The 72,089-nt window shown below is 38.1% G+C and overlaps 2 protein-coding genes and 1 pseudogene across 4 annotated transcripts; 2 read left to right on the top strand and 1 right to left on the bottom strand.

Annotated features, from left to right (window-relative positions):
• Nucleotides 1-26,298: 26,298 nt before the first annotated feature.
• Nucleotides 26,299-37,433, bottom strand: LOC133868672 (uncharacterized). Of its 3 annotated transcripts, none has more exons than XM_062305619.1 (5): nt 37,275-37,433; nt 36,976-37,178; nt 35,998-36,100; nt 27,872-28,049; nt 26,299-26,701 (listed from the first exon to the last, which is right to left on the bottom strand). In XM_062305619.1, exons 2-5 carry the CDS (start codon nt 37,054-37,056, stop codon nt 26,665-26,667), a joined length of 399 nt encoding a protein of 132 aa, XP_062161603.1. In that variant the 5' UTR covers nt 37,057-37,178; nt 37,275-37,433; the 3' UTR covers nt 26,299-26,664. The 3 variants fall into 3 exon arrangements, with proteins under 3 accessions (XP_062161603.1, XP_062161604.1, XP_062161605.1); XM_062305620.1 differs by having other exon boundaries at nt 36,976-37,089; nt 37,255-37,427; XM_062305621.1 differs by having other exon boundaries at nt 36,976-37,089; nt 37,275-37,423.
• A 6,301-nt stretch (nt 37,434-43,734) lies between these two features.
• On the top strand, nt 43,735-44,519 carry LOC133869034 (uncharacterized). The gene is made up of 2 exons (XM_062306012.1): nt 43,735-43,924; nt 44,182-44,519. Exons 1-2 carry the CDS (start codon nt 43,735-43,737, stop codon nt 44,517-44,519), a joined length of 528 nt encoding a protein of 175 aa, XP_062161996.1.
• A 24,577-nt stretch (nt 44,520-69,096) lies between these two features.
• Nucleotides 69,097-71,364, top strand: LOC133869032 (uncharacterized; annotated as a pseudogene).
• Nucleotides 71,365-72,089: the final 725 nt, after the last annotated feature.

The following is a 72,089-nucleotide window of genomic DNA, read 5'->3' as shown; positions in this document are numbered from 1 at the left end:
AGACTTCCCAAATAGTGTTGACTTTTGAAATCCAACTCCTTGTTGAATACTGATTGACCTAGCGTCCCGATGGTGTTGCTTTGACGTCCAGACGTCTTCACCATTATCTGCTGGACACTGAGGGGCGTCCAGAAGCCTTCAAAGGCCCGTCCGGACAGTTGCACAGGAACCGATTGTTTTTGTCTTGGATTTTGCAAGATCTCTTCATGGACATCTTTAAGAAGCTTGTGATCAATTATTGTCTTTGATTTGATCATTGTCTGAATACATGAAGATTCTGAATTGAAAACCGACCATCTTGTTAAAACGTAACCATTACATAAAGTGTTTTTGTCAACTAGAATGTTGCCTATATAAAATACTAACACAAATGACTCAATTTTAGACAATATTAAAGAGGGACCCGAACCAGAAGCTAATGCTTGACGATATAGTCATGCTTACTTTCGGCCCAAATTGTTGCCTACATGGAAGAACATCACCTAGAAGAGGGATATTCTGTGTTAGCTTAAATTCTAGTTGAGTATTTTATCTGTGTGGTTGTCAAAATTAAAATTAAAATAAAATAAAAGACCACATGCCCAAGGAATGAAACCTTCTCCAACCAAAACTTACACTTCTTGAGCTTGGCATACAACTTCTTCTCCTGGAGCACATCCAGCACCATACGTAGATGATCCAAGTGTTCTTCACAACTCTTCATGTGAACTAGGATGCTGTCGGTGAACTCCACTACAAACCAATATAGGTAATTCCAGAAAAGTTTTTTCATCAAATCAATAAAGACGGCAGGTGCATTGACCAACTTGAACGGCATGACCAAAAACTAATTATGGTTGTACTGGGGCTCTAATTTTTACCTTTTAAATTTCCTTACTCTTGATTTTCAGCTGGTGGTACCTTGATCGAGTTTAACTTAAAGAACATGCTCACACCTTGCAGCTGATCAAATAGATTGTTGATCCACGGTAGAGGGTACTTATTCTTCACAATCACCTAGTTCAGCTCCCGATACTTTATACACATCTTCATAGTACCATCCTTCTTCTTCACAAATAGTAAATGTGCTCTCCACGAAGACATGCTAGGGAGAATGAAGCCTTTGTCCATAAGCTCTTGTTGTTGTAGCTTTAACTCTTTTAGTTTCGCTAGTGCCATCTGATATGGTGCTTTGTGCACTATCATGGTTCCCAACGTCAATTCGATGTATAATTTGATCTCCCATTTTGGAGGTAGACTTGGCAGATCCTTCGGAAACACATTTCGAATTTCCCTTACTATTGGAGTCTTCTGCAACTTCATCCCAACTTCGGACTTTGTGACAACATAGTCTAAGAAGGTTTGGTAGTCATCCTCTATTCAATTTCTTGCTTGTATCGCCGATAAGAGCAGCAGAAAAGCTTGTACTCATGCCCCAACAAACTTGAGCTATATCTTACTAGGTGGTCTGAATATCACTTCCTTCTGGCTACAATCAATACTCGTGTAGTGCTTCGACAACAAGTACATGTCGAGTATGGTGTTGAACCCAAGCATCTTAGATACCACCAAATCTGTTGGCTGTGTTTTCCCCCCGATGATGATAAGGAAATTCTTAACCATCTGTCTACGTAATAACGTACTCGCAAGCGATGTTTCTACTGAGATGTCCAAGCTCAAGGGTTCAATTCAAATACTACACAATTTGGCATATGTGAAAGAGAGGAATTGTACCTATTGCCACCTCAACCACTAGAGCCTCTATGTTTACTTCCCCTGGCATGAGCATGTAGACCCACAGCTTGGCCAACAGCCTCTAATTTAGCTGATTGTTGCCTCTTTGTGGCACTGTTCTTTCCCCTGGCTATGTTGGGGCAATCTCTGGTGAAGTGCCCTCATTGCCTGCAATGAAAACAAGCCCCTGTATGCAACCTACATTTCATGGAATGTCATCTATTGCACTTCGGGCACATGGCTCTCAATGTAGCTAGGTAGGCCACTCTTTTGAAGGACTATTTCCATCCACTGGCTGATAAGTCTGGAAGGAATTGCTTGTCCCTTTGTTTGGATTCAGCATTCGTGCTCCTTCGAACCCATTCTTCTACTAGAGATGTCTTGTTCAACAGGTCCACAAACCTCTTCACCACCAAGTAGGCAATTTGATTATTTATGAACAAGTTGAGGTCCCTCTCCAACTTCTGGGCCTTCTTCTCTTCATCCGGGATCAGATTGGGAGCGAAGCGAGACAGCTTCGTGAACCTGGTGGCATATTGATCCATTAACATGCTTCCATGGACCGTCTTGCATATACACTTAAAAAATTAAGACGAAATTATGTTAAAATTCTTTTTAATTTTTTTTTTTAAAAAAAATCGTCTTAATACTCACTGAGAAAAAATATATACGCCATTTAATCATCTTACATATGCACTTAAAATATTTTACAATAATGAATCTAGTCAAATTCAAAGATTCTTGTAAAAAAATATTTAGCTACAGTGGGTAGAAAGTTCTATTTGCAACTTTTTCCAAACTCCCCCCTTGAAAAACCTAAATTCAAAGATTCACATAAGCCGCTTCATCTCAATCCGCTTATGTCCACTTGTTAGACTCTACCCCCCCTCTGAAAACCCTAAACTCCTCCCAAACTCCAATCACTTTCCCTTGAAAAAAAATATAAATTTTTGTAATCCTAGAAGTCTCATTCGAATGCCATGTGAACGGTGTTTCAAAGGAACACTTTTGTGGCTCATCCGATCGAATGGGTTGTAATCACATTGTGACCGAAGCTCTTTGGAGTCACCTTGTTCGAACGAATTTCAACGGAAAACTACTCCAAATATCAAATTTTCTTCAATGAATTTCTTTCTGCTTACCATAAACTCCATCCAAATCGAACACACTACTCAAACCGTGGAATTTTTACGTCATTTTTTTTTTCTTTTGATTAAAACCCTAACCTCCCACTTTCATTATCCAAATTTACTCCTAATCACTCCTAATAACTATACATATCCTTCAAATAACAACACAATAACAATAATAAAAAAATTTCGTAACATATAAGCTTAAGAAAATGATAATAAAGATAGTGTGTAGAAATATCTTACTGTGCATTGTGATTTGAACGGGATATATTTCTGTTCGAACAGCATCAAACCCATTAAATTCATGTTGGTTCAGCATCACGTCACTATTTGAATGGGGCCTAATAATTGATATTAAAATGAGAGTCCAATCAATCTCTTTTCTACGTGAAAAAATTCTAGCCGTCCATCTTCATCGAGGATTCAATTTTGGCTTGACACTAGGAGAAGCTCTGCCATTCGAACGACATATTCTTTTCTTTGAACGCAATCATTCGTGATTTAGTCTTGACCGTTCATTTTCCCGCATTCACCACTGCTCCACACATGGCACTGTGTCTCATTGAAACATGACTACCTTCTCAATGTCGCAACCTATCCGCGCTTACCTTACTATCGCTCACGGCATATTATAAGTCTGCAATTTTTCCCTCTTCTTTTTGAGTTTTATAATTTCATGAATCATTATTTTCTCCCGCGTGTTACATCTATTATAAGGCATAAAAGATGTCCTTGAATGTGAGAAACTACGTGATTCTTTGGCAAGAAATGGAAACTAATAGACAGGAACTCATTTGCCGAGGGTCCATTCGATGCAAGTCTCGTAATTGAATCTAATTGAAGTGGGGATGAAAGTACAGTACTAGATTAAAATGGTCAGATACCATAGGGACGTGATTAGATTATTATTATTATTATTTAAATTGAGTGGATATAATGGAAAATGATCCAAACTACAAGGGATGTATGAAGGGCTTTAATTGAGATGAGTATTGAATGTTCAAGCTTGGTTCGTTTAATTTTTTTCAAACACGAGTCGAGCTCGAGCTTATCACCGAACTAGAGAATTTGTTAAAGTTCTGTTCATTTATTCTTCGAACATGATCAAGCTTGTTCATGAGCTATTCGATTAAGTTATTCATTTCATAAATAAAGTAAATGTCATAATTGTTTTTTTGTGAATTCATACTAATTATTAGTTGTTTAATTATGGTTAAGATTTATTATTTGAATAATTAGAGAAATGAATTCAAATCTTAAACAATCTAATATCAAATTTATATGTTTATCTTATAGTATGTATATACATCGACTACACACACACACATAAATATATATACACATAAACTGTGACATCGTTACTGATAATACTTAGATCATATAATCATACAATCTAACAATTTGTATGATCTTAGATTTTTGATCACGTGATCAAATGATTCCTATGTATCTAATGATAATTCTCACATCACATAATCATATTCATATGATTTAATGATTATATGATCATATGACACGATATTGTCTTATTATATTATAGGGAAAACTTCACTTATAACCCATGATCTTTCATTACTTTTGCAAAAATATATAAAACTTTAAAAATGTGTCAACTTAGGGCATCCATCTTTCAATTTTTTTTCAATTTCAACATTCTGTTAGAATTTTTCGTTAAATCTTGTCAAAATTTTCAAAATACCCATGTGTTTCTTTTTTAAAAGAAATTTTTTCAAAAAAAAAAAAAAATCAAAGATTCTAGCATGGGTATTTTTGCAAATTCTGACCAACACCTAAATTCTAACAATTTTTTTTTTTTCCTAAAAAAAATGAGGGGTATTTTCGAAATTTTGATTGGATTTAACAGAAAATTCTAAAAGATGGTTGAAATTGAAAAAAAAAAATTGAAATATGGATACCCTAAATTGACACTTTTTAAAGTTTGGGTCTTTTTTTTTTAAAAGTGATGAAAGATGGGTTGCAAGTGAAGTTTTCCCTAAATTATATGAATAATTTTATTTGAGTTGTCATTAGATCATATGATTAAGTATTGATTATTATTCATTTTTACTATTCAATATACATATAACCAATTAATTATTATTACTTGATTGATATATATATATATATATATATATATATATATATATATATATATGTTATTTGTTACTTAATAAATAATATACTATATAATCTATTTCTATACGTATGTATTAGTAAATATGTACGAGTCGAACCCTAAGAAATGAGTCAATCCTTATACAAGCGGGTTCATTAACATTAACAGAGTTGGTCCGATTTATAATATTATGTATCGTTTAATAATCAAACCTAATTTTCTTGTTCATGAACAACCGATTTAATAATCAAGTGGAGCATGAGTCAAGTTTAGTCGAACCGATCTCGAATAAGCTCACACGTAGCTCAATTTGTTTACGCTCTTATTTACAACCCTAGGTGCAAGTGCATTTTACCAAAGAATATATAACCCTAGCTTCTTCCCCCCAACCCCCCCAAAGCACAATGATTCTCCTTTTGGTTTTGCATTAATAATTGATGAAACTATGGGTGGACCTAGAATTTGAAGGACAGGAATGCATGCCAAATTAGAGTTGAAAATCAAAAGGTTAACAAAGATTGGGAATCATTAAAAAAATTAAAAAAAAAAAAAAAAAAAAGTAATTTAATTTCGAGGGAGGATACATGATTTTTCAAAAAAGAAATTTATCTAAAATAATATTATTTATAGTTTCCTACTGCTTAATTCCCTTTTTTGTAAAAGTATAAGTTATGAGATTCTCTTTCTTATAAAAATAGAGATATGAGAGGTTCAACCTGCGAGGATTACAGGATTAAAAAAGGGTTCTATATATATATATATATATGCCTTGGGGACCAGAACTGTAGTTCCAACTGTAGTTCCAACTGTAGCAACTGTAGGCTTAATTTTTATTTGTTTTATTAAAATATTGAGGAAGCATGTTCTAGTGCATTTGCACCTATGTATAAAGACGTGTATTAAGAGTAAGGTTGGCAAAATGAGTTATCGTGTCAGATTCGGATCGATTTAGTTGACCCATCAATTCGTTTAAGCCAATCCATACTTGACACGATTAGTAAAACGGATTGGGTGGGTCAACTAGTTTAACTAATCGTGTCATAAACGAGTTATAAGCATGTCATAAACGGGTTAAACTATTTATAAACGGGTCATAGACGGATCCGAACCCGTTTAACCTAAATCCAAACCCCTATAACTTCGTATCGTGTTCGTGTCGGATTAGCAAGTCGTATCAAAAATTGTCAATTCTAATTAAAAGGGTAGTTGGAATTTGATTGAAACAGTAACACCCTCCAATAGAGAGAGAGAGAAAAAAAAATCATTTTTATTATCATTATTATTTATTTATTTATCTTGTATAACGAAATAATCGGCAGGCTTAAGAAAAGTGCTCAGATTTCTTTTCACAAAAAAAAAAAAAAAAAGGTTCAATAAACCAGTGCATGTTGTTGTCTCAAAAATGTAAATATAAGATATTTTAGGCATCGTAAATATAAGTACTTTATCGAATGTCACGAGGTCACGGGAAATATGAGCGGCGAGGGTTGACTTATTTGGCTAAATCTATCTATATAATCATCTCATTCATTTCATCATAATTCTACTCTTTTGTATATACATCCCTTATCATCCCTTCCCCACTCTTTTTTAATCGATCCCTCTGTGAGCCTTTGTCTCTTGCTACCTTTTATTAGGCTAAAAGCCTAAAACCCTTTTATTTTTTCTAGTTTTATTTGTTTTTCTTTTTTTTGAATGTGTAAGTATATTTTGTCCTATTAAAAAAATTAAGATTTTTTTTATTTTTTTTATTGACGTTAAGTAGTTTGAGGAATTATATAAGTACTTTGTGAATAGTATTACTCGGGTACGTGTAGTAGTTTTTCTAATAACAATAAAAAAAGAAATGAAGTTGGTTGGAATTGTATGATGATGAGAATGGTAGCATGCAGCGGGTCAACCTGAAAAAGAGGAACAGGTTTTGAGCAACCAACATTCTGTTTTCATATATATATATATATATATAGTCTCACCTGCTCGCCATGCCATGATCAAACAGTAGAAGCATCCTATATAATTGCAGAAAATAGAGGTAGGTAGGTAGCTAGGGTCAAATTATCAGTTTGATTGAGTAGTTGGACTTACCTAAAAACTGTTGACAGATTATGTTATGTTTGCAATCAACTGGCCGGTCCTTCTCATCCTTTTCAAACATGCATTTCAATTCACTTCTTTTCAATGCCATTGATTATATATAAATATCATGCATGCATTTTTAGATGCAATTAATTAAAAAGAATGTTGTTCGTTTTATTTTTTTTAAATAAAAAATAAATCAAAATCAAAAGAAAGCGTGGTTAATTAATTATGATGCATGTAGAGTGACATCTTTTAGCTAGGCAACATGAGAGAGAGAGAGAGAGAGAGAGAGAGAGAGAAATGTTGGATGGTCCCTGGAGGGACAGAGTAACTCATGATGTGGTGCTCAATGGCAAGATCTTTTGAGTTTATGGATGGAATAATGAAATAAGCAGTCAACAATATATAGATTAGAATAGATGGGGTATAGTGGCAGTTGGTCCATGATTATGCTTCAGGAACGTGCACTGATTACACCTCCTCCACTATGCTAAAAGAAACCACCACCTCATCATCATGCATGCATGCTCTAATTATATATATATATATATATATATATATATATATATATATATATATTAGATAAATTAATTTGTATTTTATTCTTCCCTTGTTGACCCTAAGCTAGAAGATTTTGACTTTGTTGGACCATTTCATTAAGATACGTACCTGAATTAATTAATTTGTTTCCTGCGAATATATATATATAAGAATTGTTGGGGATAAATTCCACTCAACCCAATCTAAGGAGGAGATAGACCTTTGGCAACTACTCCAAAAAAAACAGGTATCGGTTATCTCAATAATTTTGGATTAGGACTCTACTCCAAGTTAAATTGAAGTAAGTAGTCATAATCCAATCAGTACGTGATCCTATTCCCAAGAGAATTAGGATAGGACTCTAATTAATCTAAGTATAGTTTGATCAGTAGTCCTATTCCTGATGGAATTGGGATAGGACTCATGGTCCAATCAGATCAGAAGTCAAATAAGAGATCAGATAAGAAAAATGATTAGATCAGAAGTCTAATAAAGGATCAAAGTCCAATTAGAAATTTGACAGCAGTTTTAGATCAACAAGGAGCAGGAATCCTAATTCAGGTTTGATTCCACCTCTTTGCCTATAAATAGGCCCATACCCCAGGTATAAACGAAGACTCAATATTTTATGCATAGAGTATTATTTTCTCACAGAAATTAATTTAGCCATCGGAGAGGACCCTCGGAAGGGTCCTTTAGTTTTTGTTGTTTTGCAGAATTATTGAGAAACGTGAAGAACAAATTCAAACCATACCAGAAACTATACCAACAGTTTGGCGCCGTCTGTGGGAAACGATTATTTGTTCCTCATAAAAGAAAAAGAAGATCCAACATGGTTATGAACACACGTTCCGGAAGTCAGACCAACCGAGAGCCCATAGTCCGAATGGAGCCAGTTATTCAAAACAATCCGCAGCCTCCACCGTTCCTTCCCCCGGGCGGTGGAGATCAAGATTGCATAGCAGCGTTGAAAGCCCAAATCGAATCCTTAACACAGCGGAATGCTGAATTGCTGCAAAGGAGGCCGGGACAGCCCCATCCTGAGATGAACAGGGATGAGCACGAAGAATAATGCAAAAGCCATACCGATGGCCACGGTCGTCGAGAGGACGATCACCAAGAAGATAATTTTTGGGACGTCAATCCTCGGGAATTAAGGAACAGAAGGCCCGACCCTAATGGAGATCTGAGCAGAGTTTTAGCCAAGCTGGAGAAAAGGTGCACATACATGGAGATGGAACAGAAGGAAAAAAGTAAATTTGTAGTGGTGGACAAGCTCCTAATGGGTACAGACTCACCCTTCACCAGACAAGTAGCGGAATATCGGCTTCCCGAGAAGTTTAAGGTACCCCAAATTCTAAGTTATGCTAGAGACAGAGATTTCATAGATCACCTAGAGAATTTTCGAGCTTATCTAGACCTTCACGGGACACCTGATGAAGTAGTGTGCCAAGCCTTCCCCCTTACTCTTTCGAAAAATGCCCGGGACTGGTTCAGGAAGCTGCCCCCAAATTCTGTTGATCAGCTCAAGGAGTTGTCAAAGATATTCCTAACGGAGTTTTTAGCTCTCCGGACAAAAAAGAAGCCTTCGGGATATTTGCTATCGTTGCACTAGCAAAGCAACGAGAGTCTTAAGGAGTTTATGGCCCGGTTCAACCGAGAGAAGGTTACTGTCGAAAATCCGACCAAGGATATGATCTTTGCTACCATTTATTAAGGAATTTCACCCGATGAGCTTTTGATGAAAAAGTTGTCTGGAAGTAACCGAGTACCTTGTAGGGCCTAATGGATAAGGTAGAAGAATTCATCAATCAGGAAGAGACGCTGAAGGCTATGGCTAGTTCTAGGCTACCCCAAGAGACAGCCCCGAAAAAGAAAAGGAAAGAGTTCAGAAAAGCTGATAGGGAAGAGCAGAGGCCGGTAAAGAAGTTAAAAGATTACAACTTTACACCTCTCAATGCCGAGATATTAGAAGTCCTTATCGATCCAGCGTTTCAGGAACCACAAAAGATACCGGGTAATCCTCCTTACAGAAATGCAGGCAAATATTGTGATTTTCATAAACAAGTAGGTCATCACACCGAGGGGTGCATAACCCTAAGGTTGTTAATAGAAGAATTCATAAATAATGGCAAGCTGGTTTGGTTTTTGGGAGAGCAACGAAACCAGTTAGGAAATAACAGGCCCCGAAATCATCGGGACTATTAGCCCCAAAATCAGCAGCCACAAGATTATTATCCTTGAGACTGTCCTCAGCTAGACAAAAGGGATCAGGAGAATAATCGTCGAGATGACATAGAAAGAAAAGATGACCGAGGAAGCAGAAGCCCATGACGGAGAGAACCGAGGCAACAACAGAATTTGCCCTTGACCATGTAGAAAGGACTCTTGGGAATTTCAGGCTAGACTTGTATTTTTAGCATTTATGTTTGCAAAGAACTAGACTTTTATTTTTAACTCAGACTAGTTATAATAAAAGACAGAAAATTCCCCAAATTTTGGGAATAAGTATTTTCAAAATAAAAGAATAGAGCTAACTTAAGCATCGAAGCGTTCCTGGTCTAGGGACCAAGAATCTGTTGATGTCACCTTTTTTTCTCTTTTACAGGAAAAAGCATTTCAAATCAGTCCTAGCCAAGAGTAAGAAGAAAGGCTCTCGGATCGGTCCTTGCCGAGAGCAAGAAGCAAAGCCTCTCGGATCAGTCCTAGCCGAGAGCAAGAAGAAAGTCTCTCGGATCAGTCCTAGCTGAGAGCAATAAGAAAGCCTCTCGGATCAATCCTAGCCGATAGCACGACAAAACCTCTCGAATTAGTCCTAGCTGAGAGCAAGGCAAAGCCTCTCAGATCAGTCCTAACTGAGAGCAAGAAGAAAGACTCTCGGATCAGTCATAGCGGAGAGCAAGGCGAGGCCTCTTGGATCATTCCTAGCCAAGAGCAAGAAGAAAGCCTCTCAGATCGGCCCTTGCCAAGAGCAAGAAGCAAAGCATCTCGGATCAGTCCTATCCAAGAGCAAGGCAAAGCCTCTCTGATCAGTCCTAGTCAAGAATAAGAAGAAAGCCTCTCATATCAATCCTAGCCGAGAGCAAGAAGAAAACTCTCGGATCAATCATAGCTGAGAGTAAGAAGAAAACTCTTGGATCGGCCCTTGCCGAGAGCAACAAGAAAGCATCTCAGATCAGTCATTGCCGAGAGAAAGAAAGAAAGAAAGAGAGCCAGGGGGTCGGATTTAACCCTCGGGTTTTGTAGGTTTTCAGGAGTTAGCCATTCCAAGAGACAGGGAGAAAACCCTAAGGAAAAACAAGAAGGTAATGGGGGGTAAGATTTAACCCTTAGGTTTTGCAGGTTAGCAGGTTTTTAGAAGGAGACACAGCTCGGGTTTCCTTAGACATAAGATTCTCATTATTCAAGCAAGCTTCAGATAAGGGAATTGAGGGTAACTGTTGGGGATAAATTCCACTCAACCCAATCCAAGGAGGAGGTAGACCTTTGGCACCTACTACAGAGAAATCAGGTATCGGTTATCTCAATAATTTTGGATTAGGACTCTACTCCAAGTTGAATTGAAGCAAGTAGTCATAATCCGATCAGTACATGATCCTATCCCCAAGAGAATTGGAATATGACTCTAATTAATCCAAGTATAGTTTGATCAGTAGTCCTATTCCAGATGGAATTGGGATAGGACTCATGGTCCAATCAGATCAGAAGTCAAATAAGAGAGATCAGATAAGAAGAATGATTAGATCAGAAGTCTAATAAAGGATCAAAGTTCAATTAGAAATCTGACAGCAATTCTAGATCAACAAGAAGCAAGAATCATAATTCAGGTTTAACTCCACATCTTTGTCTATAAGTAGGCCCATACCCCAGGTATAAACAAAGACTCAATATTTGATGCACAAAGTATTATTTTCTCACAGAAGTTAATTTAGCCATCGGAGAGGACCCCCGAAAAGGTCCCTTAGTTTTTATTGTTTTGCAGAATTATTGAGAATCGTGAAGAACATCAGAAGAACGTACAGATTCACATCATACCAAAAACTGTACCAACAAGAATTAATTATATGGATCAACTTGGTATGTTTATAATATGGTTCTTTTAGTTTCTCCAACACTCATTCCAAAAACAGGTCGTTGTTCATGTTTATTCATACTGCTTACTGCTTACTAATTAGGATGTTAGTCTTTATATATTATATATTACTAATTATACTGCCGTCACTATAATAAACTCACCAACTCATTACTTTTTCTAGAACCATAATTGAGGTTACACAAAGACGATTTCCACCCTCTTCAATTGCATACCACTTCCTACATATTTCTACCATCATCGACCCTCAACTTCATGAAAATTTCACTATATACATATATATAACATATGATTATATTTCTCGTATATTTCATTTTTAGTTGATATGAAAATTTTCTCTATTTACAGTCACTCACTACCCTATAAATAGGGACCTTTCTATTATAGACAAATAAGTTAATGTAGCCCTAAGGCCTTTCAAAGTGGTGAACTTAAATATCTAACACCAAACCACCCGTAATTCTTTGTGCTATTTTCTCTTTCTCTTCCGCTATATATTATTCCATATTTTATAATAAAACTTAGTAGTTAGAAATTTGGTCAAGATTTCCAAGTAGTTATAGTTTATTCCACAATAAGAATGCAATTATCTCCTAACCACCCAACATATTGAAAGGCAATAAAGATTGAGTACGTAATTGTTGTTTCTAGAACTGGCCGGCTATTTCTTTCCCAATTTTAGCCGAATTTTAAGAAGAAATTGAAATTGGAGAATATGTAGAAACGAAACGTTTAAAAAAGATGGGAGTGAAGAGTGGACTTAGAGTAAACAGAAATTGGCAGGTGAGTTAGGTAAAGCAATCATTTTTTTTTCCATAAACTAGTAGTCGCCGTTAATTAATTAGGTTGCTTCCAGTCAAAATAGTGGAAATAAAGCAAAGGCCATGATTATCCCTGGAAATATGATAGCCGTTGGATAGTCAACCAGCAAAGGACACACTTTGGACCGTTGGGACGAAAAAGGGTATCTCTTTCGGTTAGAAAAGGAATTAAGTTCTCAGATATGGAAAACACAAAAGGGCCGGGGCATGAAATTCAAAGCAAAGTGGTCCCCACTGGAGAAGAAATTTATATCAGCCTTTTTGGTCCCGACTACTAAATCAAACGAGGATATATATATATATATTAGATGGTTATATAGAAAAACCTACAGTAGTAACCCAAAAGTCACAACATCAGTCCTCATTTTATTGGGATGATGCCCTAAATCTCAATAATTTATGTTGACATTAAATATTTGTAATGAATATAAGTTGTTATTCGTTGATTAAATTATTTGATCATATGATCTTTTACATGCTTATTATGATTATGTATAGTGTGCATGTGAAAAGTCTTTAAATTACATTGAATATGGTCTATAATGTGAGTAACGGAGTTATCACACAAGGTCTTAGTCCATAAACTTTATAATCTTAAATCTTTAGTTGTTCGCAGTAGGTAATGAAATTAGGCATTCCATTTGCAAAGATTGTTACACATCAATCTTGCTGATTTATCCTGATCAAGCGAAGTTGAAGACTTCGAGTTGATGTATAGGTATTATGCATTGAACGAACCATAGAGTTGTTTTTCCACAAAAATAATGTCAATGGGAAAGACTGTAACTGCCTAGACTTTTTATGATTGTATTCAGATGTGAAGTGAATGTCACTTTGATGCATTTAGGAATGAGACATTTACTGCAGTCAAAATTATCGGCGCATTGAATGCTCACATGTAGCATTGTAAGAAAATTTTTCTCAAGAAGAAATCCAAATCATTTTCTTAAAAAGATTAAGAAATTGCCTCATGATATAAATTTTATAGATTATATTATTCTCAATCTTTAGCTACAAAATTTTAGTAAGGAATACCAAAATAATGATGTATAAGTGATAAGACTTTCACAAGTACGAGAATAATAAATAAAATTAGTAACTCAAGGATAAAGAGGTGGAGAATTAAAGTTACAGTGTCTTTCGTTTTAATTATGCTACAAAAGATTTCATGGAGCACGCTAATAGAGCAATACCCAATATATCCACAACATAAGTGCCTTACCACTCAAGAAAACCAGAAATAGATAGCACTTTGATGCCATTTCCACTCACTTTATGATCACCCACATTAAAAAAAAAAAAAAAAAAAAAAAAAAAAAAAAAAAAAAAACGTAGTATCCTCCTATTTTGTTCTTATTGAGTAAATAATAATGCACATTTTCAAGTCTTATAGAGTAACATTATAACGGTTGGGTGGCTGCCCATGTGGCAAGGGTCATAATCAAACGGTCATCTAGGTTTCAAAAAGTATCATAAGTGATAGTTGTCGTTAATTGAAATACCCACTTGGTACTTCGGTTCAGGTTCCGTCCATCTCTTTTACGACCATCTACGTCACCTCCTTTAAAATTGTGACACCTGTCTTCGTTGCTACATATTTTAGACAAGTCAGAATATCATCCTACATGGTCGTGAATCACATGTGATACCTATACTTTTAATGCCATGTAAGAGAAAAAAAAAAATAATGAAAAATCCCTAAACTTTTTTTTAAAAAAAAGAAAAAGAAAAAAGAATCAGGAACAAAAAATTGGGAGTGGCCAACCACCCCTATTTTGGCCAAAGAACCACCCCCTATGGCTAGCCAGGGGGTGGTTCGGCCAGCCCCAACTTGCAAAATGGAGGTGGCCGAAACCACCCCCAAGAACCTTGGGGGTGGCTCAGTCAACCTTGTTTGGCCTAAGGGTGGGTTCGGCCACCTCAAACTAGTCAATTTAGGTGTAGTTCAGCCACCCCCAAAAGGTCAAGGGAAAAATAAAATAAAATTTGGGAGGGTTGGCCCTTAGGGGTGGCTGAACCACTCCTAGGACAAATGGGCGTGTCCGAGCCACCCCATTTTTTGTTCTTGATTTTTTTTTTTTTTTTTCTTTAAGTTGAGGTATTTTTTTTTTTATTCTCTACCTCCTACGTGGCATTAAAAGCATAGGTATCACATGTGATACACGGCCACGTATGAAATATTCTGACTTAGCTAAAATATGTCGCAACCAGGACAGGTGAAACCATTTTAAATGGGGTAACATGAATGGCCATCAAAAAAATGGACAGGACCTGGAGGAAAATACCAAGTGAGTATTTTGATTAACAACAGGTACCACCTATGATACTTTTTGAAACCGATGTGACCTTTAGATTATGACCCTTACCACAGGTGGGGCTAGCAAAACAGGTTTACTTGTTGAGTTCAGGTCAACCCGTTATGGTCAACTCTGACAAGACCCGTTTAGCTAAAAGGGTCAGACCCTTCGACCCTAACACAACCCACTTTAATAACGGTTTGACACGACATGACCCGTTTGACCTATTTATTTTTAACGAGTCATGTCAGGTTGACCCAACCCGACCTGTCTGACCCGAACATGAAAATAATAAGGAAAGGAAAAATAAAATAAAAAAGGGGAACATAGGCAAGAAAGCGTGAAGGAAAATAAGAGATTGAAGGGAAGAAGTGTGAAGAGTTTGAGAGTCTTCTAAGTTCTACACTTCTTTAGGTTTTAGAGCTTTAATGTTTTATTACTTTTTTTTTTAAAGAAAAAAAATATATAAAATTAAAAATAAAAAAATAAAAATAAAAAATAAAAAATAAAATTCCTGGTCAGACTGGTCAACTCACAGGTTAAGCTGATTGACCTATTTGAGACATTTACTAATCGTGTCATAATTGGATTGACCACCCGTTTATGCCAAACTCTAACCCTATAATTTCGTGTCAGGTTTGTGGGTCGTGTCAAAAATTATCAACTCTAACCACAGGTACCTAAAAGGTATTTAACCTCAATACTAATAGACATAGCCATAAAAGAAGTTAGATAATATGTGAGGCGGAAAATCCAATTGGTTATTCAAGAAGTTCAAGTCAAGCAAGACACAAACAACGATTAACGAATATGGTAGATACCCAATTTAATCACATAATTATTCTCTCATTTGTGAAATATCATTTCATCAAGTAAATAAATATTTTAGTAAGTCTTATTAGATTACTTCGGCTAAAGACTGAGAATAATTAATCCATTAAATTTATCTCAATGGATAATTTCTTATCACTTTGATCTAGTCAAATGACTTAGATTCCTTCTTAAGGATAGAGTTTTCACAATGATACATGTGTTCATTCAATGCACCTAGTATGTTGACCACAAAAGTCTCTTTAATGCACCAAAGCGACTTTCACTTTACATTTGAGTCTTTGATCCTCTCAGGATTTGGAATCAATGTTGTAAGAAGTCTTAGAGTTTCATATCATTCTTTTTTATAGCGTTTTAAAGGAATGACAACTCTAGTGGTTCGTTCAGCTTATGGAACCCTAACCAACATATCAATCCAAAATACCACTTCACATGATCAAAATGGATCATCATTATTGATGTGTTACAATCTTATCAAATGGAATGCCCATATCCATTACTAACTGCGAAGATTAAGCTGTAGACTATAATGTTTCTGGACTAAGAACTCATGTGTGATAATCTCATTATTCTCACCATAGACCATATTCAATACAATCTAAGGACAATTTACATGCATAAATAGTAATCATGAAGTAAACGCGTGTAAATATACTATATGATCAATGCTTATTGAAAATTATTGGACTTTTAATTTATCAAGTGTGTGCAATAGTGTGCAACAAAATATCACAACGCGAAAAATAAAGAGACAGATATTTTGTTGACAAAGTGGAAACTCAATTAAGAGAAAAACCACTCTGAGGCAGCCAAATATAGGATACCCACTATTCAGAAGACAAAGCTAGTTACAAAGCAGTAGCACTCACATACCCTTATGCAGTGGTCGTACCTTGAACTCTAACGTGTAACCCAACCAAGTCACCTACTTGAAGGGGTCTTCAATGGAATCATTTACCTTAGGGTCAACCCCTAAGATAGACTTCAGTTTCCGCACAGCAACAGAACTTGGCAAAGGCTTGAGAGTGAGCAGATCAGCACAATAACTCTAAAATATAAACTATCTAAGCACTATGGAATTCAAAACCGAATTCTTACAATTCTCAAGCCTAGGGGCCTCTATTTATAGGCTGTGGGTTCAAATGAGCGTCTGCCTTGAAATATGTTAGTTTGTAATTGGCCACATTCTGTTGGAAAAATTACTTCTTTGTAAAGATGCTTTTTATCAGGGATTCCGCTATTCAGAAGTGTCTCCAGAAGATTCTGCACAATTTGCAAGTTAGAAATTTTGGTTCCCTGCCAGCCGTCCGGATGACGTGTCATCCCGTCCGGACACCCAGCTGTCCAATGCATCAGACGTTCGGAAGCCGTGTCAAACCATCCGGACGCCCATCAGACTAAAGCATCATCCGTCCGGACGACGTGGATTCCCGTCTGGACCTTCCTCTGTGTCGAGAAGCTTCAAACTGCTCCAGCTTGCATCCGTCCAAACGATTCAGCATCTCGTCCGGACAATCCTCAGTGTTCGATCAAGCCTCAGGATTTCTTTGCAAAACACAGATATGGGAAGATTGCTGCAACCGTCCGGACGACGTGGATTCTCGTCCGGACGTGCTCATCCATAAGGCAAGTATTGCAATTCAAATCCAGACGTCCGGATGCCAATCAGCATGGTTCGGATGCGCGTGCATCAGATATGGAAATTGCGTGCATCAAATCAACCGTCCGGACAACCATCCTCCCGGTCCGGACGCGCAAATCCTCTATATGGAAATTACTTGCAGCGAACGTGCGACCATCAAGACGACAAGGCATCACCGTCCGGACGTGGCTCTCAAACAGGAAAGATCTTTAGCGAAATTTTCAGAATTTCGGTCGCACAGTTGTCCATCCAGGCAGCCTATGACCACCGTCCGGACGGCACCCAGTTTTATCAAGCCAGACGCTCATTTGAACTATCAGCCTATAAATAGAGGCCTCTAGGCTTGAGAACAGCATGAATTCGGTATTGAATTCCACTAGTACTTAGAGAGCTATATTGTGAGTTTATTGAGCTGAGTTGATCTCTCTGAAGCCGTTGCTGTGTGTGATGTTGTTGCGCTTAACTTGAAGTCTATCTTAGGAGTTGGCCCTAAGGTAAAGGATTCCATTGAAAACCCCTTCAGGTACGAGACCTGGTTAGGAGGCGTTCATGTTGGGTTACACGTTAGAGAGCAAGGTACGACCACTGCATCAGGGGTATGTGAGTGTTACTACTTTGTATCTAGTCTTGTCTTTTGAATAGTGGATATCCTGGGTTTGGCTGCCCCGGAGTGGTTTTTCTCATATTGAGTTTTCCACTTCTTTAACAAAAATTCTTGTATTATTTATTTTCCTCATTCTTATTTTGTTAACACTTTGTGCACACACTTGCTTTATATTAGAAGTCAATTTCTATTTTTCAAAATACCTAGGCACCATCCAGATGCACAACTATGCGATCCGCTTTCCAAATTTCGCTGAAAATCTTTCCTGAATTGAGCCTCGTCCAGACGGTGTTGCCCTGTCATCTGAACGGTCACACTTTAGCTAGAAGCAATTTCCATATCAAGGCTTGGCGCGTCCGGACCACGACATTTGTCTTCCGGACGATGAATCTGATGCACGCAATTTTCATATATGAAGTTCGCGCATCCGGACGTCTGATTTTTGAATGCGCGACTTGCCTTATGGATGAGCGCGTCCGGACGACAATCCACATCGTCCCGACGGATGCAATTGTCTTCCTATATCTGTGTTTTGGAAAGAAATACCATAGCTTGATCGAATACTGAGTGGCGTCCGACGTGCTGGTGAAACGTCCGGACAGATTCAAGCTAGAACAGTTCAAATCTTCTCAACACAAAGGAAGGTCCGGACGGAAAGTTCTCGTTGTCCAAACGGATGATGCTTTGGACAGTTGGGCATCCAAACGGTATATCACGTCGTCCGAACGGCTGCAAGGCATCAATTTATTTGACTTGGAATCTATGCAAAATCTTCTAGAAACATATCTCTGAAGAAGACCACAGTAAGGGGGATTATAGAACATTTTGGATTATAGAATGTTTTTGTTTGTGGTCTATATACTCTGTTTACCCTTGTCCTGTTGAGACATCAAGGGGGAGTATTTTATTACTGTGGTCTTTCTATACTCTGTTTACCCTTTGTCCATTTGAGACAAAAAGGAGGAGTTCTTTTGGGCTACTTGCAGACTCTTCTCTATTTTCCTTTTGTTTTAGAATATAGAACGTTTTTGTTTATGGTCATATACTCTGTTTACCCTTGTCCTGTTGAGACATCAAGGGGGAGTATTTTATTACTGTGGTCTTTCTATACTATGTTTACCTTTTGTCCATTTGAGACAAAAAGGGGGGAGTATATGTTTGATTTGGACCGGGATTGTATTTTTAACCCGGTCAAGTGATTTTTGTCCCAGAATGGCCAAAGGGGGAGTTTGTTAGTTTTTGTATTGGCTGCATTCTGTTGGACAAAATCACTATCCAAAGACAAAACAAGTTACAAAGCACTCGTACTCACAAAACCTATTGCAGTAGTCATAACTTTAACCATAACACGAAGCACATCGAGAACGCTTCCCAACCAAGTCTCATACTTGAAGGAGTCTTTGATGGATTCTTTTACCTTAGGGCCGACCCCTAAGATAGACTTCACATGAACTATTGAGCACACACCAGCAACGACTAGAGAGCTAGCGGAACTTCAAATCTCCATAAACACCCTCTCTAAGCACTATGGAATTCTATACTAAATTCTTACAAATAACAAGCCTAGAGCCATCTATTTATAGGCTTCAGAAAACCTAATTCTAGACAAATTCGGACTCTGGCTGTGGAGCGTTCGGACGGAAGTTAGCCTCGTTCAGACGGTCTTCTGTGACCGCCATTCCAGAATAGCGTGATTCTTCCCATAATAAGACCATGTCAGGACAGCTTGGCCGAGCGTCCGGACGATCTTCACTGTCACTCCTTTCCGTGTTCATAAAGGAAACCCAAAAAATTATGGAATGCTGGTTAGCGTCCGGACGTGTTGCCACGTCGTCCGGACGTCTAGCAGAAACTTTCCAAATAGTGTCAACTAAAATCCAACTCGGTGTAGAAATTGCAGAAGCTTAACCTAGCATCCGGACGGTGTTGCTCTGACATCCGGATGTCTTCAATGCTGAAGCTTCTAGACACTGAGAGGCGTCCGATTGCCTTCAAAGGCCAGTCCTAACAGTTGCACATGAACCGGTTGATCTGACTTGGAAAAATGCATGGAGTCTTCATGGACATCTTCTAGAACTTTATGACCAGTCACATGGCTTGAAACGAACACTGTCCATATAACTTGAAGACTTTGAATAAACTGATAAGCTTGTTTAAAATGCAACCGTTACATAAAGTGTTTTTGTCATCCAGAATGTTGCCAACATAAAATACTAACAGATAGCATAAAGTGTCTCAATTTAGGGTTAGTCGTCAAGTCAAGCATAAAATACTATAGAACCAAATATAAAACTTCCAAATAAAGCAAATCCAAAATACAGTGGGTAGTAAACGTCATCAAAAGTCAAATGACAGTCTTGGATAACTCTATAGGTGGATGCCTCAATATTTACAAAACATTCCGGCATGGCAAGGTTACACTAGAAAAGGTACACCAACTATAGAAACTCTATGAATTCACCTGTTTTTCCCATCCTTCAAGACATTAAGAAATCTGATAGACAGGGGTCTATCACCTCAAATATCATTTTGGCTAAATCCTTCGAGGCCTTTGAGAATATATGCTTTATCCTCCTCATAACCGACATCTATAGGTAAGCCAACTATAAAACGGTACATGTTTTACAGGTGAAAAAGATACAAGCATAAGTCCACAACTTAATAAATAAGTTACATAAGGAGAACATATTATCATAGGGTGAACTTAGTTATTTCATAAAAGTTTGATATAACACAGGCAGTATTAGGCAATAGAGTTCTTGTCAACAGCAATGCCAAAAATAATGTTGATGAAATATAGATATAATATATGATGTCTCATGTGAATGTGTCATAGTTAAACTTCATATGGTCTATTCGAGCCCTTAACCCTTTCTCGATAGGATTTGCATTGTCCTATAGGGCCTGTAATGCAACATCGATGCCTTGGTGAAGCACGAATACCGTTACCTACTAGTAATCCAATCAGGTCCGACCTTAGATGGCCCACAATACTAGTGGTACCATCTATTATGACCACCACCCATACATGATTGCCTGGGTCACCTATAAAACTATTGGATCCAAGGCCAACAACATAACTGTAAACTATGGACCATATGGTCTTTCTCATATAATGGTAGACACATGCCTGCTATCCGTACATACATAACATGTCACTTCATTCAATACAATTAATCATTGTCTTTTACATGAATACATTTATAAAACTCACATGACACAACATTCCTTTATTCATCACCCGTTTTACATGAAAATGAAGTTCACATAATTCTAAAATGTATTTCATGTGACTAATAAGCATAAACATTTGATACATAAACTAATCATGTTATAAAAAATTAAAATAACAAGTATCCATGTGAGTTTTACTCACCTTAGTCATATGGGTCCCCTTGATACACATCTTCAAACTCTCCAACTCAAAAATATGTGTAAGGTTTTATCATTAGTCTCTTGTCTAAGTTAAAAACACTCATAAACCTAATCATTAGACAAAATGGGGCTATGCCCGCACATCAATCTTTCATTATAAGTATCGATCATTTGCCATCGATTGATCTATAATTGGTCGAATGTTCAATAGTATGGTAGAACTCCATTTTCTAAAAAGGCTCTAACTTTACCCATTCTAACACAATCTAAGGTCCTATTACAACTCCTAACACTACTCTAAGCCTAAGCTAGTCCTTAGTACATGGTCACAACCTCAAAACCCCAACCTTTCTCATCAAAGATCAAACCCAACAACAAATCTACCATAAAACATCTTGAAAGCACATGTGTCTACAGTTCATCTCTTTAAACAGTAGGTTAACCATAATGAAACAACAAAATAAAACATGCTTCCCAAAAACTATAACCTACATACTCAAGAACATCATCAAGCCTCTAATATTCAAACTAGAAGCTTTAAACAACATACCCACACATTACACTACAAAAATACATCTTAAGAAGTAGCTAAACACATGCTTAATACAATAGAAGAATCAAGATTAGAGCAAGAGTTTACCTCTCTTAAAGGTAAAATTCGAGAATCCTTATTCTCTCCTCTCTCTCTCTCTCTCTCTCTCTCTCGCTCTCTCTCTCTAGGGTTTTTCGAACTAAAGGGGAGTGAAAATGGGTGGAATGGGTCATCCTTAATATTTTATAGGCCTGCCATTCGAGTACAAAATGTTGATATGTCTAATTTTTATTTGCATGCAAGAAGCATTGATCGATTGATCGATAACTCATCCATCATTCGTTAAGGTTGTGTGAACATCGATTGATCGATGATCTAGATCGATCGATCGTCTATTGCTAAATCACACTAAAGTCCAAAAATATCTCATTTTATCCATTTGGGTACTTAGAACCAACTCTAAGACACTTGGGCAATAATTAGAGCACACTTAATGCTAATTAAAGAGCGTGGTGTTACGATGGGCGATGAGTCTGTGGATCTTAAGCGACGATGGTTCTGTGCAGGATTGGAGGTGAAGCTTGACAGGGCACTGTGGGTCTTGGGTGGCAACGATAGTTCTGTGGTGGTTTTGGGTTGGTGTTGATGGACTGGTTATGGACTTGTGGGTTGCCAACAGGATTGGATTATGGCTTGCTGATGTTCTTCTTGGGCTAGGTTTGCATGTGATGACGTTGAGGAACAAGACTGATCATGTATTCCCTTCTCTTGGGTTCGATGGCTTCCCTCTCGACTCTTAGAGAGCATGCCCAATATTTCTTGGAATGTTCATTTCATACCTTGCAATTTCAGGAAATTGGTTGCCAATTGTTGTATGCTCTTCTTAATCTCTTCGATATCTGTTTCACAAATACTTTCTCTGATTCTTTTATTAACATTGAGATTGTCTTTAAATAGAATACAATAGGATGAGGACTAAATTGATAGGAACTCCTAATTAATCCTAATGCTAATTTTGAATAACCTAATCCTATTGAGTTGGAACTACTAAACCTATCTCACCCTAATCTTATCCCTAACAGATGTAAATTAGATTTAGGAATCAACACTCCTACTTTGAAATCCTATGGTGTCTTAGTTCAAGAAGTTGGTTTAATTTTGGACATGCCTCATTTGCTCAATTCTTGTCTTAGGATACATTGGCATGGTGCTAGAACCTTGTTTAGAGATTATTAATTTGTCGGTATAGACCTAGTTTTTTTTTTTTTTTTCCAAAGCAAATACATGCAGCCCGAGAAAGCGTGATTTAATTTAGTTTAGTATAAATAAGGTATTGGATAAATCTTTATTTAAATTGCTGCCATCCTCCTACTATCTTTTTTTTTTTTCTTTAATCGAGGTTATAGAACAAAAGTGATGTCATCAATTTTTCTCCATTGCTTAAAAATAATTGGAATAATTACATTTTTCCCCATCAACTACCAAGAAATGCGCGATGCCCCCACGAACTACCAACTCGACCAAAATAGAGCATTTAACTACCACAACTACATACTTTGCCCCATTTTGTCAGTCAGAGTGGTTAAAATAGACGATCAACGGGTCACATGACCGTCACGTGCTGTCTAACAAATTTCTCTTCATATTTTACCCTTGTCTTCATTGTCAATTCATGGGGACATGTTGGTAGAGGCTGGTAGTTCACGGGGGGAAAAGGTAATTACCCTTATGTACTAAAGTTATAGTTCTTTTCTTTTCTTTTCTTTTTCTTTTTTTTTTTGTAAATGCAAAAAAATTCTTTTTTACAATTCAAATCAATTTCTTCATATTTTATCTTAAAAGGTTTAAGTTTACGTAATTAAACTTTATATTTAAATTGTTCTTTTAAATTGGTCTATGTATGTATCATCTCCTGATTAAGATGTTGGTCTTTTTTCTCTCAGCTTTTTGTATGCAGTTTTCCAAGTGACAATCCTCAAATAATGAAAAGGTTTGCTAGAGGAAGGTCACGATTTATGATAACATCTTTGACTACATATTTTACTGGAATTGCTGTTGGTGATTGCCGTGTAGGTAATATATACCAAGAAAATTATATATACAAACAACCATATTCAATTACAATTACACAAATGCCATACTATTTTCAACAATAAAATTGTATATACAAATTGAGATTAACAAATCAATTAGTATAGCATAAAAATATGACAAATCAACACAAATTTAATTATAAAAGTTTAATTACGTAACTTTAAACCTTTTAAGATAAAAATATGAAGAAATTGATCTAAATTGTAAAAAAGAATTGTTGGTGTTTACACAAAAAAAAAAAAAAAACTGTAACTTTGGTACATGGGGGTAATTACATTTTTTTCTCCATTAACTACCATCCTCTTCCAACATGCCCCCATGCACTGACAACGAAGACAAGTGTAAAATAAGAAGAGAAATTTGTTAGACGGCACGTCACGGTCACGTGACCCGTTAACCGTCTATTTTAACCACTCTAACTAACATAATAGGGCAAAGTATATAACTGTGATAGTTAAATGATTTATTTTGGTCGAGTTGGTAGTTCGTGGGGGCATCACGCATTTCTTGGTAGTTGATGGGGGGAAACGGTAATTACCCTTATTAATTAGTGAAGTAATGTCACCAAGATTTTCTTCTTCTTCTTCTTTTTTAAAAAAATAATTACCGAGATTTTCTCTTGATTACAGTTATAGGATCTTGCCTGGACCTTGACATGAACAATATGATAATAAAAGATTATATGACACTGACCTTTCTTAACTTTTCTTTTGGCCAATTATGACTCTTACCTTCAAACTTCTCGAGTCTTATTAGTCGTACTAACACCATCTATGATATAACAACAAAGGAATTAATTTTACAAAAAGCTAAGATTATGATTGGGGGGAGGGCATTTCCGGCTGGGACATCCCATGTTTAGTGATCTCATGGAGGACACAATGTTTATTGAAAAAAAAAAAAAAAAAAACCATCATTGAGAGTGAGTGCCTTGATGCTTAAGCAAAATCTATCCCACTAATTAAAAGTGCTAAACGATTATATGCGTATTATTTAACCGACAGCAAGCTTATGATACGATAAGATTCTGCATGTCTTGTACACCTACTTTTTACACATTGTCGACCAACACTTCACTTTTTTTCTTTTTTCTTAAATGATCAAGAAAGCCAATGAAACTGTCCCAATTGCTTTATCATGAGCCAGGATTTTCTTGATGTTTATCTGCATGATATCTACTCATAAGCTTGTTGTAAACCGCAACCGGTGACAAGTGGTGATAACATGATAATAAAGTTGTTGTTCAATACAATGGAATACGTCAATATGAGGGAATATGTCACACGAGAAAAAGACAAGTATTTGCATGGTTAGGGCGACAAATGGTGATTTAACATGGTATCAAAGTCAAAGGTTTTGAATTCGAAGCTTATTTCTATCAATCAACTTCTCATTTTCTCTATAAATTCACTTCTCATTTCAATTAAATATTCCACGTGCTGAGCCAGTAAGCCTAACTAATTAAGGAGAAATGTTAAAATATATATTAAATGATTAAATTAACCATTTTTTTTTCTAAGCTTAACATTTTGAGAAAAGTGATGATTTAACAAGTTGGAATATGTTTTATCATTATTCTTCCTTAATACTTTTGAACTACACACTTTAATGTTGTGCTCTTTATTTGGAGGTTATATAAAGCATTGTAGCTATGTTCATAATGGCATGATGAATTTGACTTTGGAGAAATTTGTATTGCATAGTGGACTCGTTCTTTCAAAAGGAATTCAATAAGAGTGGCTCTCTCTCTCTCTCTCTCTCTCTCTCTCTCTCTCTCTCTAAGTTGTTGAAGCAAAGTATATTTGATTGTTTTGGGAATTCCACATTTACCGTAATAGTAGTGGTAATAGGGAGCTTGTTTGGAAGGTGTAATTATTTATTGGAGTGGGAAGCAAATGGGTTTTATATAAGAAAAAGGGACATCTCAAGTGGCGAAGAGCACGAGAGCTTTTTTGTTTTTTGTATTGCCCTAATAAAAGTGACATCTATTACAAGCTCTTTTGTTGAACATGAGGGCCCCGAATATACTTTATTGCCATGCGCTCCTTGGAACAAACAAACAAAGCATGGCCAACAAAAACAAAATCATGTTCGTATGTCACAACTCACAAACATTGCAGGCAGAAATGACTTAACACATCCTCAAAACACCCTTTTCTTTTCTTTTTTATTCCAAGCTCTTTTTTGACAAACAATAATACAAGCTTTTCCCTGAGAGAAACAAAGAAGAAGAAGCCTAACGTGTAAAATCCGGATAAGGATCTCCACCAATTTTCTACCCAAATTGCATTCAAGTTTTTGATGACTCAGGCCTAATTACGACTATGAAATCAGAGTGCCATCACTCAATAAGATTAATTTGGGTTCATGGGGTTTGTATAATTTTTATCAACCAGTTGCTCATATCCATGTTAGAGACATCATGCAATTTTCTAATGATATAGGAAAATCTGTTATATAACCTCAAAAAGATATGGTAGCACCATTTAAGAAGATTATTCTAATTTCACGTCATAATACTATTGACTTCACTGGGGTGAGTCATACATGCATGTAGTACAAGCAAAGATTTTTCCCGTAATTTACACGACCAACAAGGATTCATCTTCGTCACTCAAAGAGTGGACTTGTGTAGATATGCTAACCAGTTTGTTCAAACGAATTTTTTTGTGGCTTCGCACGGTTTTATAGATTAAGGGAAGCTTAATTTTTTCCTTCAAAATGCCTCCTGGTTATGTTGAGAATTGTAATTCATCTCCTTAGTGTACACTCCTAGCTTTGAGCCTTTACTTGATCAGCTTCTCTGATTAGGAGCCAAACCTTTGTGCTGTCTTCAAACACAAAAACAATTAAATACAATAAGCACCAAATACCAACATTGATATGCGCCAAAAAAAAAAAAAAAAAAAAAAAAAAAAAAAAAAAAAAAATGAAAACCAAACAAACTATACAACACCCAAGAACCAGCACATAACAAGAAATTGATGATCTGTTGCATATTTATGTTGTTTTGAATTAGTACATCTTTGCATGTGTCTAAAACCAATGTGTATGCAACTTGGGTTAAGGTTTAATAATACCTTCGCAGTGGGGGAGAGAGAGAGAGAGAGAGAGAGGTTGTCAAAGCTGGGTTGGGCAGGGGTCAAACTAGCATCTATTTTGACTTCTAATTGAATCTTTATGCCTGCTGAAATACACTATTCGAATCACTAATCAAATGAAAACAAAGAGTCCTGGAATCAGCATTTCCACCATTGGTTTAAATAATATAGATATCCCCAAACAAATCCAGCCTTAAAGACTGAGTCACCTAGTGATAACATCTTTTCAAGCAAAATCAACTAACAAAACCGAATACAGTACAAACCGCTGATTTCAGTGTCTTATCCATTATATTTTTTCTATACATGAAGATAGATCATTTATTGCACAAGTGTTCCCAAAACCAAAGCAGTTTGGGCCAAGTCAACCCAACTAAACTCTTAATCCTAATTAATTGAGGTTTGCTTCATATATCCTTTATCACCTAGTTGAAGTCGACTACATGTATCACATTTTCCCATTCCATACTCTTAAGGCTATAATTTCCTTCATAGTGGTTTATCATATCTTTCTGCACTACTTACAGCCATGTCATATTACATATCCCTCTATTCTCACTCCTTTCAACTTAAATCTTAGTTGGTCTGCCCGAGAAAGAATATGCTCGTTTTACAGCACAAGTAACTGTGATTCAGTTTGTCAGCCACAGGTAGTAGAGGTACATCAATTGACATAAAAATGCATTATTATTTGAAAACAGAAAACAAAAATATTAAGTTGATTAGTACAACCATAACATTATCTAAGACTCCAAAAGTAGGAGAAATAATCTTAGAAGAAGCTAAAATGCCAAGGCATCCTCATGAGAGTTACTGGTCAGAAAAATTATAGCGTACCTAAGAAACACCATATGATGACCCAAAATAAAGTAATAATAAAGCCATTGAACTTCGACTCACCCTTTCGCCAGCCTCTTTTTGGAGTTAGGACCAATACATGCCTTTAATTCCTCGATACTCATAATTTCCTCAACATTACATTTCAATAAATTGCAACAATCCATAAATACAGCACACCCGTCAGGAACAAGTGATAAATCCTTGACCTTTTCTTTGAGATATTCCATTAAAATGAACCCTGCACGAGCAGTCAGTGAAGTTATTAGTCAGACAAATTATTAACAACAATAGATATTGAGAATCAAATTGAGACATCCACAAATTGACCAGAAGTTTGAGCAACAAAAAATTCTTTTTCAGTTATATGACCTGAAAGTAATAAATCAATTTTAATATTTAAAACATCAAACATTCCAAACGAATTGAAGATCAAACTAAAGTCACATTGATTCAAAGGGAACAGCATTCCCAAGTCAAATTTGTTTTCTTTTTATGAATAATAAGAATTTTATTAAAAAACGGCAAATCCCTCGTACACGAAGAGAACCAAAAGAGACAAAGCTCTAACTGCTACTACAATCTAGAAAACAAATCAGATCAACCAAATTCCCTGAGGGAAGTTAAGAACATAGACAATAGCCCAATCCATAAGAGATCTCAGAAAGAATGATTTAAAATGAAGCACATTGGTCTCGCTATCCTCAAAGAGTTGACAATTCATTTCTCTCCAAATACTCCACATTAAGAGGGCGAGAATAACTTTCCAGATAACTTATCTGGGATGTCCCCACCCAAGAAATTTCCAACAATGGAGAAACTGAAGAATGTTACCAGGCATGATCCGGTTAATCAACTAGAACCCCCGCCTTCTGAGATTGTCCACCGTGAGGATTCTACTCACAACTATTGCCCATAAGAAGAAAGCAATGCGAGGAGGGGCCTTCACCTTCCAAATGATTTTCCAAGAGAAAGAACTATGCTCACCAGATTGTAACATAGTATGGTAGCTCTTCAATGCAAAAACTATGGCGTCTCAAAGAAGCCCACACCATACTATCTATTACTCCCAGAAGGGGGATTCACGGAGTATAAAAGAGAAAAAAAAAAAAAAGAATCCAAATATTCAATTTCCCAATCATGAGCAGCTCGAGTGAAGCTAAGATTCAAAGAGTGTGGAGACTGGAGAGATCCATGTAATCTGACACCAAAGCCTCCTTGTTACATGTTGAGGAGTAGAATTCTGGGAAAGAACTCTTTAGAGCACTATCACCACACCAAATATCATACCAAAAGAAAATGTGGAGACCATCCCCAACCTTATAGGAAACAAAATTGGAAAAAGCTCCCCAATTTTTCCTAATATACCTCCAGAGACTCACCCTATAAGTACCTCGTGCTTTCTTTGAGCACCACCCCCATCTCTGGATCCCGTACTTCAACACAATCACCTGCCTCCATAAAGAATCTTGTTCATTCCCAAATCTCCAAAGCCATTTACCGAGCAAGGCTTTGTTAAACAGAATATGATTTTTAAAACTCAACTCTTCTCGCCATTGGAGAACAATAGTCTTCCAGTTTACCAAATGCAAATTGTGGCCCCGCCTAGGCTATCCCACAGAAAGTCTCTCTAAAAACGCTCAAGTCTTCTGACTATGCCAGCTGGTAAAGGAAAGAGAGATAAAAAATAAGTGGGAATACCAGAAAGCGTACTATCAATGAGAGTAAGATGCCCCCCTTGGACAAGTAAATCTTCTTCCAACTCACCAACCTTTTTTCGATTTTCTCAACCACCGCATCACAAATGGCTTTAGATTTGAAGGGAGCACCTAAAGGAAGACCCAAGTAACGCAACAGAAGAGAAGAGATATTACAACACAGAATACTAGCCAGCTCCTCAATGTGCGGGACCTCCCCCACTGCGACTAACTTGAATTTTTTAAGGTTAACCTTTAAACCCGAAATGGCCTTAAACAAAGGAGAATGTGATCCAAATTAAAAATTTCCCATAACTCAACCATCTCTTCGAACTGGTTTTTTTTTTTAAGTAATAAACCAATCTTATTAAAAACATAATATGCCCCTAAGTAAACCGATAGTATACAAGATGAGACACCTAACTAGAAAGAGAAAAGCAAACAAGAAAATCATCATAGTTAATCATCAGAGGGGACACAAAGGTCGCAGTCCAAAAGTACAAAGTATGGGAGAAATAGGAAATAATTTCCTCCAAGAATCTCTCCAAATCCTCAAAGCTATTATTACTCATCTCCCTCCAAATAGTCCAAAAAAGGCAAGTAGGCACTATTTTCCACACCACAACACTCCTAGGCCTTCCAGCAGACCACCAACACGCAAATAAGTCGATAACCCGTCGAGGCATAACCCAAGACATTCCGAAGCAACTAAAGAGAACACTCCACAAAGTAGAAGCCACATCACAATGAAGAAGAAGATGGTCCACAAACTCCCCTTCTCTCTTACACATGCAACATCTATCTATGACAATAACACACCATTTCCTAAGATTATCCAAAGTAAGAATTTTGTCTAAAGTTGCCGACCATGCGAAAAAGGCCGTCCTCAAAGGAGCCTGGGTCCACCACATGCTCTTCCAAGGAAAGCAACTCCCTTCATAACACAAATAACTGAAGAACAACTTAACCTTGAAAAGACCTCTTTTGGAGAGAACCCACCAAAGCTTATCTTCACTACCTCTTCTCACTGTAACTGAATGCAAGACTTGTAGAAAAGACGCAAAAACACCCACCTCCCAATCATGCGCCTCTCTATTAAAGCTCACGTTTCACTAAATAGAACCGCCTAGGAGCTCCACATTAACCACAATAGAGGCATCCTTTGACCTAGCAATACCAAAAAGAATAGGAAAAGCATACTTGAGAACTGTATCTCCACACCATAAATCATGCCAAAATCTAATCCTAGTCCCATCCCCCACCACAAGTCTAGAAAAGCTTGAGAATGACTCCCAAGCTTTTCTAATGGTCTCCCACAACCTCACCCCAAAGGTTCCTGCAGGCTCAAGAGAGCATCACCCACCCCATATGCTGCCATATTTTGAATCCACCACAATTCTAACCAAGCGTCTCTCTTAATCCCATAGCGTCACATCCACTTACCCAACAAAGCACGATTGAAAACCAACAAATTTCTTATACCCAAACCTCCCTCAAAAATCAGAGAGCATACCTTGGACCAACTCACCAAGTGAAATTTGAACTCTTCACCTAGCCTGCCCTATAAGAAATCATGTTGTAGCTTCCTAATGCGTTTAGCAACACTCGTCGGGAGATGGAAGAGGGACATGTAGTCGTGGGTAAATTAGCAAGGGTACTCTTGATAAGGGTGACTCTGCCACCCTTGGACAGATACATCATTTTTCAACTGGCAAACCGATGTTCTATCTTCTCAAGAACTCCATCCCAAATATGCTTCGCCTTATAGGAAGTCCCCAGTGGAAGACCAAGATACTTAACCGGCAGAGGTGGACACCCCACACCCTAGAGTTCCAGCCAATCTTCCAACTAGTTCAATGTTCCCCACAAGAATTAGTTCAGACTTAGCTAAGTTAACCTTCAATCCCGAGGCAGATTCAAACAACAGAAAGAGACTCTGCAAATGACTCAACTGAGCGGGACAAGTGCTACAAAAGATCAAAGTATTGTCGGCAAACAGAAGATGAGAGACACTAGTGTTGCCAACTGTGAAACCTTCTAGCAGACCCCCATTAACCGCAGCAGAAATCATATGACTCAAAGCCTCCATCACAAAAACAAACAACAAAGGAGAGAGAGAATCCCATTGTCTCAAACCACGGGAACTACTAAAAAAACGATTGGGAGAGCCATTAACCAAGATCGAAAACCGCACAAAGGAGATACAATAGGCTATCCAAGAACACCATTTTCCCCCAAAACTACACCTTTTTAGCATATATAACAAAAAACCCCAATTTACATGATCATAAGCTTTTTCCAAGTCCATTTTACAAATGACACCTAGCTCTCCCGTTCTAAGAATACTATCAAGGCATCCATTGGCAATAAGAATTTCGGATCTAGAATTTGTCTCCCCTTGATGAAAGCACTTTGCGACTTTGAGATGACCTTCTCCATAACCGTCTTTAATCTGTTTGCTAAAACCTTAGCAATGATTTTGTAGATACCTCCCAAAAGACTGATTGGACGGAAATCTTTAAGATCTATAGCACCTGAAATCTTCGGAATAAGCGCAATAAACGATGCATTGAGACTCTCCTCAAACAAATCTCCAGCATGAAATTCACTAAAGACCTTCATGAGGTCCACCCTTAACACATCCCAGCACTCTTGGAAAAAGGCCATAGAAAAGCAATCAGGACCCGACGTCTTATCGCCATTCATAGCTGAGACTACCTTTCTAACCTCCTCTTCTTCAAAGACTCTCTCCAACCAAAGAACCTCGAAATCCAAAATAGAATCAAAGGAAAGACCATCCACCATAGTACCCCACCTACATTGTTCAATAAAGAGCTTTTCATAGAACTTAACAATGTGCACACTAATCTCTGCCTGATTGGAAGAAGTCCTACCATCAATCAATAAAGAATCAATGGAATTAAATCTTCTGTTAGAGTTAGCTATAGAGTGAAAGAATTTTGTGCATTATCGCCTTCCTTTAACCACAAAACCCTAGATTTTTGCCTCCAGCTCACCTCCTCCATAAGAGTACATCTCTCTAACTCTGTGATGACCTCTGCCTTCTTCAAAAGCTCTTCCCCACCCAAAGACCTTCCTTCTTCCAAAGCTTCAAAAGCTCGAAGATCTTCCACTAAAATCCTCTTTGTTCCTTTCAACATTGCCAAACACCTTCTCATTCCATTTTTTCAAATCCAATTTTAACGCTTTGAGCTTGCGAGCAAAGACAAAACTTCGCAAACCTTGGAACAAATAAGAATCCCACCACTGCTTCACCAACCCCACAAAACCTTCTGCCTTTAGCCACATGTTCTCGAATTTGAAAGACTTGCTCCCCCTCGAAACATCACCACAATCAAAAAGGATTGGAAAGTGATTCGAACATAGGAGGGAAAGCCTTTTCTAGGGAGACCAAAAAAGGATCAATCCTAGACCACTTGGGAGGATCATGAGATAATGACCAAGTGCATGAACCTCCCACAAGAGGCAAATCCATCAGGCTCTGATCACAAATGAAATCAGAGAACTCTATCATAGCCATCTCCTGATCTTTCACTAGGAAAACGAGTGACGTTAAAATCCCCTCCTATGCACCATGACATGTTCCACCAGCTAAGGACGCCAGCCAACTAGTCCCAAAGAAGTCTCCTATCACTATCAGAGTTCGGATCATACACACCTGCAAAAGCCCAGATGGATCTATCCACAATGTTCCTGAAGGAGACGGCTAGGGAGTAAACTCCCACGCACTCATCGATCTTCTCCACAACCCTTTTATCTCACATGATCAGAATGCCCCCAAAGGCCCCACTAGAGTCCAAACAAACCTAGTCCACATGACTGCATCCCCATAAACTACGCACAATACGGCGCGACAGACCATGAAGCTTTGTTTCTTGAAAGCAAACAATATCCACCTTCCAATCTCTGATCAAATTACTAATCCTCGGACATTTACTCCTCTCATTCAACCCTCTCACATTCCAAGAAAGAATCCTTGGCTTCATAAAGTTATTGTGTGGCCCCTCATCTTCCTTTTGCCATGGCTAGAAAGCACACCTCTTGCATCATAATTTACTGAGCACTCCAAATTCTTAACTTCCCTTTTTCCTTTCGTACCACTACGAAAAAGGGCACCCAATGCATCTTTCCAGCGTTCCTCTTCAAGAAATGTCAAAAAAGCCAACAATTGCAGCTTATGACCCACATAAGAGATCCCCACAATAGGATAAATCTGCTTTGCACACTATATCACCAAATTAGAGTGCCCCGATTCACTCACCCAATTAGGAGTGTAGGTATTCAAAGGGTAAGACCTACCCTTGCCAAACTCCACATCCAACTCAACCGCAAGGCAGGAAGCACCATGCTGAACACCCTCGTGAGGCACAACTAAATCAGAACTGATCCCGAGAAGCACAAGCAATAGACCCTACATGAGAGGATTGAAGTGGAGTGGTCAAAAAATTCCCATCAAACTCCAGCAACAACCTCATACCACTAACCCTAGGAGCAGCCAAAGACTCACCCACATCTGTGCCCGAAACTACCACACCAGAATCTACTTCCCCAAAGGGAAGGATACAGGCCAACGGTGTAGGAGACCCAACCTCCGTAGAAAGCTTGTCTACTGCCACTAAAACCAACGGGAAGTCAAGCGAGGGAGCCGGGTTCTCACACAGAGAGAATGGCTCCACTTGGTCGCCGACAACTACGTCGAAGACGATAGACCCAGTCACCGGAGACCCATCCAAAGACCCAGACACCGGAGACGACACCACCGTCTTCTTCTGCTTTGAGTCTACAGGCCCCGGAGCAAAAACCAGAGCTCCGGACGTCCCTCCGAGAAGGACTGGCTGGGGTGACCGGACCTCAGTGATAACGAGTGAGGGGTGCATCTGCTGCAGAGATGGGCCGCCAACCTGATTCTTGATCGTGGCCAAATTTGAAATCGATTTGAGGTCCTGGGAGACCCACCAAATGAAACCCTTCCTACACTCACCGGCGAACGAGAAGCGAAGAAGATACCAACAACCGAGGTCGACGCTCCTAGGTCACCATACTGACCCACTACAGAATCCAAGCATCCCGGCTCCAGGAGGGAGCACTCGACCAACTCACATTCCCTGGGCTTGGACCAAGCTCCTTTCTCCATCCAGGCCAAACTTCCCAAAGAGGATTCCTTCTGGTGAAAAGCCTGAGTGGAACCCACAATCTTCTTGGGTTTAAAAGCGCCTAGGTTGCAAGACTAAGGGAACGTTCCCTTTCGGGTCGCTGGCCCTTAACTTGGGCCAAACTTCCTTCTCTAAGAGATTACTTGGAAATGACTTAGGCCTACCCACAACCGAATCCAATCCCTCCAGACAAAACCCAATATCCTCTTTTAGTCTCAGCAACTTGACAAATTCAAGACTTTCACCAAAACAGACCTAACGTTTTCCATACTCAAAATCCCTATAAGGCCTCGCCTGTCCCATTGAAGCAGACTGAGCACAGGACTGAGGACCACCTAACCACGCGTGAGACTTTGCCGTAGCTCTGAAATTCTTTACCAGACCCTAGCTAACCTTTAACGTCCTCGCCTAAGAAAGAGGATTCGTCGGAACAGTATCGCACTTCACCAAACCCGTAACTACTCTAACCAAAGCTTTAGAATTCTTCACTAGATTACGGGACTTTGTCGATGTTACCGTCTAAAAATAAGCCTGAGCTTGTAAGTTTTTCATTGGAACATGGAACCCAGCAACCTTTGATGAATCTTTCACCCATTTCGGCACCCTAGCTATAGGCGTCGTTGAAAACTCAAAGCTCTCCTCCATCTGAGGCAATGTCAAGGACATAACCTCTATGAAACTTCTCCTTTCCCTACCCCTCTCTGCCTTATGGACTTTCGACCCATCCCTGACCACCTTGTCTCGACTCGAACTGAGCTGCTTAACAACCAGACGGAGCTCCGTAGCTAGACGAGCCCAACCTTCACCCTTTCTTCCTTCCGGCACAAAGACTGAGCTGCTTCTTGTCCTTCCATTGAATTCCTCTACCACCAGAAAAACGCCATGTCTATTAGAACGCCTTTGAGCAAGAATCCAGGGATAACCCACCCTAGATAGATCCCAAAACACCCTTGAATCCTCCATTGCCACCAGCTCGTCAATGGTGTTAAGTAACCACACAGTCTCAGCTCTATCCAGGAGAATGGACCTTCGCATGCCTCACTATAGCATGCAATATGGTTTTGCTTAAAGCTTTGCATGGACAACCAAAACTAAGACACAAATTTTCAACACCTAACACTTTCAAAACTGGGTATTGCCACCATAGAATAATATCTACAATTTATATAACAATATTTCACAAAATATTGCAGAAATCAACTCAAACTATTCACCATAACAAAGCAAAAATAAACTAATCATAACAAATTCAATCCTGACTATGGTAATACATGACAATTAAGGATAAATAGAAGCATAAGACCAATAGAGAAAATACCAAGAGCTCGAAGCATCTTCAGATCAAAATTTTCAGCTAGATTGTCATGGCCAATTATTTTTGCACGTTGGAGGAGCAGCATCTTTAAGCTTATCAGCATATCCTGACAAATTAAATACTTTAATGGTCATTGTTAAAAACCAGCATATAGAATCATAAAGCAATGACGATGGCTAAAAGTATTTTACTTCTACACCATATGGCATGTAGAAGTAGAGTCCTAAGAAAGTGAAACTGTACCATGTTATAATTGCAATAGTACAGTTTTTAATGCTGAAAGTTTGTTTGACAAGCGGAAGCATAAATTAGTATTGCAAATCAACTCAATCCATGAAAACTCTAGCAAATTTGAAGTCCATAGTACAAACATAATATATTCTGAGCAAAGGCCCAGACATAAACAGAGGTCGTTGGCTAAAGTTTTAGGAGTCCCAGGTAAAAGAATTTGTGGATCAGCATTCAAGTTGACTATTAATCTGCAATCAATCTACATTTACAATTTTGCTACTGAGTATACACATTAACATATATGCTACAGAGTATAAAAGAGAGTAAAATCTTCAGTAATTTTTTATCTTAAATTACCCAAGTATATTTGCATCAACTATTTAATATTATCATGAATCTCACTAAAAATCAAATCCTTCTCCATCAAAAGCAATTCAAAATATGTTGTTAAATACCAAATAGGCAGTGAAAGTTTGGTTAAACCCTGCATGAAGTAAGAACTCAGAATGCTGAACTTAAAAGCGTACCCATTTATCATGCTGTCTGTTACCTAATCAAATCTGAGTACCTTTTATGAATGCTAAGCATTGCATTTCAATGAATTTGAATTTGGAGCACACACCTTCAATCACTAATAACACTTTCAATGAACATGAGAGAAAGTAATAATATAAACACGCATATACACAAACTATCAATCTAAATACAAAAGAGGAACAATGGTGTTGGCAACTTTGACCAAATACTTACAAGCTCCGACTCCGAAAGGGAACAAAGCCAACTCACATCTTCAAGCCTATTTCTCCCTAGAACTTGTTCTACCTCGTCCATTCCAGTAATCAAACTCTTTTGACTATCAAAACTCTGCCAGATTTTACACCAAAAAATAACTCATATAAAATCCACCGCTTGCACGAAAAAATTAGTGAAGCCCCCCACCATAATCCACCAAACTGAACAACATAACATATAAGAAACAAATCCATTAGAAAATACTAGAAAGAACACAGTCTGCGAATATTTCAGAACCTTTATGATAGGATTCTCACTTCTTTCTTCCTCCTCTGTTGGTGGTTCTCTTCCCTGTTTCCGCTCTTGCGCCGTCGCTGTGGTGGTAGTGGAACCGTGACGTGGCGGTTCGTTACCCAGTCGATCGATCGTGGAGGAGCTTTGGGCGTGGGCGTGGGCGTGGGCGTGGGCGTGGGCTGAATTTCTATTTGAAGAAGACAACGGGTGTTTGGCTACAGGCTTGGCCAATTCAAGTGTGCTTTCTTTCCTGCCTATTCCAGTGGAAGGATACACTTATCCCTATTTTTGGCTTGTGTTATTCTGGTTTTGTTCTTACACCTAAACATGTTTGGCTGTGGGTTTAAGACAACCTCAGCTCGGATTTTATTATTCAATTATTACTGGAGGTGCAAGTGGGATTGCTCCGAGCAAGTGTTGCGCACCTCTTCCACGAAAACAACGCCAAGGTTGTGATTGCCGACATTCAAGATAAAACGGGACAGGCCATTGCAAATAAACTTGAAAAAAATGCCAACTACATCCATTATGACGTGTCAAATGAAGACGATGTCTATAAACTTATTCGACACCTCCGTTGCCAAATATGGACACCTTGATATAATGTACAACAACGCATGTAGGCATCGTGAGCAATCTTGGTCGTTAGGAAAATTCTGGAAAGCACGAAATCATATCTAAAGCGAATTGTTGGTGATAACTTGGTCGGAGGTTTCCTAGGCGCCAAACACGCCACAAGGGTGATGATACCACGTGGCAAAGACAGCGATCGGAGGACTCTCCTATCACGCTTATGCAGCATCGATCCAAATGTGGAGTAGTTTTGGGGCTAGCAAGGAACTTGGCCAACATGGTGTAAGAGTAAATTGTGTTGCCTTATGTCGTTGTGAGTGCGACGTCATTAGGTGTCAGTGAAGCTTATGTGCCCAAAATGAAAATGGCAATGAGCTAGGTCGTCAATTTAAAGGGACAAATTTTCAGGGCGGACAGTGTTGCACGGGTGGCACTTTATTTGGTAAGTGACTAAGCAAATTATGTGAGCAGGCTGAACCTTTTGGTGGATAGAGGGGTATAGTGTGACTGTGTGGTGAATCCAAGCATAATAAGGTTTATAAGCTCATTCAATATTTAAGACATTAGCTAATTACTTGAGTTTGTTGATGCTTACTGCATGGTGACTAGAATTTTACTGTATTTGTTGCTGGGAATAATATTCATTCCGATCCACCTTAAGCGTTAGCCCCACAGTGGAGCTGTCACTTTGAAAATGAAAAGTGAAAAGTGAAAAGTAAGTAGACCAAAATCTGTCACTATGAAAATCCAGTAAACTACAAGAACTATCTATTTAAATCCTTAATACTTGCCATGACTCGACTCAATTATAATTCCCTTTCGTAAATCAAAAAGCGGAAAGATTTGTCTTCAGGATTGATCTTTGATGACATGTCAGATTCCAACAATATTAATCCATTTTATTCTATGTATTCCACAGCAAATGATTCAACAATCACTTAGTCAAAATCAAGTAACTATTCATACGTTGTTGAATAGTAAGAAGGAATCCCAATCTTTGATTATTTTATCATCATCTAGGCCCTATTTAATAAACCCCTCCCCCCTCCCCTCCCCCTTTCGACCTTGTTCCCCATAATACGGATGCTGCGGTTTCAACATTTCAAAAAGGCCAAGTTTTGAATCTTCCTTTTTACAATACCCATTTTACTCCCTACATACAAAAACATCAGAAAACTCAAATCCTTTCAATCTCTCACATCACTTTATGCAGGTGTGAATTTCCACCTTTACCCCTCACGTGATTCTCCACGCTTGCAATTCACATTTCCATGCACAGTGGCCAGACCCGAATGCCCCTAAAACTTCTGCAGCTAAAAGTGTTCCGGACTGAGCGAATCCCTCCTCCGTCTATGCACCTCTCTCCAAATCTCTCACACCCCTGCAACGGTCTACCTCCAGCAGCATGCCTAGTAGTCCTTCAACTACCCAACGGCAAGAAGATCATTTACGCCTCAACCACTCTGAGATTCTCGGCCAGTCACCGTACGATCCGCTCCAGTCGGTTTTCACAGCGCCGGTCCTTTCAATCTGCTCCCCCGAGAATCCGTGCGAATCAACCCTGGTGTTTGGATTTTCGCAATCCTTCTTTATTTGCCTATAAATCAATCGAAGTTCTTCCACAATGAAGCAACAACCGGCGTCGGTGCATAGTGGGTCGATCGAACTTCGGTCTACACGGGAAGCTAGGTGGTTTGCCTCCGGCGGTGCATGCCTGGCCCGACGATCGTCGACTTCTACAGCCACGGGTCCAACTACCATATCACGTTCCAAGGTGTGCAGCTAATTTATTCTTTTCTCCTCTTCTCTTTCTGGGCTACTTGTTTTTCTGTTAGACGTTCTGCTGGTTTGTAGCACTTTTTGTGATTTTGGATGAGTTTTATTTTTCTCCTTTTGGTTTGGTTATAAAGCTTGACTTCATCAAAAAAAAAAAAACTGTCGAACAGTGGTTGGTCCATATAAATTGCTTGACTCAGTAAATGTAGAACACGAAAATAATGCTACAAGCTAAGATTATGTTTAATATTGAATTTATTGGGGGTGTCTTGGATCGATTAAAGAGTGGGTTTGATTTTTTATGCTTGTTTCTCTTGGATCGTTGCAACTCTGCAGACTTCAGGTAGATATCTAATAAAAGCTGCTGTTACAGATTTCCTATAGCATTTTGTCATTGTTGAATGCAAATGCAGAGAAAAGAAAGAATGATGATAATAAAGAAACACAAATTACAGTTATTTAAGTTAGTTGGGGAAAAGGAAAGTCGTGTATCTTTCCCACGTTTTGAAGAGGGAGCACATGGGAAGGGCAGGATACTGTGATGGGCATGTGAGGAGTGAGTATCAAGCTTATGTCCAGACAGGATTATGGACAGAAAAGATGGTGATGGATGAAGTTTCCTTCTGTATTTGCTTGTCGTTTAGCCCATCCTGTCTCATTTTTTGTGCAGTTTTATATTGGTAGAAAGGTAGTTATGTTTATGTCTACCTTAGTTAGTTATGTTTATATTGGGTGTTTGATTAATGTCTATGGGCAGAGAGCTGTTTATGATGCTGGTCATGGTATTGGACCGAAATTGGATTCAATTATTAAAAATGGATCTTGGTATTGGCCTAGTGCTAGGTCTGATGCTATTGTTGCTATCCAAAGTCGCTTGCCTGAGGTGGAGTTGGGAGGTCTTGATCAAGCCATTTGGGATTCAAAGTCTGGTCAGTTTTCTAGTGCAGAGACTTGGGAAAAACTGAGGATTAGATATCCTGTGGTTGATTGGTATAACATTGTTTGGTTTGCTTATGCTATTCCCAGGCATGCTTTCTTTCTTTGGTTAGCTTTCCATAAAGCTATTACTACCCGAGAGAAGATGTGTGGTTGGGGTCTGTTGGTGATAGCTTATGTCTTTTTTGCAGTGCTTCCATGGAGAGTCAAAGCCACATTTTCTTTGAATGTAGTTTCAGTAAAAGGATTTGAAGGTCTCTTATGAGTGAGTGTTTGGTGAGTAACTATCCATCTAATTGGGATGAGATTGTTGTTTGGAGTGTTGTAGCTTTGAAAGGCAATAATATGGTGAGCTGTGTTCGGAAACTATGCTTGGGGGCTGCTGTTTATCATTTATGGCTTCAAAGGAATGCTATTCTTCATGGTAAAACCCCTAGAATTGAAGAGCAAATCATCTCCAGAATTCGGTGGGAGGTTAGAGCTAGAGTGATGGCCAAATTTCCGGTTCGGATGGTTCACTGCCGCTGATCTGCTTCTCTAGTTTTTTCTTTGTTTAGTGTAGGTCTGGTTGTGTTTGTTGTTCTTTGTTTGTTTTGTTGGTGATGCTCTGTTTTGAGCTTGAGTTTGCTGCTTTGCTGCTTTTCTAGCAATCAGGTGGTTTTGTTGAAACATTGATTCCAGTTTTTACTGGAGTGTAGTTTGAAGTGATTGGTTATAAAGCTTTTAGTTCATAAAAAAAATAAAATAAAATAAAATTGTATTATCTCATCCAAGGAAAGGATTTAGATAATAAAGTTTTCAATTATCTTGCTCGGAGGAATTGTTAATTAGAGAGAATATGTTAGTACAGCAATCTAAAAAAGTAAACTTTCTTTAAGATGTCATTTGTCCTCACCAATTTTGATTAATTAGTGTGCATTGAGTTATAGGAAACACTTTTTTATATTCTGTTTGTTTTCTAGTGTTGTTAATATATTGTTTTATATTCCGTTTGTTTAATAGCTTTGTTCATTCCAGCACCCACGGTACTTCTTACGCCCACGTCCGACAACTAAAAAGGTATGATGCTGTTTAAAATTTAAACGGTTGGTCATCGGTTTTAAACATTGTGATGTGCTTTCCTGTCATCATCACTTTAACATCTATTCCATTGAAAATTGTTATACATGCATATCTCAACATTTTCATAGACGTCATATTTCACTACCCCACGAAAGTCCCCACGGAAGCACCCGGTACCAACCGAGGCCTCCACACAGTCAAGACCTCGCTTTTCTAAATGGACCAAAGAGCATGAACTGGCACTTGTTTACGAACTCTTGGATCTAGCCACAAAAGGTGTGCGGCAGTCGTTCAAGGGCCATTTTGGCACCATCACCGAGAATTTGAATAAACGTACAGAAATTGATGGCGTGCACTACAGTAAGGATCAGGTTAAGAAGAAGATAGAGAAATTGAAGACAAACTGGAAGGAATTCACAGACCTCCTCACCGGACACATTGCGACGGGGGTGGGTTGGAACGAGGTGGACAACACGGTCACGCTAGATGAGCGTCAATGGCAACAACTGAAATCTGTGAGTATCTCACTATCATTTGTTGTTTTAAAATATAAACTTGTCAAACTTTATTCATCCTCTAACACATTCACATTGTGTTGCAGCAATACGACACAAGTAAATATTACAGATTTAGGAACGGCACACCGGCAAACTACTCCCTCATGAACAGCGTCTTTGGAGGGTCAACTGCAACTGGTCATTACAGACATGCTAGCACACGATCCCTACTGGAAAATTCCAACAGCGACGACATCGCATGCGTCAACCTGAACCTTACACCAGCCATAATCGACCTAACTGACCCCCAACAGCCTCCCCCACTGAGTCACAAGAGGAAAGGTAAAAGGGCTGCTTCCCCGACAAACCAATCGCCGCAGAGCAGCAAACTGTCGTCGCAAGGAGAGGCGGTTTTGCATGGCCTCACAAAAGAATTTTACGACATCGCAGATCACATTGAGCGTACAATGATAAAGTCTGAGACGATTGGATCCGTTGGGAATGTAGGTTGTAGCACCGGCGGTAAACGAGAATGGCTCTTTGACGCAGTCAGCATAGTAAACAAATTGGCCCCCAATACTGGATTGAATATCCGTCAACAGCGTAAGGCGTGTGAAGCCATGATGACAAACAACAGAATCGCGAAGGTGTTCTTAGTGATGACAGATGCTTGCCAGAGAGACTGGCTCACGACTTTCCTTTGCAGCGATGACGATTGAGCCTTATTTATATTTCGTTGTTTGCATTTCACTAGACATTTTTAAATTTCAATGTTGTTTATAGTTTGGCTATGTTATGACTAACAAGAACTATGTAGGGATATTTTCAAGTTTATGATATTTATCCAACGTCCTGCTTTCTATTTCGTTATTTTAATTAGTTGTTAGTACCCGCATGTAGGTGATACCTTTTGCTTCGGTTGGTTGACATGGATGAACCTGGTTCATCAAGCTCGAACTTCAAGCTTGTAAATTGGGTAGATATTATAGATGACGAACCCAATTTGGAGAACGACATGGATGATGATGAAGACAATGGGCAAAGGTACATGCAAGAGGTCCTTGAGGAGTTAGAGGCAGCATTTCATAGACCATTCAGGGTGCTTCAAGAATTGAATTATACAATACAACACTTGGATCGAGTTGTGCGTATTCCGCAACGCACGTCTTCCTTGACGGGCCCAATGTGGATCCACTGGGTTTTGAGCAACCCTAACTCGAATACATGCTACGAGTGCTTCCGAATGTACCCCCACACCTTCATGAAACTATGCTGCACCTTAAAACATAATGGCTATCTGAGAAATAGCCGCTATGTTAAAATCACAGAGCAAGTAGCAGCATTTTGCCTAGTAGTTGCACAAGCACAATCACAAAGGACTGTGTCTGATAGGCTGCAACGATCAACTGCTACTATTAGTGCATATGCTAATCGTGTATGCAAGGCACTTTGCAGATTGGGCAAGACGATCATTTCGCCTTGTAGCACCGAGATTCCCCATCCTTACGTTGCCCGTGATGTGTGATTTAACCCGTGGTTTAAGGTACATAAATTTTATTATGTTTGTATTTGTTATTATTCGAATTTTAACCATTATCCAATTTTAGTATTGTCTAGGTGTGCACACATGATGGCGCACATGACGAATCACAACGACGTCCCTTTTCGAGGCAAAAGCTCAACCCCGACGCAAAATGTGATGTGCGTAACGAACTTCGACCTTTGCTTCACGTTCGTCTGCAGTGGGTGGGAAGGCAGCGCCCATGATGCACGAATTTTTACTGAGACAATAAACGATCCAACCATGAACTTCCCAACGCCTGACGAAGGTACTGTTAGTAGCACAATTGTGTTTCTTCGGCTTAATAGTTTACTATTTAGACAATGGTATACTTACAACAAATGGAAAACATGTAATTTGTAGGATATTATTATTTGGTGGATTCAGCTTATGGTTGCTACAAGGGTTTCTTGCCCCCATATTGAAACGAAAGGTACCACTTGGAAAACTTTCACCGTAGCCGACCCCAACCCAGGAATGATAAAGAGTTGTTTAACTACAGACACTCTTCATTGTGCTCGACAGTGGAACGGACGTTCGGGATTTTGAAGAATCGGTTCCCGATTTTGGAAAATATGCCCCCGTACGCGATACCGGACCAACGATTACTTATGGTTGCGTGTTGTACTATACACAACTTCATCCACAAGGACTATGGGGATATTGATCCATTATTCAGACACGCTTTGCAACAACTATACGGTGAAGCTTGGATCGATGTCTCACAGCGGGTTAATATGCCAAGTGAAACGCATGTAACACATGGACTCCAACCAGATCAATCACAGTCGAGTGCACATTACATGGGGGCATATCGGAACACAATGAAGACTAGCATGTGGGATTGGGTCAATAGGGCATAAACGTCAACAATATCAATGTTTTGCTATTTGGTGATGTATATGTTTGGTTGTAATTTTATAACATGTAATTTGGTTGAAAAGTGTTTTGATGATTTAGATATCCGATATGTCGGGTTGTAATGGATTAGAGATGGATATGGTATTTGGCTAATGATATTTGACTTAGGAGTTGAATATGTTAAGAAATGAAGCTTTGTTTATGCTATGTACATTTTTCACAGTATTGAATACACAAAACCTGTTTTCATCAATACATGTTCGGAATGCTCTATTTTTAATACCACCATGACAACAAGATGTACATAGCATTCAAAATACGTAGAAGCTCAATTAGGTGCATACGTAGACATAACATTCAAAATGAAAACGTATAGGTGAACTGTTTCCATAGTTGTCATTTTTACATTAACTTAGTGTTTCTAGTTTCACTGTAACCACTAACATAAAACAGTAAAACCAAAATGACTACTAAGAATGCAGCCTTCAACATCTTCAAATTATTTTGACACAACCCAAGCTCCTGCCGTAGTTTGTCATAATGTTTCTTGCATTTTTTTTTTTTCCAATCAATGCATCAACTTTGTCATTTTGACCCAACTCTACGTCCCGTCGTAATTTGTCGTATTGTTCTTTACATTTCTCCCCAATGTATGCACTAATTCTATCATTATCAGCAGTCTTTTTCTCCTCCATTTCTCTTAGATATTTCGCTAAACCCTTCTCGTACGGTGACATTTCCCTATCAGCCCATACAAAAAAAATTACAATCACCGGCTTTCTGCATGGAAATAGTAAAAATGTCAAGAACTACTAACATCAAAAAATAACACATAGGTAATAGCTAAAATTACCTTATAGTTAATATATTCGTACCACTTTCTATCGGGATTGGTCGAGGTCCAAGAGTATCTTACTTGTGCAGGAACTCCACATTTACATAACGGAGGACAACTTGATATGTCGCTAGTCGTAGACATATTTACGTGTGCCTACATTAGCAAGCATATGTGATGTCAAGTGAGTTTTGCCCAACTTCATTGAATATATTTATCACATAAATATCAACACCACAGAACTGACCTCCATAGCAACAACCAACAGTCATCAAAATTACAGCACACTCTACACAAAATAGACTCACGTTCAACACCAACAAATCAAAGACTACCAAATCAAAAATTGAAAATAAAAACACAACAAATCCGTAGTAGCAATATCCTACCTCAAGCTACTTAGCAAAGCCCAACAATGAAGGCCGGAAATGAAGCTTCGCATATCTCTTTCCTCACGCCTAACCAGTCCTCCATAACCGTAACTTCACAGAAAATTAACAAGGTATACTATCACTAATTCGGCCATAAGTAGTAATGATTAGTGCCGTGCTATTAAGAGATCTAATGGTAGTATTTTAGGGGTTATAAGTGAAATTTTTAAAAGTGATGAAATATCAGGGGTTATAAGTAAAAATTTTCAAAAAAATTAACTAATAAAGAAATAAGACTGAACATTGGGCTTACTAGCATAAACTTTGTAAGACAAATTTGTAAAACATTTCAGATTGCCCGGTCCATTTTGCACATCATTACAGCACTAGCAACAAAGGGGTGAAATAGTAGAAACATCAAAACTATGCAATTGTTTACCTCAAAAAGAGGAACGAAAATTATTTGATGTAACATCCAATGGGCACCCATATATACACTTGAGAACATCCACAAATGTTTCCAGGCTCCACTAAATTGATATAAAGTCCAGGCATGATTCACTGGAGAACATTTAAGCAATAACAAATCGGCTAGTAAGCAGAAATAGGTTTTAGGTCAAGAGTTTCAAGATTAAACACACGCACTGGCACATGATTTTCATCTCAACCAAGCACTAACTCCAACTATAAACTCAATAAAATCAAAGAACATAACACAAGACAGAAAAGCAAAATCTTGACAATATTCAATATTTCTTGAATATTATTAAAATCTACGCCTCAATAGGCCTAATTTGATAAATTAGCTTTCAATGAGCAGTTTCCAAACCGTGTTTTCCATCCTATACTCAATTTGTCAATTTTCTCAGCAACCAAACAAAAAGCTTAACCAATAACCGGTAAGACTCAAAGTTACCTAAAGCTCCCGCTGAGGAGGCCTCAGAAATACGAAGATTGTTCTACTCGAGCAGCCCGGCGGTAAACGAGGATGAGTACGGCGTTACCTCCGGGAGCTCTACTCCTCGGTGAGTCTCTCTATATCTGCTTCAGTCTATCTTCTCCGTCTCATCATCGATCTCGATCACTCAGTTTGTAAAAGAAAAGGAAGAGGGAGATGGGTTTCGGTTGAAAGGAAGAAGACAGCGGAGAGGTGTGGGCAATAGGCGCTGATAGTTAAGGTGTTTGCGAGTTCTAGTGAAGAGGAAGCCGTGTATTACAAAAATTGGGTAGGTAATGGGAGCTTTATGGGTTTTGGTTATGGAAGGGAAGGGGTTTTCTCGGTAAAGGGGAGAGTATGCGGGGGTGATGGCAGCTACAGGGCGATAGGCGAGCAGGATTTGAGTTTTCTGATGTTTTTGTATGTAGGGGGTAAAATGGGTATTGTAAAAAGGAAGATTCAAAACTTGGCCTTTTTGAAATGTTGAAACCGCAGCATCCGTATTATGGGGAACAGAGCTGATGAGTGTCAAATATTGCATATGTGGACCCCTTAATTTGCATTTACTAAACCTTTAGTTTTGTTATTTTCTAATGTTTTTGGTTAGTTTTGGTATTTTAGTATTTTGCAGGTCATTGAGAGAAAACAATAGCTTTAAGGTGAAAGAAAGCACACTTTGAGAAGACCTAGAGGATGTGGGTATGTTCAACCAAATCAAGGAGAGGACTAAATCGGAATTTCTCTAATTGGAGTCAAAATCGGATTAGAATTCAGATTTTGCACATGTCATAGTATTGTGGCCATAACTTTCAGCTAAAATATCCGATTAAGGTGAATCAAGTGGCGTTAGAAAGCTAACTCAATTTTATACAAATCATTGTGAAATATGATTTTCCTAATTCGGACGTCTGCTATACCAAAAGTATCCCACAATAAAAGACTGCAAATCTGGACGGATTTGGAGTCCTTTTCCTTCTTGGATTGTGTTTTGAGTTTCCTACTCAAACTAGAAGACTAACCTCCGATTTTTCTAGAAATTCTAGGGCTTCTAGGATTTGTTTTCTCCCTATAAATAGACCTCCAAGCCTCAAGATAAAAAGGGGAAGAAGCTAGAGACCAAATATATTCTTTTCTTTTTAGTTTAGGATTTATTTTTCATAGCCATGTGTAGCTAATTTTTCAACTAAGGTTGAGGATGAAGCCTCACTTATGATTAGCAACAATATTCTCATGTGATGTAATATTTTCCAATTTTAAATAGTTTGATTTTCAATTGTTTTACTTTAATTCAATTTTGTGGAATGATTCTTGGATATCTTTTGTAATTCAAGGATACATTTGATGATTTAGGATAGTTCCATAGAATTGATTGTGCTTGGTTTTCTTTGTTTAAAAAAATTGGATATCCCTTGTGATTTATTCTACGGATACAATTGATGTTTTGATTTAAATTGGATATCTTGCTGTAATTTACGGATACACTTGATGATTTAATTTAAATTGGATTTCTTTTGTGATTTGGGTAAAGAATAGATACATGGGATGGCTTTGATAAATTATTTGAAGCAAAAGTAAAACATACTTAAGATTTTATTGTGAGAACTTTGGAAAATATTATTGATCATGAGAATATGTTGCTATGAGTTTGTGAGTGCGGATTCCGATACCTTAGTGCCTTTTTTTATTTGATTACATTCACTCTAGTTAATTTTGTTTATGCTTTTGATTTTTATTCACAAAAACAATCTCTTAATTTTTGGAACTAGGTTAGGATTAAATTAATTTGGATTTAAATTTTGTTTGCAAAAACGCAATTCCCTGTGGGATCGACCTCGCACTTGCAATCCATTAACTGCAAACGATTCGTGCACTTGCGAGTACAATTAAAATTCACATCAAGAGCCGAAAGGGGGAGGGGAGGGAGGAGGGGTTTATTAAACAGGGCCCTAATTGATTTCAATAAGTCTATTCTTTTTATAAAATAAAAAATAAAATAAAAATACAATTTAGCCCCTCAAACTACCACCCTTTCTCCAGATAGCCCTTCAAACTATCGAGGCTTGCACTCTGGCCCCCCAAACTACCAAAACCTTTGAAAAAGACATTTTTTGACGAAATATCCCTATAATACCCCTGTCACATGTCATTTTTCAATTAAAAAATTCAAAAAAAAATTCAATTTTTTTTTTTTAAAAATTAAAAACTAAGAAAAACTAAAATTTTCTATTTTATTTTTTTATTTTCAAAAAAGAAAATTGCAATCGATTGGAAGACGTACTGCTTCTTTCTAGCATCGTCATTGGGCATGATGCATGCCTGCAACTCGGCGAACTCGTCACAGCCTCTCCGAATGTGGACATGACTAATTTCCTTTCCTTCGATGTCTATGATATTAATCTTTCGAAGGTTATGAACGATTTCAATCTGAATTTTGTTTTGTTATAAATGACGAGCAAGTCTATCATCGTTATGGAAGACCTCGATCAGTTTCTGACAGAGAAATCAATGACCGTGAGGTTGTTTGTTGATGTTCATATCCATTTTTCTCTCTGTTATTTTTTGGCATTCAAAACATTGGTCAATAGCTACCTGGGGCTCAAGAATCACAAGCTTTTTTCTCAAGTGGAGGATATTTTTCAGAGCGAGACAAGCTTGAGCTCGACCGAGATCAACAAGCTGATGATTGCGAATCAGAACTCGCCGAGCCGAGTTATAAAATCAGTCATTACGGCGTTGCAAACAGACAGTGACCAGGGGGTGTCGGGAAGATCAGGTCGCGATTGGGAAATAATGCCACACCAAACACCCATCTTTTTTTAAATAAAAAAAGAAAAAAAAATTTAAAAATAAAAATAAGAAATAAAATTTTAGTTTACTTTTTTTTTTGAATTTTTTTTTTAAAATTTTTTGTTTTTTTGATTATTTTTTGAATTGAAAAGTGACAGAGTATTATGGGGATATTTTGCCAAAATGGACTTTTTTCAATGGTTTTAGTAGTTTAGGTGGCCATAGTCCAAGCCTTAATAGTTCGAGGGACTATCCAAAGAATGATTAGTAGTTTGAAGGGTTAAATTGTTTTTTTTTTTGGATAAGTTTTTCAAATGAGTCCATTCAATGACGCAAAATTTTACAATGTAATTTTAAAAAAATGGATGAAAAGAGATACTCTAATTCCAATTAGGAATTCCTTGGGACCTTTAGGATTAGAAAGAGCCCCTCAAATTTCGAATTGTTATTCATTTTAATATTAATAAATATTCGACACTGTAGAAGAGCATTGAGCTCCCCATTAGCATAAAAGTATAACATAGAGAGCCTGAAAAGCAAAGGCTATTTAAAAACTATTATCCACTTTTTTTTTTTTATTATTATTATTATTTTTCCTAAGTAAAACTATTGTTCAAATCCAATAACAACGAGATGGATCATCTCCATTTTAAATGAAAAGGAGAAAAAGCGGTTAGTATTAAAAAAGAGGCAAAATTGTCTCAACATTAAAATTCCTCATATTTGCCTAACCGACTCTTCTCCATTTCAAATGAAATGGAAAGGATTTGGAAATTGTAATTACTAGCAATTGCATTGGTTGCCAAGATGCAACATCAATAAATGTTGTTTTGTTTCTATCGGGCAGATTCAGGATTTTGCAGCCTTGCAAGCAAGTAGTTATAAAAGTAATACCAATAGGGCAGTATAACAATAATAATTAATAATATTAATTACTATAAAATCAATAACATGAGATTTTAATTTGATGTTGACCACATCAGCTTACTCCAATCCTTTTTCCTTTCCTATCGAATAAAGGTAATGCACCTGGACAAGTGATTCAAGAGAAAAACAGCAAATATAAATAGCATTCACTGGACGATTTGGTTTGAGCAGCCAAATGCCAATGAAATAAATTCATGAGCCAAAGATAAGAGATCAGCTTCATACATTACAAGGTTAAAACAAATTAAAGAGGACATTGAACAGGAAATCCACTTGTTGTTTCTCACACAATAATACAACTAATTTTCATCTAAATTACCAAAGGACTTGCCCCATAGGTGATAGATATCCAACTTTATCAAAAGCTTCTGTCTTAACACTCATTAACATGAATTCATATCCAACATTGTTAATAGAAATCAAATTGATTGTAAGCCTAATTGTTCAATGCAAATGTGCGCTTTCCACTTCAAGGAAAAGTCATAATCTTCTTGCGGTCTAAAATCATTCATCCTTAAAAGATTATAGTAGTTCTCCAAGAGATGTCATTCAATAGCATACATGTTATACATCTTTTTGGATATTATTTAGAACGAGTACATAATCCTTCACCATTTCTGAATGAATGAATGAATTACCCAAAAACAGCTGATAATTGACATTAAGAATGATGATCTTATCAATGCTAAAGGTAATATATATAGTTTTCGAAACCAGCTCCCAAAACACAAAACATGAACATAAGAATTTCAAAATTGGCCATGAACTATATTATTTCCACCTTTGCCAAGACTTACCATGCTTTATTTTGAAGTCAAAATCTATCCCTCCTTACACTCATGCTGTGTGGAGGCAGGTGACATTCTAACTGCCCAAGATTCGATCTGACATTGAGCCAAGGTAATGCATCCAGATATTTCCATGATCTGACTGTGGGGTAGCCTCACTGCCAAATTCGGAGCAAACACTGTTGGGTCCATCATAATGGATAACCATACTCTTGTTGATCATTTCCAAAGATGTTGCATGCGTGAGCAACCAAGAACTAGAAAGCTTGAGATATCGATTGTAGAGTGCTAAGACAATGGCATGATTTTTTTTGCTGATCCTAAAAACACACAAGGTATACAACAATAAAAGGACAAAGAAACTCCACTTTTTGTTGAGAAAGCAGAGAAATATTAGGAAACATAATTTTGCGAAATGGACTAATAGACGACTCTAAAAACACAGCTGTTTTGGGAAAATCTTCTCAAGACTCATTCCTCCTTTTTGATAACTTTTTTGGCATGGTACATACATTTCGGGACAAACAAAATTGGCCCAAGAGACACCCATTATGGGATAAAGGGAGTAGAGTTTTTTTTGAGTAAATGTCTCAATAGATGACATAGGTACTTTACTTGCTATCGTCTGCAAGATGACCATCAGGATTTTGTCTATCACAAGATTGTTCCCAACCTAATTTCCTAATTTGAATTCTCACTAGTGGAACATTCCCACTAGTCCACTAAATCAGGACCCACGTCCCTAGTTTTTGACTACTTAGGGATTGCCAAACTGCCAACAGGACCATGAATTTCACAAGGTTTCTCTGGTGCCTTGGCAACTATAGGAAATCTAAACACAACATAGAATAAGGTTAAATACAGCAAGACCCCTTTTACTTTGGGTAAAAAATGAATAGTTAATCATTGTTTCAATAGAAGCAATTAAAGGTTAATACTTCTTAAGTAGGCAAATCAGACTCTAGGTGTAACGACCCGCTTTTTAATATAAAGCGAAGTGAAAATTTCGGTTTTCACGATCGTTACGACATCAATTACAATGTCATCAGAGTATAATTTAACAGCGGAATATATTTTTCTTTTACAATAAAACATCAGATATACATTTACATAATAATAATCGTGCCACATGCGGCACGAATATCATTGTTTATGAAAGCTAGTCTCTTCCTTAATCAGTCTGGTAGCTCCTATCTTCGTTCCTGCAAAACTCGCATGTGATTGTGGTGTTAACCACAATCTCATGCTGTGGTCGAGTGAGTCAACGTTCCTCAACCACAGTGACACACTGATTTATAAGACCGCATACAATGCATTCAAATGATGACGTATATATATATTCACACAAATATAATCGTTTTCACTTATAATATGCCTATCCTTTATATTAACTATTCATGCTAACAATTTTATAAACATAACTAACAAAAAACATGTTATACATAAAAATGCCAAACATCAAACAACATACGATCAAATAAAGCAGAAATCACTAGTCATTAAGGATTAAAACCACACGTATCATCCTCAGTGAGTAAGAAATACTCACAGTCCTTTTTGCACAGTCTCTCAGTTCGTCATCTGCAATAATTATAAATATATACATATAAAGTGTTAACATCATCTACTACAATTCCTAATTCTATTTATATAACCTCATTCCATAAAATTATCATTTTTAGTTCTTACACTACTGTATAGCCGAAACACACAAGAAATTCACAATAATTACATACTCATAAATCTATCATTAATCAATATAAGATGCTCCAGAATTCATCAATTAAAAATGCTACTTGAAATACTTGTCATAATAGAACTTATGATATTATAATATTTTAACTTGAAGGTCGTAATAACCAAAGTATATTACAAAATATATCAACATACTATATATATAAATTACTTACAATAGTCAATTATATATATGTATATAGCCATCATTAAAATATACACACCTAATATTTTAATAACACTAATTATTACATGCCATCATTAAAATATACACACCTAATATTTTAATAACACTAACTATTATATGATATTTTTATTAGAGTAGTAGCTTAGACGTGGGGGACACATGCTGCCCAAGACAAGGAGAAAGCATCAACACATGGGCTATATTGAAACCATGCAAACCTGCATGTATATTTCAGAACACAAGACATTAGAAGTGTAGCACTAAATTTTTAGAAACTAATTTAATATTATCCCATTGTTTGACTTCAATATTTCCTAGCATGCAACAATTCCTGTGCTAAGCGTCTACACTGAAGAAAACCAATCCCTCTTCATTTGCTATTTTCGTGATAATAAAAGAACAATCAACCCAGGGCTAAAGCTGAGAAAACGCAGTTCAATCGCACACAGGGAGCCGAAGAAAAACATGAGATAGGAGCGAGACAAATACCGGATGATGCTTTGGACTGGCCGGCATCGCGCTTCTGTTTGCCGTCGGCCTGCTCGGATCCCTCACGGCCGGCCTGTCACTGACCCACCGGAAATCGGGTTTCCGATGGTAGTGGGTGCAGATTCACCATGGATTGGACCTCACGGTCCTACGGGTTTTGTTTGGTCTAACTCTTGATTTTTCAATCTTTGACTCACCCTTAGCCTTCTAGCTTAACTCTCCCTTACAGCCCACTCAAACTCTTTTCCATCTCATCCTCCCACTCTCTCTGACAGCTTCTCTCCCTCTCTCTGTTGGTCTTAAAAGAAGAAGAAAGGAGGAATAAAGAAAGAGGGAGAAGTGTGCCATTATACGATCGTGCTGAAGAAATTATATTAAAACCAAAGTGGAGGCAGGTTGTGCTTTATTAATAAGAGTGGGTTGAGTTGGCCTGATATAAAATCGGCTAATGGTGGGGAATTTAGAATAAGCACAGTGGAGAAAGCAAAGTAAAGGGAAGCGGCTGATTATATTAACACTGTAATGTTGGGGCTGAAATGGTGGGAACCGGAGAACACTGTGTTAGTTTATAATAAAGATCAGTGGGATGCGACGCAAGGGATGACGCAGAGAGAATGTAGTGATAATTTCTATAATTAACAGCTACTAGAGTATTTTACACGTGGTCTTTTTAATACAATCTGTCTTATTATTAACCGGGTTGTTTCATAGATAATTTTATTAAGAACATTATTACAGAGATAATATCATTACACAGAATAATTTTATAACAAATTATATTTTGCACAATAATAAACATTTACTGAAACAATAACAACGTTAATTAATCTAGTGATTAATTATCTTTAACCTTATTATTTAAAAATGTGTTTTTTTAAAAATCTGGGGTGTTACACTAGGGACTGATGAGCGACCAAAAGAACGGACAGAATTTGTCAACACCACCAAACCCCTAAGCTCAGCCTCACTCAATCTCCACTCTCACCACTACAACTTCACCAAACTATGAACTCACTTTTCGCCAAGCACAACCCGCAATCTACAAACCCACATCAAACCACTGCCACCATCACAAACGACCTAAACACCACCAAGCACAATTCTTTTCAGCTGTTGGTCATGAAAATAGATTATCATCCTACAAAATTAAATAATTATAACAAAAAAAAAAAAAACGTTATATAAGATGCCAATGACTCTTATGGCAGCAGTGATCACTCCAGCAAGGGTGTGGTGACTAAATACCAAAACAATTTTCTTTCTCTTCCTTTTTTATTTCTGGATTTTTTTTCTTTAATTGATTTGGATGTAAATTCAGGATATATACACAACAAAAATGTCAAATGACCATGAAATAGACTTCTGGCTAAAGCCCATCCAATCTCTTACCTTGCAGTGGTTCCAACAGCCCGCTAACCTACTTTGAAAAGGTTAAGGGCTTAATTTCTTAATTTGAAGAAAACAACAACAAAGTATTTCCAATTTAGACCCAAAGTATGAAAGGTTAATATAAGAAAACAAAATTAAGTGTTTGAAATGAAAAGGGGAGATCTCAAACCTTTCACTCAAATTGAGAACTTTACTCCACCATAGAAAAGCCTCAACAAAATCTCCTTCCAATTTCCTTGAATCAATCAAAAGCACACTCAAATCAGGCGTACAAGCATTTTTCATTTATGGTGGCTCAGAAACCCAAGGCTTTGAAGCTGATCTCTGAATAGCATCCAACACATCAAAATTAAAAAGCATATCTAATTTTTTAGAGCAGTCCTCAGCAGCTCCAATAGCATAATTTCTCAAGTCGGTTCCAAGTAGTTCTTCAACTCTTCCCTGCAAAACAAGTAAAATATGTTGATCAATCTGCCTATGTGGTTTCCTCCCCACTACCCTCTTCTCCCAATTATATCAAGTATGGTGCCTAAACCAAGGAAAAGATAAAGCCCACAAATGTCAATTGGGGGTAATGTTTTGGACCATGCAGTCAGCATACCACTGAGAAAGCATAAAATTTAGTGCCAATGGCTGAACTGTTTCAGTACATCAAACCTCAAATTTCAAACAAGATTTCATGTTTATGACATACCTCAAGGGACAAAAGAATATTATGAACTTGATACAACATGATATATAGGTAATCAAATATATTCCTAATAGGACTAGAACCTAGCTCTGACACTGTATTAGGGCATTCAAATAAAAAACTTAACCATCATGTGGAGAGGTCCAACTAAATTCTAAACCCCATATCAAGTTCCATAGCATAACCAAATGTGAGACTTCTCTGACAGTGCAAATCACAATGGATCAGTTGTAGTTCAATTTTTTGTTCCTCTGCATTTTTGCACATTTTGCACCAGAACACCCCAACAGAGCAATTACCGCTGCTTAGCTTTTTATGGAAGCATCTTTATATTACACGGTATGCCAACTCCCTTTTCGTTTGAAATACACCCCTCCCTTTTCCAAATATTTTTACATATTCATATTTTTTTTAAAAAAAAAATATATAAAAGTATGCTTTTTTGGAGGAATGCTCCTTCCATCAATAATTAAACAAAGGTGATTAAGGCATGCTCAGAGAAACTTATTTAAGGTTATTCACTATTGACAACCCAAAAAAGGAGGTCCAATTGTTAGACTAGGCTGTGTGGAAGTATAGACCTCCTTCCATTCTGTACATGAACGCCAACAATAGTCTTCAAATCTCAATTGCAATGATATTTAGCATATCTATAATGGACCATTGAACTAATTTGTCAGCTGTTCAATTTTAAGTTCTTGTTTTGTACTCCAATGTTACAGCCAACCCATCATCTTGTTGGAAGAGGTGGATTTTTCAAAGAAATAGTGGAAAGATGAGAGTTCGAAGATTCTGAAGACTTTAAGGATTTTGAAAATTATTCGGAGATCTATAAAAAATAAATAAATAATATTAAAAGAAAAAAAAATTATTCTAAGCATTTTAAATGTTTGCTAATATATTATAAACGATTTTTAATTTTTAATTTTTTTTAAAAAAAAATATCTTGTGGGAATTTGCTATAATATTTGAAAATTATTCTGGACAATAATGGATTTTTAAATTAAAAATAATATTTTAATTTCAATTATCAATATTATTTTTAAATTTAGAATAATATTCATCATCTAGAAGCGCAATGACAAGATACGTAAATCACATAGACACATATGTAATTATTTTCTTTCATATATTTCTTCCAAAACTTTTGACTTCATTTGTCAAAGCTTCAAAAGCTCAAACTATAAGATACTAGAAATATTAAAGGAAAAAAGAAAACGACTACAGGTACAAGTAATAAATTGAGTTGCTAGAGAGAAAACCAACCTTCATAATTATGTTTGGTGAGAGATAAATGAACTTGCCTAATGATTGGTGCACACATGGTATGATAAAAGGTGCTATTTCTGCAAAGCTGGATCCAGCCAACTCTCTTCCAGAAATGACAGTTCTAACTATTTCTTTCACTTCCTCTTGCCTATATTGTTAGTAAAAATATCAATGGACAATAACTAAGAAATGGATTTAGCAACATAACTTCTTTAAGAAGCAATAACTTACCCATGAATTTCAAGATTTGAATGTGGAAATATTACTTTTAATTTGAAAAAGGAAACTTTGTCTTCATTTCCATTAGGGATAAAGAAATGAAAGAAAACCTGATGCGGATATCTGGGAAATGAAAGAGCAAGGGGAATCAATTAGTAGGTGACGAACTACAAAACTGAAATTGGGGAAACATAACATTTGTGGAAAAGAATTCTGTGTAAATTAGCAGGTCTAGATGGCATGGTCCACCTAGATCGCAATAAGAGCAATAATAACAAATTCTGGATTAGGTGGGGCTCCTTTAATGCTGCAATTAATCAGTAACTTTAAAGCAGGTTGGGAAGATGAATGTGGATTGAGATGCTCTCCTTTTTGTTTGTGTATATTATTGTTATTGTTATTGTTATGAAATAAGACACTATTTTTTTGTTATGTTTATTTGTGTTTTGTTATTTTAGGAGTCTTGTGTGGGTTATCAAATAAACCTATGTTAGCTATATGGGTTGTAAACGCACGTTGAAGGATCAATTTAGAATCAGAATATTTTCAACTCAGTTTCCTTGTGAGGTGTGTGATGCGAGCCAGTTTTATCAGTTTTTTGTTCGACCCATTTTACTTAAAAAAATCACATCTTTTAATTTTGACATCGGATTAAGACAAACTTAGTGGCGTTGGAAAGCTTATTCAAAGGGCTACAATTTTGTGGAATATTTTGTAATTCCAACATTTATTAGGCAAAAGTTGTTGCTTTGTATTATTTGTACTGCAAAGTGTTTATATTTCTTTTTTTTCTTTTTTAAATTATTGTCTTTTAGGGTTTCGAATTGAGGCTCAATATAAGCCTATTAAGATTGTTTTAGCCTCTACCTTATATATTTTTATTAGTTTATCAATATAAAACACTCAATTAGTGATTTTTTTATCCTTTTTACCTCGATTCCTTGATAGAATCTTGGTTTGAGAAGAGTAGTGATTTTATTGTTGTTTGCTATTGTGAATCTACTACGCCACCCTGCATCAGTTGGTATCAGAGCCCAACAACTTTCTTGCCTTGGCACGCGTGATGGAGGAAATAAAAATGCAAGTTTTGGTGTTGTGTATGAGCGCAAAGAAACACATGATGAACAACTGAAAGTTCGTTCGCAGCATGTGGAGGAGCAATTTTTTGCGCGATCTAGGCGACTGATAGAGCAAATCAGAGCCTTATCTGACCAACTTGATGCCATGGATGTTGCTAACGGTCGTCGCTGTCAACCAACTCCACGTTTTGTGGATGAGGATGATGTGGTTACCTTTAGTGAGGCACGATCTCAACAGAGGAAGGTACAGTTTGACACATGGAGTCCGCGGTGGGCCACCTTGACCATTACTCGTGAGCATCAAATTCATCTACCAAATCCATCTTATGTGGAGGAGGAAGATGAATTTGTTGATGAAGAGTTTCAAGAAGACGAGTTCGTTGATGAGGAGTTCAAACATGAGGATGTTCATGATGATGTTTTGAACATGAAGATGTTGAAGATCCTTCACAAGGATTCATGGATTGGGACTGTCCACCAACCTAAGATATCGATATTAATGATGAAGATCTTATGGGAGGCTCTTTGTCATATGATCAAAAGAAAGAATCTGTAGTAGATTGGGTCTCTTCACTAATTTACGACATTTATCCTGAGAAAGATGAACCATTGAAAAAGGTAAATCTCTCAGATAATATTGAAAATTTTGTTGATGAGAGTTCTATACATCATATGCTCGATGAAAGGCCTAAAAGTGAAGTCTTTGATTTGGATATTAACGAAGTTGATTTTCTTGGGGTAGAAATATTTTATCAAAGTCTCTTAATGTTAATGCTTTTAATGATTTTTATGCGGAGAAGAATTTTATCTTTAAAAGTGAACAGATCGTTGATCCCTTTTGGGAGATATTAATGGCGCATGAATGGGAGAAGATGTGTGACAATCATGTGAAGCTAGAGAATCTAGTGTGAAAATTTTCAAGTTGATTATCGCAGTCTTATGGTAATTAGTGAAGAATAATTTCTTGTGGAATGTTACATTGTTTTGCTTTTGAAGAGAAATGGATGGAATGGATTGATTGGGAATCCGAAAGATAGGGGCAGGCATCATTTGAATTCGATGACGAATTCTCTCAAACTCGATGAGAATGATGTGGGCCAGTTTTATCAGTTTTTTGTTAAACTTGTTTTACTTAAAAAATCATATTTTCTAATTTTGCCATCGGATTAAGACAAACTTAGTGGTGTTGGAAAGCTTATTTAGAGGGTTACAATTTTGTGTTTCACGAACATTTCGTAATTCCAACGTTTACTAGGCAAAAGTTGTCGTTTTGTATTATTTGTACTGCGAAGTGTTTATATTTCATTTTTTTTTTGGACAACTTTTTTTTTTTTTTTTTTTTTTTTATAGGTAAGAGATCAATTTTATAGAAAAAGCGTGAGACGCCCCTTAGTACACTGGCAGTATACAGGGAAAACACCTATCTAGAAATAGAAAAGCGAGTGAGAAAGTCAGAAAAAGAAATATACAAAGGATGGACATAAGCCGAAGTCCAACAATACAAAGAGTGATAGAGGAAAGAGAGGATCTCATCCGAGGATCTTTCCAAGTCTTCAAAACTCCTATTGTTTCTTTCCCACCATAAGCACCAAAAGATACAAATAGGCGTCGTTTTCTAAACAGCAGCACTCCTTGATCTACCAGATGACCACCAACATGCAAGCAAGTCGATAACCCGTCTAAGCATAACCCAAGACATCTCGAAACGGCTAAAGAGAGAATTCCACAAGACAGAAACCACGTCACAATGGAGGAGAAGATGATCCACAGTTTCCTCGATCTTCTTACACATGCAGCATTGGTTGATCACGATGACATGTCGTTTCCTAAGGTTGTCCTGGGTGAGTATCTTACCGAATGCCTCAATCCACACAAAGAAAGCAGCCCCAGGAGGAGCTTGAGTACGCCAAACACTTTTACATGGGAAGCGACTGCTACCAACGCTAGTTAAGGAGTAAAAGAAGGTCTTGACTTTGAAAACTCCTTTTTTGGAGGGGACCCACCACAAACTGTCTTCATTGTCTCGATTCACTTTGACTGAGTGAAGCAATTGAAAGAAAGAAGCAAAGGCATCCACCTCCTAGCCATGAGCCTCCCTGATGAAGCTCACATTCCACTGTAGTGAGTCACCCAACAGCTCCAGATTATCCGCCACAACGGCGTCCTTAAGACGAGCAATGCCAAATAAAGCTGGAAAAGCTTCTTTAAGGGTTGTGTCTCCACACCACAAATCATGCCAAAAACTGATCTTGAAGCCATCCCCCACGACAAATCTAGTGAAACGAGAGAACGAAATCCAGCCTTTCCTGATGTTTTTCCATACCCCCACCCCAAAGGCACCTGTTGGCTCGAGAGAGCACCAACCGCCCCTAAAGCTGCCATATTTAGAGTCCACCACGACTCTCCACCAAGCATCTCGCTCAGACCCATAACGCCATAGCCATTTGCCTACGAGGGCTCGATTGAAAGTCCTCAAGTTTCTGATACCCAATCCTCCCTCAGAGATCGGAGAGCAAACCTTGTCCCATCTGACCAAGTGATATTTGAATTCTTCACCTATCCCTCCCCAACGAAAGTCTCTTTGAAGCTTCTCAAAACGGTTGGCCACACAAGTAGGAATGGAAAAGAGAGACAAGAAATACGTGGGGAGGTTGGAGAGTGTACTCTTGATGAAGGTAACCCTGGCACCCTTGGACAAATACATCATTTACTAACTAGCCAAACGACGCTCCATATTAACCACGATATCATCCCAAGTAGATGTAGCCTTGTGGCGTGCCCCAAGCGGCATGCTAACATACTTCAAAATGATGGAGATCAAGGCACCGCTTCGAAGGATCTCATTCAAGTACCAATTGGGCCGGTTACGAGAGCACGAGCAAAGAAGTTCAAGGATGTGTTCAACGGACTCATCCAAGAGTTATGGGCTCAAGCAAATTCGTGGAGGCCCATTGAGCATGATCCACGTGGGCAACAAAGAATTGTCACCTTGATTCAAGTTCTAGAAGGATTCGGTCAAGGCTAAGAATTGGCAAGAAAACAATTGCAGGAAATCTAAAACAAATTGATGCGGAATAAATTGATGGTGGACTGACATGGAAATATGTTGGACCACAAAGATAATTGATGGTGAACCGGCATGGAAATATGAAGAGTACCATATTTAGAACGATTTCATGCCTTATTCAAGTTAGATGTTTAAGTATATTTTGATTTGATATTTCTAAGTTTTCCATAATGGGTTTGTTGCCCAAATAATTGCTTGGACCGCAAGAGATTGCATAGGGATAAAGAGCTTGCTAGTCTTTTGTAAAGCCTATTTAAGCATGTGGTTGTAAAGAAAAAGACAGACATTGATTATTCATAAAACTTTTGAGGTTTATTCTCTTTGGTTCTTTGAAGAACTACTCGAACTTATTGGGATTTCCCGTGGCGTTCATCTCGACTTATCAAACGAAGTTTCCACCACCGTTTGTGGCGTCTTCCTTATACCGAGGTTCTTGTTTGTCCTAAACAACAGATCGAGGTCTTCCATTCGAATCTGTTCATAGAACGATCTTGGGTTCCCTTTCGTTGTTGGGTCACGTTATTCTTGACGGGGTTTACATCATTTGGTATCAGAGCACGGTTTCTAGTTCAGGTTTGCCTATCCCTTCACATCACTATTTCGAAATTTTATTTCGTTATTCTTAAAAGCTAGTTGCTGATCATCAAAAAAAAAAAAAAAAAAAAAAATCGTGTGTCAAAATTCAGATTTGTGATTTTCGCGAATCTTTGCTTTAATTTTTCAGATCTGAAATTTTCAGATTTGAATTCCATTCTTAATTGATTACGCGAATCTTTGCTTTAATTTTTCAGATTTGAAATTTTCAGATTTGAATTCCATTCTTAATTGATTACGCGAATCTTTGCTTTAATTTTCAAATCAATAATTTCAAGATTTGGATTTTCTTTCCATATCTGCAACTTCCATCTTTGAATTACATGTCGTTATCAATTGTCCTTTTGTCTATTTCCATGTCCTTTTTGAAATCTGATCAATAATTTCAAGATTTGGATTTTTCTTTCCATATCTACAATTTCCAAATTTGATTTACACGTCGCTTTCAATTGTCCTTTGTATAGTTCCATGTCCTTGTTGAAATCTGATCAATCGTTTTTGGCAATTACAATTATTATTGCTGCTTGTGACTAGAAAAAAAAAAAAAAATCACTATTCTGTGCTTCCAAAATTCCAAACTGTCATATTCCTTCTATTTCTAATCTGAAAATTTCCATATTCCTTGTGTTCAAATCTGAAATTCCTTGAGTAGTTCTGGGTGAATTGTTGCTGGAAATTTTGAGTTGTTTGTTTAGTTTCAAAAGAACTAAGAGAGAATTATCGAGTGGAAAAAGGCAAGAGTGATGAGAACATCAGAGGGTAAAAGCCATATTATTTTGAGTGAAACACGAGTGGAGAGTAATCCACCTTCTTGAGTGTAAACACGTAAGGGAGTGATTCGTGAGGTTCTTTTTTCTTTCTAACCTTTGTTTTGCAGCAATCATGTCTCACGATAGTGGTAAGAGTATTGCCGAAGATGATGCAAAATTGGCTGATCCGAAAATGTTTATGGAGGCCATGATGAGTGAGATGAGGCGTGTGATGAAGATGGAGATGGAGCAGGTTCACGAACGGATAGATCAGATGGAGAATAGACGTGAGGAGCAACCACAAAACGGTCGTAATTTTCGTAGAAGGGAAATAGTTCCACCGACGGAGGAGGATGAAGAGTGTTATGGGTCTGGTTTTGATGAAAAAGAAGATCGGGGATTCCATTGTTAACAATAGGAGACCTGGAGGAAGATTTAGAGAAGCTAGGAATCGTGAAGATAACAACTTGGGTGGTATTAAGATGAAGATTCCGTCCTTTCAAGGTAGATCTGATCCTGAGGCATATCTTGAGTGGGAGAAGAAGATGGAGTTCATGTTTGATTGCCACAACTACTCCGAGACAAAGAAGGTAAAATTAGCTGTGATTGAATTTTTTGAATATGCTATTACTTGGTGGGATCAACTTGTGATAAACAGGAGGCGGAATAGAGAATGCCCAATAGACACATGGGAGGAGATGAAAGTAGTGATGAGAAAGCAGTTCGTTCCAAGTTATACTACCGAGAGTTGTACAAAAGGCTACAAGGTCTTAGACAAGGGAGTCGAAGCGTAGAGGACTACTACAAGGAGATGGAGATTGCTATGATCCGTGCTAATGTAGAGGAGGATCGGGAGGCTACAATGGCTAGATTTTTACTTGGCTTAAACCGGGAGATCCATGATAAGGTAGAGATGCAGCATTATGTGGAATTGGAAGATATGGTGCATATGGCTATCAAAGTGGAACAACAACTCAAGAGAGGGAGTGGGACACGTGCAGGCCATAACTCTAGTTCTACCTCTTGGACAAGTCACAAACGCCCAAACCCAAGCCGTTGGACAAGTCACAAACGCCCAAACCCTAGCCCAAGTCCGCGACCACCAGCCACGTTCCTCAAGGTAAAACCGAAGCCTTAACCTCTAGGAATCGTGATATTAAATGTTTTAGATGTCAAGGCAGGGGCCACATAGCAAGTCAATGTCCAAACAAGCAAGCCATGGTGTTGCAAGCCAATGGAGAAATTGTGACCGATAATGAAGATTCTGACACCGACAACATGCCGCCATTGGAGGATGTTTCCGATGAGGAGTATTTAGCCCCTGACGCATTGACATTGGTGGCGAGGAGAGCATTGAGCTTGCAAGCAAAAGAAGTTGATGAAGTACAGTGGGAGAACATCTTTCACACTAGGTGCTACGTTAAAGACAAGGTATGTAGTGTGATTATTGATGGTGGTAGTTGTACTAATGTTGCAAGCACAATTATGGTGGAGAAATTGGGATTACCCATGATAAAGCATCCTAGACCGTACAAGTTGCAATGGCTAAATGATAGTGGTGAGATAAGGGCGAACAAGCAAGTGTTAGTTGCATTTCAAATCGGTAAATATGAAGATGAAGTGTTGTGTGATGTAGTACCGATGCAGGCGGGACACTTATTGCTAGGGCGTCCATGGCAGTTCGATAGGCAAGTGAAGCATGATGGCTTTACGAACAAGTACTCTTTTGTACTTAATCAACGATCAATCACTCTTGTACCATTGACACCGCAGCAAGTATACGAGGATCAAGTGAGATTACAAAAGGAGAGTGAACAAAAGAAAGAGAGTGAGCAAAGGAAAAGGAGTGAAAAACAAAGAGAGGCCGAGAAAAATGAGAGAGAAAAAGAAAATCAAAGTTCGGCCCTTGAGAGAAAACAAAAGAATTTCTATGCAAAAGTGAGTGAGATCAAGCGGGCAATGTTTTCAAAACAGTCGATGATTGTACTTTTGTACAAAGAGGCACTTTTAAACACTAACGAACTTGACCTTGCTTTGCCTAGTTCTATTGTTTCTCTTTTGCAGGAGTACGAGGATGTCTTCCCCGAGGAAATACCACATGGGTTACCTCCAATCCGAGGGATTGAACATCAAATTGATTTTGTTCCCGGTGCAACCATCCCAAACCGACCAGCTTATAGGAGCAATCCTGGGGAGACAAAGGAGCTTCAACGGCAGGTAAGTGAATTGTTGGAGAAAGGGCACGTGAGGGAGAGCATGAGCCCATGTGCGGTTCTGGTCTTACTTGTACCTAAGAAGGATGGGACGTGGAGAATGTGAGTTGATTGCCGAGCCATCAACAACATAACGGTAAAGTATCGTCATCCTATCCCACGCTTAGATGATATGTTAGATGAGCTGCATGGTTCTTGCATATTTTCTAAGATTGATTTAAAAAGTGGTTATCATCAAATTAGGATGAAAGAAGGAGATGAATGGAAAACCGCCTTTAAAACAAAGTATAGTTTGTATGAATGGTTAGTTATGCCTTTTGGTTTGACTAATGCTCCGAGCACCTTTATGAGACTTATGAACCATGTTTTGCGTGCATTTATAGGCAGATTTGTTGTTGTCTATTTTGATGATATACTCATTTATAGCAAGAACATAGACGATCATGTAGTACATTTGAAATCCGTTTTAGATGTGCTAAGGAAAGAAAAGTTGTTTGCTAATTTAAAGAAGTGCACTTTTTACACCGATAAGCTTGAATTTTTGGGATTTGTTGTTAGTGCACAAGGTATACAGGTTGATGAGGAGAAGGTACGAGCAATCCAAGATTGGCCGAGCCCCACAAGTGTAGGTAATGTTCGTAGTTTTCATGGACTTGCTAGTTTCTACCGGCGGTTCATGAAGGACTTCAGTAGCTTAGTCGTACCGCTTACCGAAGTGATCAAGAAGAACGTTGGATTTCGGTGGGGAGAAGAACAAGAGAAAGCATTTCAATTAATCAAAGAGAAGCTGACTAATGCACCTTTGTTGTCTTTACCTAACTTTTCTAAAACGTTTGAAATTGAATGTGATGCTTCAGGTATTGGTATAGGCGCCGTTCTTATGCAAGAAGGACGACTAATCGCTTACTTCAGCGAGAAACTCAGCGGGGCAGCCTTAAACTACCCAACTTATGACAAGGAGTTGTATGCATTGGTTCGGGCTTTAGAGACGTGGCAGCACTATCTATGGCCTAAGGAGTTCGTGATTCACACCGATCATGAGTCCTTGAAACACTTGAAGGGCCAACACAAGCTAAACAAAAGGCATGCACGATGGGTGGAGTTCATAGAGACATTTCCATACGTCATTCGATACAAGCAAGGTAAGGAGAATGTAGTCGCCGATGCACTTTCTCGCAGGTATGCCTTACTGTCCACACTTGATGCAAAATTGCTTGGTTTTGAACACATTAAAGAATTATATGCTGAAGACCACGAATTTTGTGAGGAATATAGAGCTTGTGAGAAAATCGCCTCTGGTAAGTTCTTTAGGCTTGATGGATTCCTATTTCGAGAAAATAAGCTATGCGTGCCTAATTGTTCAATGAGGGAGTTATTAGTGCAGGAATCACATGGTGGGGGATTAATGGGACATATTGGAGTTGCAAAGACTTTAGCTATTTTGAAGGAGCACTTCTATTGGCCTCACATGAAACAAGATGTCGAACGGATTTGTGGTAGATGTGTCACATGTAGGCAAGCTAAATCCAAAGTGCAGCCCAACGGTTTGTATACTCCTTTACCAATTCCTAGTGAGCCTTGGATTGATATTTCAATGGATTTTGTGTTAGGATTGCCTAGGACTAAACGTGGAAGAGATTCAATTTTTGTGGTCGTGGATAGATTTTCTAAAATGGCACATTTTATTCCATGTCACAAAACAGATGACGCTTCGCATGTTGCTGATTTGTTCTTTAGAGTGATTGTGAGATTACATGGCATGCCTAGGACAATTGTTTCGGATAGAGATGCTAAGTTCTTGAGCTATTTTTGGAAGACTTTGTGGTGTAAGCTAGGCACCAAGCTATTGTTTTCCACTACTTGTCATCCACAAACTGATGGTTAAACTGAAGTAATAAATAGGACTTTCTCTACTCTATTGAGGACAATCATTAGAAAGAACATCAAAACATGGGAAGAATGTTTACCACATGTTGAGTTTGCATATAATAGAGCTGTTCATTCTGCTACCAAATTTTCGCCATTTGAAATTGTGTATAGGTTTAATTCTTTAACTCCATTGGATTTATCTCCTTTACCTTTGACGGAGCACGTTAATTTAGATGGCAAAAAGAAAGCTGACTTTGTGAAGCAGATTCATGAGAAAGCAAGACTCAACATTAAGCGAAGAACGGAACAATATGCCACACAAGCCAACAAGGGACGTCGAAACCTGGTTTTTGAACCCGAAGATTGGGTTTGGCTGCATATGAGAAAAGAAAGATTCCCGGCGAAAAGACGTTCCAAATTGTTCCCAAGAGGAGATGGCCCTTTCCAAGTCCTCGAGCGTATCAATGACAACGCTTACAAGCTAGATTTACCTGGTGAGTACAATGTAAGTACCACTTTTAATGTTACTGATTTGAGTCCTTTTGATGTAGGTGATGATTTGAGGGCAAATCCTTTTCAAGAGGAGGGGAATGATGGAGATCAAGGCACCGCTTTGAAGGATCTCGTTCAAGTACCAATTGGGCCGGTTACGAGAGCACGAGCAAAGAAGTTCAAGGATGTGCTCAACGGACTCATCCAAGAGTTATGGGCTCAAGCAAATTCGTGGAGGCCCATTGAGCATGATCCATGTGGGCAACAAAGAATTGTCACCTTGATTCAAGTTCTAGAAGGATCCGGTCAAGGCTAAGAATTGGCAAGAAAACAATCGCTCGCAGGAAATCTAAACCAAATTGATGCGGAATAAATTGATGGTGGACTGACATGGAAATATGTTGGACCACAAAGATAATTGATGGTGAACCGGCATGGAAATATGAAAAGTACCATATTTAGAACGATTTCATGCCTTATTCAAGTTAGATGTTTAAGTATATTTTGATTTGATATTTCTAAGTTTTCCATAATGGGTTTGTTGCCCAAATAATTGCTTGGACCGCAAGAGATTGCGTAGAGATAAAGAGCTTGCTAGTCTTTTGTAAAGCCTATTTAAGCATGTGGTTGTAAAGAAAAAGATAGACATTATTTATTCATTAAACTTGTGAGGTTTATTCTCTTTGGTTCTTTGAAGAACTACTCGAACTTATCGGGATTTCCTGTGGCGTTCATCTTGACTTATCAAACGGAGTTTCCACCACCGTTTGTAGCGTCTTCCTTATACCGAGGTTCTTGTTTGTCCTAAACAACGGGTCGAGGTCTTCCATTCGAATCTGTTCATAGAACGATATTGGGTTCCCTTTCGTTGTTAGGTCTCGTTATTCTTGACGGGGTTCACATCAAAGGGTAGTGAGGAAGTCCCGCAACCCAAGATAGAAGCCAACTCGGCAACATTGTCCACATTGCCTATATGGACCAAGAGAGATTTAGCCAAATTGACCTTTAATCCAGAGACAGCTTCAAAACAAACTAGGAGAACACGCAGATAGCGAAGATGGTTAGGATTAGCCTCACTGAAGACCAAGATATCATTTGCAAACAACAAGTGAGAAATGTTGATCACGGCAAGCCTAGAACCCACCGAAAAACCTGAGAGGCGACCACAATCAACAGAACCAAAGAGCATTTTGCTCAAAGTCTCCATGACAACTATAAACAAGAGGGGGAGAAAGAGGAGCACCCTGTCTCAGCCCTCTAGAACTATTGAAGAAGCCAGCGGGTGAACCATTGACCAAAACAGAGTGGCGCGCCGAAGAGATGCAATGAGAAATCCAAGAGACCCATTTATCTCCAAAGCCGCATCTTTTCAGCATGAACAATAAGAACTTCCGATTGACGTGGTCGAAAGCCTTCGTCATATCCAGTTTGCAAAGAACCCCTGTGATACCAGACTTGATACGGCTATCCAAGCATTCACTGTCTATGAGGACCAAATCCAAAATATGTCTACCTTTGACAAAAGCGTTCTGAGGCACTGAAATAATCTTCTCCAAAATACGGCTCATTCTTTTAGCAAGAACTTTAGCAATGATCTTGTAAATACCACTCACTAGGCTGATAGGCCGAAAGTTTGCAAGATCGATTGCCCCAGGGGATTTGGGGATTAATGCAATGATAGAGGCGTTGAGGCTTTTCACAAATTTGCTATGAGCATGAAAATCTGTGAAACCCCCATGATATCAGCTTTGAACACATCCCAACAGTCTTGGAAAAAAGCCAAGGGGTAGCCATCAGGACCAAGAGCCTTGTCTCGGTTCATAGATTTTGGACAACTTCACAAAAGGGTATCGAACTATAACGCTTTTTGACGGAAGAGTACTAAACTAGAAAATGTGTCGAATCCGGGGTTTTAATTATCAAAATGAATCACAAAAGGGCATTCTGTCTGGTTTTGGCGTTAAATCCTCACAGAAGTGGAGTCACGTGACTTCCACGTGACTTTTTTAATGCCATTTGTCCGTTTTGCCCCACTTTCATGCATGTTGTTAGTTTTTGTGTTGGCTGCATTCTATTGGACAAAATCACTTCTATGTAATGTTGCTGCTTTCACAGAGATGCTACTTTATCTAGAGTCTACTCTTCAGCTATGTTCTTCGAGAAGATTCTGTGAAGTTTTCAAGGATTTATTTCGGTTCCCTGTCAGCCGTCCGGACAACGTGGTATTCCGTCCGGACGCTCATCAGTCAGCAACATCCGTCCGGACGACGAGATCTTTCCGTCCGGACGCCCATCAGTGTCTAGAAGCTTTGAACAGTTCAAGATTGCATCCGTCCAAACGTAATGGCAAATCGTCCGGACGCTCTTAAGAGTTCGAGAAAATCCCAGTGTTCCAGTGCATCCGTCCGGACGACGTGGTTTTACCGTCCGGACGCCATTCAGTGTTTGACAAGAAATAGGGTTTCTACCTCAAGACACAGTTATGGGAAGACATCTGCTACCGTCCGGACGATGTGTGATCCCGTCCGGACGATGTCCTCTATAAGGCAAGAACGTGCATACCAAGTTTAACCGTCCGGACGTCAGCCTTCATGGTCCGGACGATCAAGCTTCATATATGGAAATTACATGCACCAGTTCAACTGTCCGGACGTTAGCCTTCAAGGTCCGGACGCTCCAAGCCTTATTATGGTAATTTCATGCAGCCGAAGTGCAACCGTCTTGCCCGTCCGGACGGCCCTTCAGAAAATTCCAGAATTACTTTCCGGACAAGAAAAACTTGACCTGTCCGAACGGCCCTGGCTCCCGTCCGGACGCGCGTGTTTCAGACTCCGTTTTTGAGTCGATTTTGGGTTTCCTAAGCTTATAAATAAGAGGCTTGAGGCATACTTTCAACACAGAATTCGGTGGTGAATTCTCTACAGCTTAGAGATGTGATATTTCCTCTAAAGCCTTGCCAAGTGTGTGATTTGATTAGCTGTGAAGTCTATCTTAGGGGTTGGCCCTAAGGTAAAGGATTCCATTGAAAACCCCTTTAGGTAGGTGAACCTGGTTGGGAAGCGTTCGTGTTGGGTTACACGTTAGAGATCAAGGTACGATCACTGCATCAGTACATGTAAGTGTTACTATCTTGTATCTAGCTTTGTCTTCTGAATAGTGGAATTCCTGGGTTTGGCTGCCCCGGAGTGGTTTTTCTCTTAATTGAGTTTCCACTTCGTCAACAAAATATTTGTCTCCTTTCAATTCCGCATTTAATATTTTGTTGCACACTGTTCACACACACTGTTAAATTTAGAAGTCCATATTATTTTTTCACATGTAAACACAACTCCTCAAGCTGGACCCACTCTCCACTCACACATGCAGATTGTAGTCGTTATCATCAACTCGAAGAGAAGCCAACAACTGCGATATAAATATACTAGTTTTTCCTCTCTCTCTCTCTCTCTCTCTCTCTCTCTCTCTCTCTCTCTCTCTCTCTCTCTCTTCTTTATTCACTAAGCTAATTAAACAAGATAAGCAACATGACGAGCTCAGCCTCCGCCCGAGGCATAGCCGTCATTTGTCGGCATGGGATCGAAGCTGGGCCGCTCCATCGCCCGCAAGTTCGCTCACGAAGGCTACATCGTAGCCATTCTCGCTCGCGACTTAGGTGGATATTCCCTTCTCTACTCTTACCTAAATATAATTAAAATGATACAAGAAATTAAAGATTAGCATGGGGTCCAATTTTTTATTTTATTTTATATATATTAATACAAAGAACAATTATCAAACAATATGTTTTTTATTTTATTTTCCTAGGTCTGGCTTTTCTATTATTTGTTTTGTTTCTGGGTTTTCCATTAGAATTGGTAGTGGAAATATGTACATGTATAATATCTATGCTTTGTAGGGAGATTGTCGAGGTTTGCGGACGAAATAGCGAAGGAGGAGAAAGCACAAGTATTTGCGATACAAATCGATTGCTCGGACTCGAGGAGTGTGAGGGAGGCATACGAAGGGGTTCTCTTGCTTGGATTTGTGGAGGTTTTGGTGTACAATGCTTTCCAGCCAGTGTCTTGGCAACCTACCAACTTCACTGACATTTGCATCGACTCCTTTGAGAAGTCCCTCGCCGTCTCTTTCATTGGTGCCTTCCACTGTGCCCAACAGGTATAGTAGTACTGGTACATATACTCGTCAATACCCACGAAGCCCTTTGGTTAAGAGAACTTTTTGAACTTTTGGAACTTTTAGAGATTTTCATGCATGTAAAAATCTAACTGTAATTTTCAGCTTCCTCTATTTTAGCTTCATAAAACAAAGTGTAAGAGAGTGGATTATGTTCAACTCTTCCACCAACCGTAATCATCCGCTCCTTTTCCAACAGGTTTGCTGCTAAGTTCCTCAAATAATTTTTCCAGTTTATCAAGACGCTGTATGCATGGACCGACACAGTCTTCTTCATTCAAGGCTTCAACATTTAGTCCATCAAACTTACAGTACTGAGGGTAGTCATCATTTTCCTCCTTCCTGCAGCACTATTAGTAACATTAGCTATCCCTTTTGATTAGAAGGCAATCCAGAACACTACAGCGACCCAAGGTATACCCTCTCATGTGAGAACGACCAGACAGTGTTGAACTTATATGCTGGAAAATACTACGTACAAGAAATCAATTACAGCTACTACACAATCCGATTTGTAGATCTAGGTATTCTAAACGATACCTACTCCCTTCATCCCTCGTTATTCTTTAGACAGCACTAATTTCAGTTCTGGGGATCCATAGGATCTACATATTTCAATTCAGGCAAGTGTGCTGGTATTCGTGAGCTGTGAAAAGCCATTGAATTATTGGATATGTATGATCAATTCTGGGTTGTGGTGGGCTAATTGTTTA

Source organism: Alnus glutinosa, chromosome 5 (assembly GCF_958979055.1).
Source record: "Alnus glutinosa chromosome 5, dhAlnGlut1.1, whole genome shotgun sequence".
In the NCBI taxonomy this organism is placed as follows: Eukaryota; Viridiplantae; Streptophyta; class Magnoliopsida; order Fagales; family Betulaceae; genus Alnus; species Alnus glutinosa.
Note: the sequence above shows the minus strand (reverse complement) of the source record. Positions and strands in the feature narration are given on the sequence as shown.

Excerpts from the sequence above, each read along its gene's own strand:
- LOC133869034 (XM_062306012.1), top strand. The coding sequence starts at position 43,735 with ATGACGAATCACAACGACGTCCCTTTTCGAGGCAAAAGCTCAACCCCG. Across the intron at positions 43,925-44,181 it reads CTTCCCAACGCCTGACGAAG|TGGAACGGACGTTCGGGATT; the intron begins GTACTGTTAGTA and ends TGTGCTCGACAG.
- LOC133868672 (XM_062305619.1), bottom strand. The coding sequence starts at position 37,056 with ATGGACGAGGTAGAACAAGTTCTAGGGAGAAATAGGCTTGAAGATGTG. Across the intron at positions 36,101-36,975 it reads CCCTTTCGGAGTCGGAGCTT|GATATGCTGATAAGCTTAAA; the intron begins GTAAGTATTTGG and ends TTAATTTGTCAG. Across the intron at positions 26,702-27,871 it reads AAAAAGAGGCTGGCGAAAGG|ACAGCACAAAGGTTTGGCTC; the intron begins GTGAGTCGAAGT and ends TTGTGTTTGAAG.